Genomic DNA, 72,089 nt, shown 5'->3' on the forward strand with positions numbered 1-72,089 from the left:
ATTAATATTATTATTATTATTTATTTATTTTTGTTATTACTATTTTCATATATTAACTTAATGATTTAAATTATTATTATTATTATTATTATTATTATTATTATTATTATTATTATTATTATTATTATTATTATTATTATTATTATTATTATTAACATTATATTATTATTATTATTATTATTAACATTATATTATTATTATTATTATTATTATTATTATTATTATTATTATTATTTATTTACTATTAATAATAATGTTATTATTATATTACTTTCTAGTTTTAATAAAATCATATTATTTTTATTTATTTTTCTTATGGGTTTCTTATCAATTTATTATTACTTATTAATTGTTTATAACTACTATTTTTTTACATATTAATTTATTATTGTAATGTTACTAATATTAATTGTTTATTACTATTAATATTATTATATATTATTTTTGATATCATATATAGTATTTTTTTTTTTTGGATTTTTCTGTAATTGTTACATTAGTAATAACAACAACAAACAACAACAACAACAATAATAATAATAATTATTATTATTATTATTATTATTATTATTGATATTATTATAAAAATTAAAAAACCTACAAATTCAATTATTATTATTATTATTATTATTATTATTATTATTATTATTATTATTATTATTATTATTATTATTATTATTATTATTATTATTACATCTCGTTAAAAAATATTAATATTACGAGTATTGTTAAATTCCTTAAACAAATAATCTAATATATATAAAGGGGAGTTTTTTTCCGAGTTTTTAGAGAGCCACATAGAATCTAATTTTCTTAGTGCGCCATGTAAGATTATAAATCTTAGTATTAGCCAATTAAATAGGAGATTATTAATTTCTTTTAGAATTAAATAATTCAAATGTCATGTAAGCAAAATTGACGAATAAGATTTTTAAGTTTAAATTAATTAAATATTATATATTATTTTTTAATATTAGGAATTTTATCTAAATATATAACAAGTTTAAGGCTAAAAAAAAAATCAAACAAACTGTGCATCGCACGGACTTCATCTAGTAATAATAATAATAATAATAATAATAATAATAATAATAATAATAATAATAATAATAATAATAATAATAATAAAAGTGGGACTCTTTTTCAATTGCAAAATTACACATTATTCGCACCATTGGTAGTTTGTTACATTAGGATTGATTTTTGCATGATTTGAACCATTAAACTTGAGAGTTGGCCAACAAAAGTTGGGTCAATCGATTCGGGTTGGGTCACTTTGGGCATTGAGTCACATTTGGGTCAACTCCACTTCGGTTCAGGTACGGGTTGGATCGGGTTAGTTCCAGTTCAGGTAAATGATTTCAAGTCAATTTTCGGGTCGAGTTATGAGGGTCGGGTCAGGAAGTCTTGATTACTGCCAGACAGAGGGAATGCAGAGTAGTTTACTAGAAACTGAGTGCAGGCACAATTCCCTCAAATGCAGCAGGAACTATTTATTGACCTCAAAAGAGCACAAACCCATGAGAGGAATTAAAGTTAACATTAATTTATTCAATGGACAGTATTATTCATAACCAATATTCGAATGAAATTTTTTGCAAAGTTCGCTTCAAGAACCAGAGACGCCCTGCAGTAAATTGGAATGATTGGGAACATTACGATTCACAAACACCTGATCCAAGCTCATCTTACACTTCCTTTCTAAAGAGTTTCAACAACTCCATAACGAGCGGTAGTATTATACAATCTTTACAGCTATACAAAAGACTCACATTTTTCAGAACAGAAGCAGGCATAAGACTACACAGCACAAAAGAAACTTTGAAACTCTGTCAAGAGACTTGTCTAGCTGCAGTTCTTGCCTCCGCATCCGAGGATTGTTATGCCCAACAATAGCATAAGAATTTGAACGAGGGGAGGTGAATAAGTTGGTACCTGTGCTTCCAAGCATCCTTGTGTAAACCAACTCTCCGAGTAATCCAATTGTGGGATTAAGAATTCCAGCCATAGTAGGACTCACATAATTCGACGATGATATTGAGGCATATCGGAACTCTGGGTGTTGTGATTCGAATGGGTTTGATGAAAGATGTTGACTTGAAGGAGAATTTGCTGCAGGTCTTGGAGGTATAACATCATGTTGAGACTTCCTAACCTCATCTTCACTGCGGGAGGGGCCGTGGCAGTAAAGGGGAATCAATGAAGTTTGTGAGATGTTTGCCTTACAGACAGGGCAAGCCTTCTGTTGAGTTGGCTGTGAGGAGGAGCTCTGCACATGGAGCCACTTAAAAATACATGCCCAGCAGTAGAGGTGACCACAGAGTGTGACAACAGGATCATGAGCCAAGTCAAAGCATATATTGCAGTCAAAAGAGCCTTGACTACTTTCAGATTCTGAGGGTGGTGCTAGTGCTACACCAGAATTACAAGTTTTATTTACCATTGCATCTCCGCTCGATTGGCGCTCAGCAGCATATTCTTGGAAATTATGAATCAAGTCCATTCCTAAACAGATAGATGGTAACCTTCAATTAGCTAATGAACAGGAAAAGACGTGTTGAGGCAGAATTTCATGCAAGATCAAGATAGAGGGATTATGATACAACTTTCAATCAAAGTAATGGCTGAACGAACTGACTTAGTGATGTCTAGACTAAGGTTTAGTGATCGAAACCAACATGATGGAAAAACACCATTTACACTGGTATAACAAGAAAGAAACCTTAAAATACCTAAACATGTACATTCCATGATGCATAGACATTCTCGAAGACATGGCCAGATGGCCTAGAATAAGTAGGCAGATGCTAAAAGTTGTCAAGCTTCAAGGTTGCAAAAATTCATCTAGCCCAAGGTAATTTGAGATGTTAACGACAAAGCAGATGCAAAATTTAACAACATGCTGAGCTTGTCCTAGCATAAATATCAAAAGATGAAACACAGTTTATAGTTGTTTTCAGGGATAACAAGCCAACCAGCTGATTAAAATCATTAAAGAAGCATATACTTTAAACATAGATACCGAGGAGACTTCTTATCAAGCATCATATGAACTGCATTCTACTAAGACAGCTCAAATTCTCAAAATATAAAGGCCAAGTGGCTAACAGTTCCGAGTCATTTGGGTAAGTTTTAAATCTAGAGCTCAAGTCCTAACTATAACCCATCAAAAATAATGTTGTATGGTAACTCAACACCATCATGTAATAAACTGGAATTACTCACACTAATAACAGCAAAATAAAGAGAAAATATTGGTTCTTTGATTGGCTAAATCATCTGACTTTTGGTAAATTGCTATTTAAAGAAGAAATAAGAAAGATGGAAGCTTTACTAATAATTGAAAATGGCAAAAGATTTACGAAGATAGCTAATAGCTTTAGGCTATTATTCTCAAACACAACTCTCCATTCTCCAACAATGGCTTGAGGTCATGAACTCATGACTCTCTAAAGTTTCCCTCAATACAAATTTCTGCCTATCTTTGCCTTTTCCCCATTTCCCTATTTATACTAAAGCTAAAGACCGTAACCTTATTACCAAATTACCCCTCCTAAGGCCAGTCTATTACACATCATAAATCATAATGATAAAAGCCAAGCACTGGCAAACTTCAGAAAACTTCTAAATAAAATCCACATGAACCAAAAAAATCAACCTTATTAAGTTGGATAGAGTTGAACAATTTACAGCCCTAGTAAACATTGGTACTTCAATTCAATGCACTGCAAATATCGTATTGACACTTATACTCTATAAATTAGGCCTGTAGAACAGGATCCATAACGAAGTTTTCTGTCTTAGCGCAAAAGTTTTCTGTCTTAGATCTTGAATGAATAATGAAGTTTTACATTGATCCCAAAAAATGTTATATCTCAAATGATAGTACGGGATAGAAAGGATCCTACAGCTAGCAATGTGCCAGTGTCTTGGGAGGTCAAGTTCAACCTTTCTATTTGATATTCAAGCTAAGAATTTAATCAAAAACACTCAATTTAAGTAAAAAAACTTCAGAGAATCAGAAAAGTCTTATTCTCTCATATCACTTGGATAACAGATTACATTGGTTTCCTTTAGGAGGTATTTGGTTCACAGATAAAGGGGGGGGGGGGGGGGGAAACATGAAAATTAGAGGGCAGGTGATGGAATGAAGGACAGGAGGGAGGTAAGGGTTACAAATAAAAATGTGCAATAGGGAAACCTATCCTAAGAACATATTTTCACCTCTTCATAATCCAGAGAAGTATAGAAATACTAATATAACCAGAAAAGAGCATTCATTCCAGCCAAAAACAGCCACACACTAATAGAGCTACAACATTGTGATCACATTGACATTTAATGAAACTAAAATGCCTAATCACACCCGAAAAACTTCTTCAGTCATAGCTAACCATACTGTAACCAAAAATAAAAACATAAGTACAACTGTATGAGCATGCCCCTTCGCTATATTAAATGGTCTCCAAATCATTATAATCCCTTGTTGCATTCTTCTTACCTGCTTCGACAATACCCTTATCAAATTGTTTCTATTCTGTCAAACATTTTCTGAAACATTTTGATACTGATTAAATCAATCAGATATATTAATCACGAGTCACTCTAACGTATTCTTTTAGGAATAAATTGATACATCATACATGAACAAGCCACCAAAATTAATAATTTCAACAGCTGAAAGCAGAATCAATAAAAATTTCATCAAGATATAAAGTGCAATGCTAGATCAAACAAGTTTCTCTCTTGCCTACGGGCAGCGAAATCCGTCTTTTAATTCATTTCCTCCTCCCCACCTCTGAATCCTAGTCAAGCAATTCCCCTCTCAAAGAAAATTTGCATTACAATTTACTTCCTCTAAACCACATTGCATTTTCACCAATGAACGAGAATTTTATACGAAATGCACTTGCCTAATTTCACTCATAAGCTTACTTTAACTTGCAAACAACAAATCACATAGAAAGTTCTCAATTTCTAAAAGGTACAAAACACACTAAAAGGAACATCAAAAGGTGATAATCTCTTCAACTTTGTCAAACCCAGAAATTTCATTTTCCCTAAATCACTGTTTTTGCGTCAATGTTCATGTAATAGAGCTAAGATCAAACATTTTCAAAGGAAATATAAACCCCAATCAAACATAACTTCTGCAATTCACTTAATATATCATCAAGCATTCAATAAATTTTTTTTAAAATGGTATTTACTAATATGCATTCAACAAATTAACAACAATTACAAAAACCCAGATGGGAATACTCCAGAAAATTACTGGGAAATAAAATTCAATAAAAATTTAACGAAAAATGTACCTGTAATAATCTGGCAATTGGGTTTCAACTGGGACAGATGAAAATATCTGATTTTTTTTCCCCAATTATTTAAGGAAAAAGAAGATATCTTAATTTAGATAAATGGGGATTGAGAAAAATGGAGATAGGATGAAAAGATTGGAGAGAGAAAGAGGGAATCTAAAGAGTAATGAGCACCGTTTATGCCGCGTAAACCCACCAGCAAACTCTATAATTAAAGAAGATGCGTGGAAATTTTAGCCCTAATTAAAAATTGGGGCACCAACATTTTTTAATTTTATTTCAAGTACATTCCACCAACTATGTTAGGGTTTATTTGTAATAATGTCGGTTAAATTAATTTTTGTATTTTATCTTAATCTTAGTTTTTGATTGATACAACAAATAGGATTTGTGATGTTATTTTATTCTTGGTTGTTGACTTGTTGCATACTTGTATTAGGAGGGTTGAGAAAGTTTGATTGGTAGGAATTAAGCATGTGTGATCCATATATTTTTAGTTTAAAGTAGTAGACAAAAGTTTCGTGCTTGTTTGATAGAGTGGGATTGGGACAGAGACTTTAGAGCAAATTATAGTGACCTTAGAATGAATTTGAGCTATTTAAACATTATTGCTTATTTTGTCAGCTTATTTTCAGTTTTTTCACTTATTTCGAGTTTAATAAGTTTAGATAAGATAAGTTCAGATAATATAAATTATAATAAGGGATACCCAAATACAAAATATAAATAAAATAAGTTATAATAAGGTATATTAAGTTAAATTCAGATAAGTGAAAATCAAGTAAATAAAACATACCTTAAACGAATTGTATGGTATGATCTTAACATAAAGTCACACTTTAATTCTACATATGCGTAGACCACATCACGATCAATAATTGCAAATTACAAGTTAAAAAATTTGTAGGTGTAACTTCTGTTGGAAGTTCTTGATATAAAAACAAGAGAGAGAAACACAAAGGATAGGAGAGTCCAACACACATGCGTGCGTCGGGTCGGGTATGGGACTATAGGAATGCGATACGCAAGCGTGCGTGGGTGGGTGGGTTGTGGACCCTCTATTTTTTTTTGGAGAAATATTATTTCCTTTCTTTATTGACATAATATTCCTAAGCATTTACGGCCATTGTTTCTTGATTGTAGATGACTGTTGCTCCTTTATTTCGATCTTTTTCCCCCTTTGTGTGCTAATCGTTGCCTTCTGTTTCTCTATAAAAATCAGCCTTCACATCATCAGACTATATACATCATTTTGTATAATTCTCTTTTCTCTAAATACAAAACCTTGGTTATGCTTTTGGGGTCACCGGGAGGTAGCCGGAATCGTCTTTTAGGTTGGTGATTCGCCACAACACGACAATTGTCACTTTGGTTCACACAACATCGAGATAATTAATTACTGTTTGATTGCATATAGAATAACAATCTAAAAGATAGTTTTGCCCTTGCTTCCAAATTTTTGATATGCCTAAGTTAGAACATCTTGATGAAAAGAACTATAAACGTCGGGCTGTTAGAATGTAGGTTTATTTGCAACAAACTGATGTTGAGTATGTGCTTGATGAAATTGTTGAACCTGTTGATAAAGGAAGATGATTGGTCTGAAACTAATGTTAAGTTTGTTAAGGATGATAGACTATGTAAAGACATGTTGTTGCATTATATATATGTCGAAAAATCAATTATATGAGTTTTTTTTTTTTTTTTTTTTATCATGCTAAGGATATTAGGGATGCTTTAAAGAAAAAATATGGAATTGATGATGCTGGTACACTAAGCGTATTGTATTAGTAAATGGTAAAGTTTTCAAGTGGCGTTTTTTTTTTTTTTTTTTTGAAACAAATCAATTCATTAATCAAAAGTTATACGACATCTACAAATGAAATCTAAATCAACAAATACATAAAATCGAATCAAATAAGGGTTTCCTTCATCAAAGCTACGATCATTGAATAGATCCTGCATTGTGGTACATATCTCGCACACATCTCTAGAATATACAGCCTTTTCGAAAAGACGGTCTAACGATTCGTTGTAGCCATCAGGATATTTTCATCTGATTCACTTGAACGCCTTTAAAGATTTGACAACCGTTGCGATCCCGGACAACTCTTTACCAACGAACAGATAATTGGGCAAAATATGATAACCTTTTTAATAAACTAACAACCCAAAAAAAAAAAAAAAAAAAAAAAAAAAAAAAAAAAAACCTAACAAAAACTAATGACTCCTCCATAGGGAGACGGACGAACATCTACACTACTCTTGTAGATTTATTAAAACTAAAGAAAAATAATTAAGGGAAAAAGGGTTGGAAATAGTCTAATTTCCAGCCTAAATGGCCAAAAAAATTTGAAAACCCTTTTGCAAGTGGTGGATGATAAACCTATTATTGATCAGATTCATGCTTATGAGAATGTGTGTATTGATATGGTTGTTGAAGCTCCGTCTATTTGTGATATTACCTTTGTTGTTGTTTTGGTTGAGAAACTTCGTCCCTCCCTCTTGGAAGGATTTTCGTAGCCAATTGATGCACAGAAAGAAAGACCTAACTTTAGAGGAGCTTGTGGGACAACTCAAAATATATTGAGGAGAAAAATCGTATTAGGGACAAAGGCCAATATGTTTTCCCTTCTTCTTTTGCCAAAGCCAATCTTATTGAACCGAAATCCAACAACCAATCCAAAGGCAAAACACAGTTCTCTTAAGCTTGAAGGGAAAGTTTATAAGTTTAAGTTTAGGGGAACTTGTTTTGAATATGGTCTAACGGTTCATAATCTAATGATTACAGGCTCAAGAAGAAAATGGGCAGAGTGTAGCGGATCTCACTGAGGATTCCAACGTTATTATTGCTGTTGTTTTAGAAGCTACCTTGATAGGAAATGATGCTGAGTGGATGGTTGACATTGGAGCAACAAGGAACATTTGCGCCAACGTCAAAGACATGTTCACTACCTATGACAAAGTTGATGGTAAAAATGTCTTCATGGGTAACTCAGCTTCCGCTCCTATCCAAGGCAAAGGGAAGACCGTTCTCACTCTCACTCCTCAAAAATTGCTTACTCTTTATAATGTTTTTCATGTTCTAGAAATGCGCAGGAACTTAAGTTCTGGTAGTTTGCTCATGAAAGCTCAACTGAAGCTCTCTTTTGATTCTAATAGATTAGTTCTTACTCGCAATGGAGATTTGTGGGGAAGGGCTTTTGTAATGGGGGAATTTTTACTCTTGATGTTAAAATTGATGATATGAATGAGAATGCTAAGCTAGTACTTCTTCTTCTTATATTGCTGAGTCTATTGATGAAAGGCATGCAAGGTTGGGTCACGTTAATATTGATTCGATTGAAAGGCTTAAACACTTAAATTTAATTCCACATTTTTCTAATACTAATTTTTCAAAATGTGAAATATGCGTTGAAGCCAAATTTACAAAGTGGCCATTTAAATCAGTTGATAGACAGACTGATGAAGTATTAGAGCATGCAGGGGGTAAAGTATTACATAACTTTTGTTGATGATTGTTCTCGTTTCACCATGGTTTATCTTCTTAGGTCTAAGGATGAAGCAAAGGAAATGTTCCTCAAATATAAGGTTGAGGTAGAAAACCATTGGGCAAGAAGATTAAGAGGCTCATGAGAGATACGGGTGGTGAGTATGACCCTAACACTCTTAAGGCATTTAGTGAGTAAAACGACATTGTACATGAACAACAGCTCCATATGCACCCGAACAAAATGGTGTAGCCGAAAAAAATAGAACTTTACAGAATATGATGAATTCTATGCTTATTAGTTATGGGCTTCTTAATAACAAATGGGGGGAGGTTTTTCTTTCAGCTTGTCATGTTTTGAACATGGTTCCTCACATGAAGCTTGACAAGACTCCATATAAAATATAGAAGGGTCGAGTGTTGGGGCCTTTATGGCTTGATTGTAGCCGACTGTTATGACCTTTATGGCTACAGTTATGCTCCTTAATTTCGGTCGTTTTTCCCCCTTAGTGTGCTAACCGTTGCCTTCTGTTTCTATATAAAAACCAGCCTTCACATCATAAAAAAAATACAACTCAATTTCTATCTTTCTCTCTTATCTAAACACTAAACACTGGTTATGTTTTCTGGACAAGTATTTTGAGTTTCAGTTGGATTTGAAAGTACATATAAACTCCGGCGTCGTGTTTATCCTGGATGCGACCGCTTCACGTCTACTGCATCGAAAGGTAGCACAGAATCGTCTTTTAAGTCGGTGGTTTGCCACAACACGACAATTGTCACTTTGATTCAAGCAACATCGAGATAAGTAACTATTGTTTTATTGCAACGTTATCATGTAGGAACTACAGAAGAAGTAGGCGTTTGTTGGTTTAGCACATGTAGTTGAATTATTAATTTGGACTATTATGTTAGATTGTTAGGTTCAATGTAATGATTTTGGCCTTCTTTTTCTGGTTTTCTTCCCCTTTTACTCTATTGTTTTTCTTTTAATTACTGAAACAATTTATGAATGCCCATAACTTAAAACAAACAAACAAAAAAATTTGTTTAATCTCATAAGCTTTAAACAATGTGCAGTTGCAACAATTCTGTGCGCGTACGCATAATCTAATCTTAAATTCTTAAGTCATAGTTCAATTTTTAATTTTTATTATTTTTTTAAGGAAATTTTGCAAATAACAACCTTTTAAATATTGTTTTTTGCATTTAACCACCTTTAAAAAAAATGTTGCAAAAAACCACCAATTTTAAAAATTTTGTTGCAACTTACCACCAATTCAATGTAACACAATTGATAAATTTGGGTAAAAAAGTGGTAATTTGCAACAAAATTTTTAAAATTGATGGTCTTTTGCAACAATTTTTTTAAAAGGTGGTTATTTGCAAAAAAATAAGATTTAAAAGGTGATTTTTTTGCAAAATTTCCTTTTTTTAAACATAGGACAAATGATTTGTATATTTAATGTTTACCTATAACGCCATGACTTTATTGGCTTCCAACTTCCCATTTCATAATAGCTAATTAATTGGCCCATCAAAAATTTAAATGCGGAACAAATGGCATGACTTTCTTCAAAAAATATGCGGAGTACAGAGTACTTTGGACCATAGTTTGTACATACTTCTTACTAGCTAGACATTTGGCCATAATTTGGAGCCAAATTAAAAGTTATATGTAACGATCATACAATACCAAACCACAAGTCCACACACTTAGCCTTTCTCAAATCTCAATGACCAAAATTACATACACCTGAAGGTCCTGAACTTTCTGCAATACCAGAGAAACAATATACAGCACTAAAAGCAGCCAAATAGAGTCCTACAGAGCTTGAATTCTAATTCAGATATAGACTCGGACGTTGTGCTGTCACAGTTTTTGGAGCCCATATATGAATATATACACAAATTACTCCTGCATAGACTTAATTAGACCAAGTAGTGTGAGATTTGTGATGAACAAATTTCATCATCATCAAGTACAATCTAGAATGAACTATCCAGAGGTTGTAGCACGAAGGTTGGAAAACCTGCAAAACACTGAAATGCCATGGAAAACAAACTGCCTTATCATTATTCTGGATTACAGAATGAATGTATGGAGGATTTGTGAGCAAGCATATGCATGCAAGGCAAGATCACAAATAAGAACAGATACAAATGTATCCACAACTACGAAAAATTTAACTTGATCTTCCAAGGAGCCCAAATACAATAGCATCAACTATACAGGATCGCCAGAAATTTATTGTTTTAGCAAAGCATTACCATATAATACCTAATGAAAAAAGGGAAAAAAGAAGCACTAGAAAAGTTGGAATCCCTCATAGGCATCCACTACATATCATGTTCACAAAAACTTCTCTATGCTGGAGGTTAAAGTGGATTTGGGAACAGCACCAATAATTGCTTATTTCTTCTCGCCATTCTTGAAGATTATAACTGTGGGAATGCTTCGGACTCCATAATCAGATGCGATGGTTGCACTCTCATTAGTGTTAACTTTGAACACCTTAAGCTTACCAGCAAACTCCTTAGATAACTCATCAATTACAGGTTGGACAATTCTGCAAGGCCCACACCATGGAGCCCAAAATTCAACCATGACAGGTAAATTTGACTCCAGGACCAGAGATTTCCATGTTTCTTCAGTTACAGAAGGCACTGCAATATCCATCCAAAAGCAAGTATAATTCAGGGTGATGTTTCCTTTAAGTATATACTAGTAATACTAATATTAAAGTAGAAGGTACATAATTTTACTCAAATACTTACCCATGTAATTCAATAATACTCTCAAACAATTGATGCAAAAATAAAGCAGTCTTTACAAAAGAAAATCCTCAGTATTTTGTACAACAACTAAAGAATGGATAAATGACTTCCCAACAGCTTTTAATCTCCACACCCTCCCCCCCCCCCCCCCCCCCCACAGTTACTTGCTTGACTTGTGAGGAATACTAGGAAATTCGGTACAGCATAGATGGGGGGAAAAGGCAATAAAATATTTAAAAAAAAAAAAAGAATCGATCACTGAGTGGTTGTAAGCAAAGAGTTTTGATTGCAAATAAATTTCCACAGGCAACAGACTATAATCATCAATCCTCACCTAAACTGGTAGCTCTCCCAAAAAAGAGAGGCAAACCTTAAAGGAACGTTTAAAGCAACCCATTAACTCATTAAGTAGCTACAATTTAGTTCCACATCCTCCAGACCACCAGCCTGGTCAAAAACTAAAGGTCGGTAATACATGTTTGTCAAGAATTCTAAAATAATTTAGGAGTAAAGAGCGAACCCTAATAACTGAATCCAGTTTATATAGTTTTTATAACAATAGATTGTGATCAGTTTTAGTTAGGAGTCTTAGGATGCTTTGTTTGAGTGCCCTGAATAAACCTTAGATTGCGAAACAGAGAATTACATATAAGAGCATTTCACCTCCAACAAACCTAACCCATTACGATCACCCAATGAAACCTCTAACAAGTATAAAATAACACCGAGTCAAACCTTTCTCTATACTTTCCTCAACCTTCTTCTGACAACAGCAGGATAATAAATCAAGGGTAAGGAAATAAACATACATAGCCCAACACAAACACCTATATCAAACCTTTAACAGGTAAATAAACACCTAGTCGCTCTGCCTATATTTTGCTCAACCTTCTAGCAACAGCAGAATAATAAATCAAGAGTAAGGTATGCTAAACAGATCAACAGAGCCAGGGGGCAACAAAAGATTACCTAGTAATATTTTCTAATGTATATGTAGTATGATACTAACGTTATTGTCACACTATATGATCAAAGTAATTCTTACATTGACTCAAAAGAATAGGCTACATTTGTTTTGGAGGGCAAAGCTCGTTAGCTTTATTTATATTATATCCCAAAATGTAGTCTAATTTGTAATGTGAAGTTTTCTAGGCTTCCATGAAAAATATTCCAGTCACTCAACTGAATTAATATGAAACAATGAGCTATTAACAGTTTAGTTTCAAAAGATTCAACTACTACGTATAAAAGTCAAAAGTGGCATGTTAATCAATTATCTTGTAAAAATGGGAGTAAAATAGTACCTAGGAATGATACGAATACTATAGCTGGAAATACTTAAAATTATCTATAAATTTCCTACAAGTTTATGTTTTTATAAACTCACTAATATTTAGGGGCCATTTGGTACAGGGTATTCATGAAAGGGAAAGAGATTCAAGAGGGCTGATCACCTCACTAACAACGACCACCAATATCACCACCTAAGTAACGTTGACCACCACTGACCCCTCAAATCACTGCCCGATCCGCAGAAATCCACCTCAGATCGCCGGAAACAATTTTGCCAACCACGAAACCAACCCCAACTTGCCGGTTATTACTCAACCAACCAATAAACCACCTTCAAACCGCAGGTAACCACCCATCCACCCCACAAAAACAACCAAGCTATCAAAAACCGGCTATAAAAATTTAAAAATTTGAATAAAAATTCAAGAAAAATGAAAAAAAAAAAAAAAAAACCTTTGAAACCGTAAATTCACCATTTTCATGGTGGTAAACTTATTTTTCAAAAATATACACTTATAGGAAATTCATAGAATACCCTGTACCAAACAGACCCTGAATTAAACCTTTGAAACTGTAAATTTACCATTTTCATGGTGGTAAACTTTAAGATTTTTCCAAAAAGAGAGAGAGACAGATTGGGCGGTGTGGTGGCAACAGGGGAAGAGTGGCACAGTGACAACAGAAGAGGGAGAGGTGGTGACGAAAGCAGTGAGAAGTAATGGATTATGGCTTGTGGGTGGTTGTATGGTGGTTTTCTGATATTAAGTGGTGGTTGTGGTTGAAAGAATGAATATGATTGTTTAAAACAAACAACTTCCTAAATATAAGGGAATTTTATTGGGAAATTCTCAATGGTAGCCCTCTACTTTTGCTTTTTCCCAATGGTAGCCAATTTTTTTTCGCATTCTCAATGGTAGCCTTCAACTTTTTAAAAAGTTGCAACCGTAACCTTATTAAGTCTAAACCGTTAAATATCCGTTAACTTTAACTATTGTCAACCATTTTCTCTCTCCTAACCATTTTCTCTCTCCTTCCCTTCACTCATCTTCCTTGGCAGCACCTCCAACCCCAAAACCCTCCACCCGCAAACCACTACATCTCCGTCCCTCCTTTCCACCGCAACAACCACCCCCTCTCCATTCCCCTCCACTCAACCGCAACAACCTCCCATAGTCCCAAGAAATTGGCCACCAACAACCCCAAAACCCACCACGAAATTAGCCATCCACCCTACCCACGAAAACACCCCCATGGAACCGCCGCCCAACAAAACCCCACCCAAGAAACCCGCAACTCACAATATTACCACCCAACCCATGAAAATCACCACCCATGTATGCACGAAAACCCCATCCACGAAAAATACTCCCACGAAAATGAGGAACCCTAGAATTTGATTGAAAATAAAAGGGGGAGAATGGAGAAATGAAGAGCACTTCATATTTCAGAGAATTAAACAATTGAGAGTTTGGAGGTTGATGGACATTTACACATTTATCAAATAATAATGGTGATGAAGGTGGAGAGATAAATCTATGGAGTTTGGAGGTTGAAGGAAGAGGAGAAATAAGGAGGATGGAGGTATTTGTGTGTGGGGGTATTTTTAGAATTTTGTTTTTTTTTTTTTCTTTTTTTTTTAAAAAATTATTGGAATAGTTAACTTGTTTAGTATTCCGTAGACCGTAGTTAGTTTTAACGGGAATTTAACAGAAAATCATCATTAAGGTTACAGTTGTAAAAATGTGAAAGTTTAGGGCTACTAAAGAGAATTGAAAAAAAAATTGGCTACCATTGGGAAAAAGCAAAAGTAAAGGGCTACCATTGAGAATTTCCCAATTTTATTCCATTCACCTTGTTTCCCTTTCCCTTAGTTGAACCAAACAACCGCTCATAATAATGAATAACTTTAGAGATTACAAACTTTTTTCATAATATTGGATACCTAAATAAATCATTTTAATTTGGAAAAATGAAAAATATTTATGGAACTTTTGACATAAAGTAAACCATTGCATTGATAAATTGTTATAAAAAAAAAAAAAAAAATTCTTTGTACATAATTATTTATTACATTGAGAATATAGGTAATACTTTGAATTACTTTCTGCCAATTTTCCAGATTTTATGCTACTAAAATGTATTTATGAAGACCCCATAACTCCAGCAGAATCTTCACTTTAGAAAACAATATATTTTTTGGGTTAGGAACACCTCATCCTTGGTACATACTTGTGGGTCAGTACTTGTGGGTCAGTAAAGGTGAAGCTCTTTCATTGACTATTGTTTGTCAAGTCCTACAAGGAAACACACTTCTAATTTATGAAGTCCAAAAAAGTACAGTTTACTTTCCCCAAAAGCATCCATTCAACCATTAACCATGTTCTGGTACAGTGGTATTACATTTTCCTAGTATGAATAAAACATCAAATTCTTTATCTGTTTTCTTTCATTATTATTTTTGAGCAATGTGCATATTCTAAATGATAGCATAATGCCCAACAAAAAGAAAGCTAGTGACATTCTTAAGCATCCAAGTTATTCATACACAACAATTTAAACAGGTCCCCATAGATTTTCCTAGAAAATTGCTGAGTATTAGCACTCCAATAAGCTTATTACTTTTATTATCACGATATATCTACAACATATATCCTGAGCAAAGGTGTAAATAGCCAAAGCAGGTTACTGTTGGCAGGTTGGAGAAGGCGAGCTACTGTTGATTATCTAATAAAAATAAATAAATAAATAAAAACATTTTAGCAATTTAGGTGCCCAAAACTTATGTTTCAAGTACAAAATTTGGAGAAGATGTGGCACATTTATTATTTCAAAAAATCCCAAAGGCTATGTTTTCACTTTTAAGGACATGTTTGAAACGACAAAAGTAAGGGCCGGAAACTGATTCAGGCATTAGATTCTCTTATCCGCTATTTGGTAGGGACACATTGATAACCATTTATGTTAACCGAAGGTAACTGACTCCTCTCAATAGACATTATGCCACCCACAGAAACAATTTATGCTTCGTAACTCTAAACTGAAATCCTCTAAACTGAAAGCCTCCCTCCTATTTCCACCCTTCAAATCTTCGACCCTCTTCTCTTAATCTCCTCATCCTCACCTCACCCTCACCCTCACCCTCACCCTCCATCTCACATCTTTCTTTCTTTCATAGTTGAATTCCAAAAAAAATTAAGGGAAATTCTCACTGGTAATCACGAACTTTTATTTTTTCTCAATGGTAAACCCTAAAACTTTTTATTATCAATGGTAATCATGAATTAATATTACTAAACTAATGGTAACTTAAGTTAAACAATTTGTAAATTCCTTTACCATGGTTTATCAATCGACCTACAAAAAGACATTAATACCCTTATGCATAACCACTTCTTTCTTCTTCCTTTCTCTTTCCTCCTCCCCGCTGCAACTCCCTTCCCAGCCACCACCGTCATTGTTAAACTACTTGTTAAGGTCAGAATCGGAGCGAACTCGGAGTGACGTAGCTTTAGTGTTGTATAACCTATGGCTTGATCATAGCAACCGAGTGAAACACGTGAAACAATTCAACAACAAACCTCAGGACGCTGCCATTCGAACCGCAAAACCCAGAGAATTCAACGGCAAACCCCGACAAATTCGACCTTAAACTAACAAATTTGACCCCAAAATCAACGAATTCGACCACTAATTCGACCCCAAATCAACCTATTCGGCAATTTCGACCCCAGAATCAACATATTCGACCCCAAAAATCAACAGATTCAACCCCAAAATCGACAAATTCAACCCCAAAAATCAATAAAATTGACCCCCAAATCAACAAATTCGACCTCAAAAATCAACAAAATCGTCAAATTCGACCCCCAAAATCAACAAATTTGACCCCAAAATTGCCAAAAGTCCTAGAAATTTTAATCAAAGTAAGGGGAATGAGAGGGAATCGGGGAAGAAGATCAGAGGGAATCGAGGAAGAGGGGAGGGTGGCTGATTTCGGCTAGGGAGGATGGCTGGTTTCGGTAGTGATGAGAGGAGAGAGCGTGTGGGTCGGGAACAGGGGAGAAGGTGCTCGTTTTAGGATTAGGGTGTCGGTGGTGGGGTCTCCGGCGGGGGATGGGGTTGAGAAACCGTTGGCCGGGCGAGCTGAGCGGCGGGGAGGGGCGGTTGCTGAGCTGGTTGCCTGGTAACTGGGGAGGGGTTCAGATTTATTTTGTTTTTTTTTTTGTTGTTTTTTAAATAATTTGAAGGGTATTAATGTAAATTTATTGTTACTTAACCCAAGATTAACCCTAGTTAATCTTTTAATAATATTAAAATATCATTAATGTTACCATTAGTTTAGTAATATTAATTCATGATTACCATTGATAATCAAAAGTTTTAGGGTTTACCATTGAGAAAAAATAAAAGTTCGTGATTACTAATGAGAATTTCCCAAAAAAAAAAAAAAAAAAAAAAAAAAAAAAAAAAAAAAAAAACAAAAGTGATTATAGTTTTCCTCTGGATTTCGGAAGTAAAAAGAGAAATGCCTCTGTTTAAACGTGTGTCGTTTTTTTAGCTCTTCAGTCTTCACTTTTACAGTGCACCTCATTCCCTTTTTTGCTCCATTGAAGCGTTCTCTGAATCCTCCATTGAATGAAATTCTAAGCATTCTCTCCTCCATTAAGCCGTTTCTGAGGTAACATTTTCATTATTCAATGAATATCGTAATTTCACAATCTAGGGTTTATCTTTAATTTAATTGTCTGTATAATTAATTTAGGGTTCTTCTAAGTTGGATTATTGAACTATTAGGTATAATACTGAAAGATATAACCAGCAATTTTATTGCTAGAACTTTTATATGTGCAATTAACCTTGATACTATTAAGCCAGACGAATTTTATGTTATTGGTTTGCTGCTCGTATGCTTTAATTCAAATGCTGAACTGCCAGTTGACATTGTTTCATTCTATAATATTGTAATTTCCGAACTCGTATAATTAAAAGCGTAATTTGTTGTTATAGGTATCATATTGTATTTTCCGGACTCGTATAATCATAAGCAAGATTTGTTGTTGTTATTGTTGGTAGGTTATTGTATCATCAAGAGGAGCATTTGTTGTTGTTGTAGGTACTCATTTTTAGCTGCCCCGAGCGTATCTGTTGAGGGCCAAATTGTTGAGTTGACATGTATACTTAAGGAAATCATGTTCTTTAACTCGATTCAGAGGTTTTACAATCATTATCGGTTTAAATGGTTAACGTGTATGTTTACTTCGTGTTTCCATCAAGTTTGTTCTTCAAAACTTGTGTCACCTCATCAAGTAAATGATGCTGGAATTGGTTGGTCTAATTTCACCCCAGCCTTTACGATCCATTCACATTATTCTCAAATAAATCGCACCAGCTTATTGTGGTATTCTTCAAAGCCGTATAGACCATTTTCAGGAGCTTATAGACAACGGGTTAATAGAAGGCTTAGACTAGCTAGAAAACCCGTGCTTAATGAGGTTCAGTTCAATAAGGCTATATCCCAACTGCCTGCAAGATTTAATGCTGATGATTTGCACGATGCCATTGCCTTGGAAGACGATCCTTTGGTGTGTTTAGAACTTTTTAATTGGGCGTCAAAACAACATAGGTTTAAGCATAGCATGAATACCTACCACATTACTGTCCAGAAGCTTGGGGTTGGCAGGATGATTGAGGAGATGTATGATGTTGTCGATCAGTTCCTTGCCCTTCCTCATTTTGGTTCAGAGGCTCTGTATAATACTATTATTTACTACTACACTCAAGCCAGGAAGCTGAGCAGAGCTATTACTGTGTTCAAACACATGAAGAAGGCCAACAATTCAGATTGCAGGCCGTCTATTAGGACTTACAACCTTTTGTTTGCTGCATTTCTTAGCCGTAGAAGAGATACATACATCAATCACTGGTACATGGGTACTATGGAGTGCCTTTTCAAGCAAATGATAAATGATAAAATTGAGCCCGACATTTTCGCCCTCAATTCAATGATACAAGGATATGTGCTTTCTAATCATGTCAATGAGGCCTTGAGGATATTTCATCAGATGGGTGTTGTTTATACTTGTGTCCCTAATGCACTCACTTATGATTACCTTATCTATGGACTGTGTGCTCAAACCAGGACAAATAACGCCAGGGAGTTAATTTTTCAGATGAAGGAAAAAGGGTTTGTTGCTAGCGCTAACACATACAACTCTCTTGTGAGTTCTTTGGCACTAGGTGATGAGATTGAGGAAGCTCTCAGCTATTTGCGGGAGATGACTGAAAAGTACAAGGCTGATCTCATTACTTATAAGACACTTCTGGATGAGTATTGCCGAAAAGGAAGAGCTGCAGAGGCGTTGAGGTTATTGAAAGAGTTTCAGGAGAAACACATTGTTGATGCACCTACCTACAAAAAGCTGCTACATGTTCTTAAAGAGGACTTTGCACCTTGCAGGAATGGATTCCAATAGTGTATTCCAATAGTGTGAAGAATAGTTTTTAACATCAATTATATAAGTTGTCTAGAGGTCTGCTGGGCTTATTGTTGGGGTTCATACTGTGCTAGAACTATTCCCGGGTTTTGGATTTATGCTTCAGTAGGAGTAGGTGTTGCACTAGCATACTACTCTTATAAGCTTCTTTATTTCGGCAGTTGGTTGTTTTACCTTTACCTTCTACCGTGAACTCCCAACTATTTTGACCTTTACTCGGTCAGTTTCTTGAATGTTAGTACTCTGAAAATGGTTATCTGTTGCTTCTGCAGAGCTTCCATGCCCTCTTATCAGATCACTGAGATATGACTTTACAGCATGTAATATGACAGATTATATGCTGTTTCGGCTTGGCATGACAAACAGGGAGTTGGCTTAGCCCTTCATGTGGTTTCCTACAAATATTTGCATATGAACTGCTTGCTATCTGGCAACAGCCATGAAAAGAAGAAAATCCGAAAATCGGCCAATTTGCTTACTTTGCTAATATAGTTAAGTAGACCTTCCACTACCTTTTTGAAGAGCACTAGAAATGTTCTCTAAGAAGCATCTAAAGACTTAAAGAGGGATCAATTATTCAGCTGTCTAAATGTGTAAAGAGAGCCCAAAGTGATATCAATGTAATACTTTGTATTTTTGAAATATATATACTGTTAACATTTAACAATTCGATTCATTGTATTTTTAAAGGTAGCTTTTAGCTAATGTTTGGTTTGGGATGAGTTGAATTCTTAACAATTACTTGTGTGGTTTTGATTAAAAGGGTGTGCACTCTCTGAACTTTATTAAACAAAAAATTGCCTTCTTTGATGAATTTGCTCATTTAATTAATTGCTCGATCATTTTAGGATGGGCTTTCTTCATCTAAAAATTTATACATTATCTTTTGTTTTCTTTTAAGTTTAGTTGATGCTAGAAAATAGTTAATTTAATTACGATGTAGTATAAACAATCTTTTGTTCCCCCGTACGTTTTGTGAATTGCTAAACCACGTTCGGTATTTACCGGGTAACGCCCGTATTTTAACATGACTTTACAAACATCTCCCCATATAAAATTGACCCTATTCCACTTCCACTTTCACTTTCACTTTCTTTAACCACTCTCTAACTTGTTACCCCACCAACCACCAAACAACCATCACCTACGAACAACCACCATGTCATATTTTTTTTAAAATATTTGTTTTACACCAATTAGCACAAACGGTGAATGAACGAGTTTAAGGAAGCAACGACGCCACTAGAAAGATCGTCGGAGCATAGGGAGTCGATAAGTGCTATGAATTTTTTTATTTTTATTTTTATTTTTTTTCGTAATCATAGAAGGAACACCTGAAATTTTAGAATCACCCTTGGAACATTCTAACATTTTAGGCGTTCAAGGGGGGAAACACCTGAAATTTTAGAATGTTATAGGGGGAAACGCCTGAAATTTTAGAATGTTCGAGGGGGGATTCTAAAATTTCAAGTGTTCCTTCCATGGAACATCCTAAAATTTCAGGCATTCGTCTGGAACGACTGAAATAAAAAAAAAAAATTAAAAACAAATACCTGACGCCAACCCCCTTACCTTTTCGATTGATATCGTCCCTTGTAGCCGGTCGCAATCCTTGGTGGCGACGGAATTATGGTGGCTTTGTTTGGTGGTGACGGAATTGTGGTGGTTTGCTTGGTGGTGATTTGATTGGTGGTGTTTGTGAATGAAATTTTTAAGGTGAAGAGAGAGAAAAGTAAAAGTGAGTGAGAGAGAGAAAATTGAAGAGTTATTTAAGAAAGGGTTACTTAAGGGAGTTCATATAAAAATACGGGCGTTACCCGATAAATACCGGACGCGGTTTAGTACCCCCTTAAATTTTTAGTCAAATAACATCCAAGATTGCTCGTATAAAATCGATGATCATACTTATTATAGTTATACAAGGCTACATAGCCAAATGCACGATCTAAATATGACCAATTTCCTAGTCAAGTAGCACGGGTTCATTCTAGTAAATTTAAATTAAGAGCTCCTCCCTCACTGTTCTTATCAAGTGAACTGTTTGAGCACATTTCTTCTCTGCAAAGGTATATATTTTTCTGTCCTTAATTTCCAATTATCTGCAAATTTAAATAATCTGCTTTAAATAATCAAAGTAGTATTTTTTTTTGACAAGATCAAAGTAGAGTTCTTAAATCATGATTAGTGGATAATAAGCAATACAAAACAACGTTTTATGTGCACATGCAACGCTCGATTAGTGGGATAAATAAAGCTACTTGAATGAGGGTAACATCATAGATTATGATTGTAGTTTGAAAAAGATGGTGAAAAGATTGTGATTATGAAATGGGGTTTTCCGGGTGCAATTTGCTTTGGTTGGTTAAAATGTAAATAATGAGCATTGTAGATTTGTAGGGGACGCCTAGAAGGTGTTTGTTAAAATGCCTGAATGACTTTCTATGGGTTAAAGTATAATGAACTTGGTTTAATTTTTAGTCTGCCTTTCGCTTTTATCGCGTGGGGATGGTTAGTCTTTTGGGTATGACAAATTAGGGAGAAGAGAATATAATGACTTTATTATTATTATTATCAATGGGTAGAGTATTTATACAAAACCTAAGAACATAAGATAGGAAACAATCTCTTAAAATATATACTTTAATAATATCTTATAACCTAAATATATTATTCTCCTAATAAGATCAATACAGAAAATATATCACACATATATTTTCCGATATTATCTCTAACACCCTCCCGCAATCGTAACGACAAAAACACGAATGTTACGATTGGAAATACTTCAAATTGTTGAAGCCGAGATGCACACTGTTGTGATGTCGCCTTCAATTTTTTTTTTCTTCTTTTTCAACGATGAGAACGTTCATCTTTTCGAACTCATCAGTCATCAATCAATCAATCAAACAGGAACGTCATTCTTTTCGAACCTGCAAATATAATAATTTTGGTTTTTCCAGAGCAAAACCGAGCTCCAATCAAATATTGGTTTGTCAGAGTAAACCACACTCAAATTTCTTATTGGTTTTTCAGAGTAAACCACACTCATATCCAAAGGAGCAAAATCATGCTCGAATCAAGTCACAAACCTTGTCTCACGGCACAAGGAGAACCAAATATATCTTGTCTCACGACACAAGAAGCATAACGCTATTTAATGTCTTCATCTCCAAAGATGTGTTATAGTGGAGGAAGTCCACTCACATACTCCCACACAAAAAAAATTCTCCCAAAAAAAAAAAAAAAAAATTCAAGCAAAATTTTGAATCCCACCGGGAAAAATTTTTGTGAGCGGTCCTAAAATTTAACCTGCTCTTGATACCATGACAAATTAGGGAGAAGAGAATATAATGACTTTATTATTATTATTATCAATGGGTAGAGTATTTATACAAAACCTAAGAACATAAGATAGGAAACAATCTCTTAAAATATATACTTTAATAATATCTTATAACCTAAATATATTATTCTCCTAATAAGATCAATACAGAAAATATATCACACATATATTTTCCGATATTATCTCTAACAGGGTATAAGCACATGGGTTCCTTTTTCTAGAGCTATGAGTAACCTGGTCTTAACTTTCAATTATGAGAAGATTAATTAAGAACTTTATTTGAAGTTTGTAGAAGTGGATTTGTAGAGTAGGCATATGATAAAGGGAAGTTTATTTAGAGGCATAAGTGGTTAACTTGGAATACTACAATATCAGATGAGTCGAGGAGAGGGTCTTGCTTGGTAAACTTCTTTCAACAAACTAGCCTTTTGTCCCGTGCAATGCACGGGTTATTTATATGTATACAATATTAATTTTTATTTTATAACATATTTTTATTGGAAAATAAATAGTTTATAAAAGAGACAAATTAAAGGGGTGAAAATTAAATGTAATTGTAGAAGATATTAAGTTGAGGGAAAGTGAACCAAACAACATTCATACATGTATTGAATTAAAGCTAGTTTTTTTAAAAAAAAATATGAGAAAGGGGATTAATTAAATAAAATGTTAATGAGGTGACATATGGCATTGCATTGGTGAAAAATAAAGTGTACATGTGGCATGATGGGGGCATGATGGTTTGTGTTTTTAAATATTAGGTATAGATATCTCGGTGAAGCAGTGTAATATACGCATCATCTTTGATTCCAATTAAGCCTATTTACAAATCATTAAGAAAATTATGGAAGGGGGTTACCTAGACCAAGGCACGACTTTAGGAATAAAAGCTTTTGTAGTTATGTAGTAATATAAAAGGGTTACTAAGACTAACACTTTGTTTGGATAAGAAGAAATGGAAGGAAAAGAAGAGAAGAGAAATGGAGGGGGACAAAATCTCTTGTTTGGGTAAAAGATTGGGGGAAGGAAGGGGAAGGAGAGGGAGGGATCCATTTTCCCTCTCTCTTTAATAACCACAATCTCTCCAAAATTGGAGAGATTTGGAGGGAAAATGGAGCTCACCTCCCCCTCCCTTTCTTTTCCCTTCCCTTCCTCCATTTTCCCTCCCCTTCTTTTCCTTCCTTCTTTGCTATCCAAACAAAGCGTATGTTTGGATAACAAAAAATGGAAGGAAAGGAAGGGAAGGGAAAGGGAGGGAGACAAAGTTCCTTGTTTGGATAATATGTTGGGGGAAGGAAGGGAAGGGGGAGGGAGAGATCCATTTTCCCTCCTCCTTTAATAAAGACCATCCCTTCAAAATTGGAGAGATTTGGAGGGAAAATGGAGCTCATCATTTCCTCACTTTCCCTTCCTTCCCCTTCCTCCTATTTCCCTCCCTTCCATTTCCCTTCTAATTTCTTATCCAAACATAGCATAAATGACCATCTAGTATCAATGGTTTTTGCGTGTGTTTGATGAAGAATGTGCATGTAATTCATGTCCTGAAGGATGTAACTTTTCCCTGAGACAACTGTTCAACAACATACTTTGAAATTAAATTTGCAAAAAAACTGAAAAGAATTTGAATGCTAGAATTAGGTGGTTTTATGCACGGAAAAGAAAATACTCCTTTTTATATCATATATATCTTGCTTACGTTGGCCCATGGATGTGATGCTTCTTTTGTCCTTAGTCTCCTTACCTCTATACCTTTGCTTCTTTCTGTTTGGCAGGTAATGGAACTAGGTGCAACAAACATTGATCACAATCAGCAAGACGAGTATGTATTGCTGAATCTTGACGCTGTTTGTGGCCAACTCGACATTTCTCCAAATGAGCCATACATTCTATCTGTATGTTATTTCTCGTGTGGACAGTTATTACGTGTCTCAAATTTATTGTCTTGCTTCCGGATGACATTGATTTTAATAGATATCCTCTCAGTAAAATAGTGAAAGAAAATTGGGTAAAATGCTAGTACAATGGAATAGTAAATACTTTTTCCAATTCATATTTGAAAGTGAGCTAATTTGGTGATTTCTGTGCTCTTCAGTTCATTTTTAAGGCAATAAACATGCTTATTTTGTTGTTCATTTCATATTAGCTACATAGCCTACATGTAGATTTTTTCAATTAGAATTGTCCATGTTTTGCTCTTTTCTTTACCCTTATCATCATGATTAGTGTAGCTCATTGCCATGTCAGTTTCTAAGAGGCCTTGCCAATACTCATCTACCATGCACATTAGATACTATAAAAATGAATCAAATTTAAGTACTCAATTTGGTTAATTTTCTCGATAGCACTCTCTTATATTATTCACCTCTAGAATTAATATAATCATCACTGTAAAAAAAGCGTAAGTTTCTCCTATCAGAAATAATTTAGAGGTTATGAAACGGTTTCACAAAATATCTTCCCTTGATTTTATACAGTGATTTAATCAGAATTATGGATACTATAATTCTATCTGCAATACATGATCCATATAAACATGATGTTTATCCTGCTGTAACATGATATTTGACATGGTAATTGGACCTTTTGCTATTGCATTTGGGACAAGTTGGTTAGTAGTAATCACTTGGGAAACTATGTGAAAGGTATTGATTAGTAACTCCATTTCTTCTTATGACCTTGAACCTGACAAGTATAAAATTATATTGCAGGGTTTGGATACAGCCAACCCCATCTTGACCATTGGGGACAAACTGAAGCTGGTGAGCTAATGGCCTTTTGTTCGTTGTAACATTATATATTCTTATTTGTCTTGTTTTATCTGAAATTATCTAAGAATTTTCAACTTTATTATAAGAGAAGATTCTGACAGAAAGATTTCTATGATGAGTCCAAGTTGGATAAAAGCCCTTATTCTGATTTTTAACAATTTCAGCAGGATTTCTAGAAGTCTGACTTATTTTTGGTCTTCCAAGATTGTATCATACCTCTAATTTTTTTGTAGATAAATCTAATTCTAGGGGGTGGGTGGGGGGGGGGGGGGGGGGGGGGGGTTAGGTTATTGTACTAATTCTGCCAAGTGGATAAACGTAAGTTTGTAAATGTTTCTTTGACTGATAACATGGGGAAGGGGGTGGGGGGTTAAGGTTGTTCACACTCTTCAAATATATCTGCCAACTGTCCTAAAGACAAAAGTGATTGGTGCTTGGAACCAAAGACTAGAAACCAAGTTGAAACAATTTATTTTTGAATATATGTGGAGCACTGGAGTAGTGATCTGGAGTGCAAACTCGTTTAGGATGTAACTAGCTCAACAATTGATGTAGGTTTTTGTAGGAGGCGAGATCTGGGCAATTAATGTGTTTTAAAGAGGATTCAAGAAGTTTTTTAATGCTCCTGAAGCTCCTACTAAATTGGAGCATAATTGTCGTTGTGATAAGATATTGGGGCATTAGCTATTGAGAGTGACTAAGTAATGGTATAAGACATTAAGACTGGATGCTTTCTATGTCTGAGCTCGACCTATAGCAAGACTTGTATTAAAGGCATTACAATCTTGCTCTTTTAACGAGGAATTCTGCTCTTATACTGTCATCTTGTCTGCAGATAGGAGAATATGAAGAAACTATTGGAACATGCTTAATCTTTTCAGAGAAGGGTATGTGGTTTTCTCTTTTCTATTAAATCTTAAAGATTAAGCTAAATTGTGTTTGTTAGGCTTGCTGATAATTTTTTAAGATAGAAGGTCAGAAGTGGCAATTAGGTTGTTTGGATTAGGATAATTTTGCTTGGTAATGAGTCATTCAACTTGGTTCCACGTCCATGGTCTATTGTTATTCACCATAATAAGATAGATTGATAAATGTTAAAAGAAGTAAAATATCATGCTAGTTGGGGTCAAAATCATGTAACCTATAGACTTATACTGGTCAAATGCTCAGAAGTATAGGCCAGTGGATGTATGGAGTGAATAGCACGAGTGCTTCTGGATAAGTATATAACTCAAGCAATTGTTGTCATGAAAGTAGAAGATCCATTTTTTTGTAGGCAGTTTCATTTTCAATCAATTACACGTGATTTAATTTCGAATTATCACAATTCACCTGTAAATTTCTGTTGTTGTTGGCAGAAAGGGCGCCTTTAATTCATGAAGAAACAGGATCCTCGGATGCTAACCTTTTCAAGGGAACATGTATAGTCGACCCAAATCAAGGTCAATCCAAGAATATCAAGCCTGTAACATCGCTCCATAAAATTCTGAAATTCAGATTACTATCAGAAGCTGATGGGCAAAATTTAGCGGACAATTCTAATAATCTTATAGGGCAGGAAGGGAATCAGAATTGTGAGAGATAGGAAAGAACTTTTTGGCTCGTCATTAGGCAGGAGATTAACCATTCAATTAATTTGTTCTGAAAAGATCCCCTGGCTTGTAATTTTTTTTCCCCTCCCTTTAGTAAGTAAGATAGGTCACAAGCAAACTGGCCTTTAACAGGCATTCAATGGTGGCATTTAACAGATAAAAGCAAGATTTTATCTGGTATATATGCATCAACTGAAACATGTATGTGCCTGTTTTAACTGAATATCTATCTGTGACATACTACTACATAATATAGTTGGTTATTGGGTAGGGTAGCCTAATGATAATAAGGTCAGGACCAAACTTAAAGGGCTTTTAATGGACAAGGCCTTTAATGAACAGGGCTAACATGTTTTTAATTTAATAGACAAACAAAATAGATAATGTAAAAATAATTACATAGATAAATTTGTATTTATGTATTTATTTATTTATTTATTTTTTTGAAAAATGTATTTATATATACTTAATAATTGCTTGGTTCAATATTTATTTTAACTGATATTTTGTTGGCCCGTCCATTATCAACCCGCTATTGACCCACGACCCATATTTGCCCGACCTGATCTTGACCCTATAAAATGTGACCCTCTTTGACCCACCCCACCCAATAATCAGGTCTACTACATAATCTTCCCCTTGCTACCATAATTTTATGCTCACAAGTATTTTTTTCATCTTGCAAAAGCATTGGTAATGTCAATTCTAGCATCGCTCTGGTGTTGCATATGCTAAACTTCAGTTAACAGAACCATTTCAGAACTCTAAACCACTTATTCACAAACAAGATTAAAAAATAATAATAATAATAACAATAAATTCAGCCGAGGAATTTTACAAATAATCTCAAACTTATATGAAGCTTCAAATTTTCAGAGAAAGAAAACACAGTGTGGTGAAGCCTCAATAGAAAGTTATCCTGAGTGAAATTCGTTCAAATCGAAGAATTTACAACACCTTATAAGACAATCAGGTCCTATATTCCAAATACAACCCCAAGACTTCCTGCCCTAGCCTTTAGAGTAATATAACACTCGTAATAATTACAAAATCATAACACAGAAACAAAGCCAAGCAAGAAATCAATGATTGAAAGATCTGTTCATCCACCACTTTGTCAAATGCAGCCATGCCAGAACACTGGACAAATGGACGAGATCCTTTCATTCCAGTGACAGGTGGCAACCAGAAAAAAGCCATCAATAGAAGGATCTCTCAAAGTTTGTCTTTCAGGTACTTCAAAATACCTTTAGTTCCCCGATCTAAAATCGCCCTCCTAATGCTGCAGGGAAGCACCGGCAAGTTAGAAGATAATCGTGTCATTGTTAATTAAACAAAAATTCTCCAGGGTCTTAATTGCAAGAGCTCTCACTGACAACGGGTAAAGACGTGAAAATGACCATAAAAGCAAACACAATATTTCAATTTGGAACAAAAAGCTGAAGTGTTAAGAGAATTCTCTAAAGAAGCAAAATCAATGGTACACTAATCAATGGGAGGGGAGAAGTCCTGTGAATTCTAAATGCATCTGCAAACCAGACACAATGATGAAGTTGCAATGTAAAGAAAAGGAGTTATGCAAGAAACTCAGATTATATGTTGGAGTAATTGTTGCAAACCTGATCTAGTACCACCAAATCAATGTTAAGATTGTTAACCAATACAAAAATTAAATTGTACTATTTATATTTTTCACGACCCCCAAACTCCCCTGTTTTAGAAATTTGTTGTGCAAGGAATATCTACATTAGCTTGCTTGACACAACAAGGCTTAATATGTCTCCACTACGATGGCCAGATCCACAAATTCTTATCACGCTCAGATATGAGAATCGGATAATTTAAAGCATACCAGGGAAGCAGAGTGGATAAAACAAGGAGTATTTCAAATTCTTTGCATGTATAAAGAAGACACTGTAGGTAAACTACATTGACGCTAAGTGTGAATAGTGAAGACCAGCAGAAATTGCTGAAGATTTTCTGGATTTTAAACAGACAGCCTATGCAGATAGATAACTGCTTAAACTAGACACAATTAACCACAAAGTTCTATGGGTTGGATTCAGATATTTCAGTATCCCAAAGCACTCCATTATTGCTTGAATAGCACAGATTTATGGACAAAAAAATAGTTTATGCAGTCAAACTCGGTCAACCATGAAACTTACTGTGTGTCTGTGTCATAGGATGACAGCAGTTGATCTGCCAAGAACTCTTATTGAAACCAACAATAATGATAATTCTTCAGAAAAAATTTCAACACGGTAGCAATCCAGGGAAACTGGTAGTTTTCAAGATCCTTAAGACCCAATGATTTTGCTATTTTAGTTTTGTCGGTCCAGGCACTGTAATACTGAAAGGCTTCCCTGGTGAAAGCCCAAAAGTATTTAGGTGGTGATTAAGTTGATTGGACTGAATGACATGAAACCCCTTCTTAAATCTCAACTTGCCCCTCATGTTTTCTCACATGTCATTTTCAGAAGTGTCAATGGGCTTGTTTGGTAAGGACATTTTGCCATCTGTAATGGTTTTTTCCTAATTTTTTTCATGTGGTTCAACAAACAAAAAACATGCTTGGTAACACGAATTATATACTCAAAATTAAATATAGTATTAATAACAATAATATATCATTATTAAAGTGTTGTCATAGTTATTAGTATATATGTTATCATCATAAATATTAATATTAATAATAATATTTCTTGTACTCCGAAGTAATGATAATTGTAGTATCATTAATAATAGGGAGTAGTATCATTATTAATCATCAATATTAAATTAAATTGATGATATTCCATAATACTTGGGCCATGCCTGGACTATAAAATAAATATATAATAGAAGGGGAGGAAAGTTAAGGGAGTAAAAGAATCTAATTTTTTGAATTAACTGGATTAGGATACAATTATAATGGGGTAATATGTTTCTCTCCTATTTTCAATTCTCAATGACCCAGGCATTACCCATATAATAATGCCAAACTTGCCCTTCACAACTAGCAACTTTGGTCTTTACCCATGAAATAATGCCAAACTTGAAGAAAGGAAAATACTGTCCCTTTAATTGAACCTCTAGGAAAATTTACACCAAAAAAATTTCCTACTTAATTATTTAGGGAAATTCTCATTGGTAGCCATTTACTTTTGCTTATTTCCAATGGTAGCCGCTTTGTATATGAACTAGCCTTCTACCCCGTGCAATGCACGAGTTGTTCACGAAAATTGCATTGAGAGATAAATGAGGAAATACTGAGTACCAACAAATAATTATGACTGTGATATGTAACTGAAAACATAATTAAACTATTGAAGAAGAAAAAAATTTGGGACTTTAATTCAAAATGAGGCTTAATAGAAAGAAGGTGAAGGGACTTAATAAATTAAAGAGAGAAAACAAAAAGAATGAATTGAAGAGGGGAAATGAAGATGAAGTGTTTAATGAAAGTGTTAAGAAAAATAGTGTAATAAAAAATTAAAAATGTAAGATGACATGTGGCACATCGGGTTAAAAAAAAATAGAGAAGTGTAATAGAATGATGACATATGTTTTTTTGGTTTGAGTTTTTAAATACTAAGTATAGATTATCTTTGGTAGCCCTCAACTTTTAAAATGTTACTTCCGTAACCTCATATGGTTAAAAACGTTAAAATAAAAGTTTACTTTGATTTAGAGTAAGTTTAATTGTTAATTAATCTTTAAAATTAATAATTTTAAAAAAAATCTTTTTCATCTTTCCCCCACCTCCACCCCCGTACTGTTCCCCTTTCTCTCCTCTCTTTGCTAATCAAAGTTATCAGAATCGGGATTCTACTTTGAATCGGTGAGTGGGGTAGAATTGAATCGGTAAAATCGAATCGTAGAATCGTACGATTCTACCAAATTGTAAAATTGGGCTTCAAAATGTAACAAATGACTATATACATAATTTTAGAGCAATGAGAATGATAATAATATGTATTGTTAATAACATAATATCGACAATACAAACATAAAATAGTTTTTGAAGTAATTCCGCATGCGCATAACTCAAACAGTACACTATAAACTATAAAATCCTATTATTGGTACACATTTTTAACCATGAGAGTACACGACAATTGTGGTTAAATTATGAAAAAATAACGTTGTTGACTCGTAAAATTGTTTCCCCTAGACCCATGCATAATAAAAAAATCCATTAATAATAGAAAACTAAGTGTCAAGTTAGTTCATTTAACGAGATAGCTAAAGAATGACAACTACAACAAACTCATTTATAAAAGTGCTTTTTATATGCCCAAAGTTGAGTGAATAAGACTCGTGAATACATTCTTATGCCCACAAAATTTATTTGGTTGGATGGAATCTTAAAAGTTATTTAAATTGATGTTTTATAAGCTTTATTATGATTTAGATTTAATAATATATGTTATTGACTAAAGTTAGGTTCGACTATGACACCCTTACACTCTTTAGTCTATAACATAAAATATATAAATGATATGGGTACGAAACCAATTCTATTAGAAAGTAGACTTCAAGAGCTTTCCAATGATATATTATAAGCCTAATTTCGACTTCGGAATCAAAAGTTATGGGTATTGAAAAATCAGGTTTTTTGCAGGAGTGGAATCGGTATAGAATCGTAGAATCGGTACCGATTCCACCGATTCTAACTGATTCTACCGATTCTATGAGTGATTTCACCGCACAACGATTCTACCAACGATTTACATCGTTTAGGTGGATTAGGATCGTAGAATCGTACGATTCTACGATCCAAATCGCGATTTTAATAACATTGTTGCTAATTAATTATTTTTCTTAGAATTCTCCCCCAAATTGTTTGATGAAGGTAGATCTAAGCCTCTTTATACCTTACTTTGATTCTCTGAGTTCTCCATCGAAACGACTTTTGAGCTTTCTGTCTTCCATTGAAATAGTTTGTGAGGTAAGATGGTTTTTGTAATCATCAAATAACAATTTCTCTTTGAAGCGTAATCCATGTTCTCCTGGTGGTTCGATTGTGGTGAGGGCATGGTGCTGATATTTGATTCGATTTTACTGGGTAGGATTGATTGGGCTATAATTGGAGCTTGCGGGGCTGCTCAGTAGTGCAGCGGTTTGGTGCTGCGGATTGGTGCGACGGTGGTTGGTTGTTCGACAGCTACTATGTGACGGTTGTGGGGAGTTGCCCGGTTGCTGGCTGGTGTTGCGGGTTTGGTGCGTGAGGGAGCAGAGGAGGCAGCATGAGCAGTAGTGTGGAGGGACGGCTGGGGCTGGGTGTCGGGAATTGGGCGCCGGCGGGAAAGGGTGGGCCGGTGCCGGCAGCGGAGGGGGAGAGGAGAGGGGGTGGCTAGACTGGTTGGGGGAGGGGTTTTTTTTAATCAAATTATAATATAATTAACCTTAGTTAATTTTTTTTTAATTTTTATAAAACTAACCTCAGTTAAACAGCCAATTAACGGTTTTTAACCATATAAGGTTACGGACGTAACATTTTAAAAGTTGAAGGCTATCAAAGATAATTCATATACAAAGTGGCTACCAATGAAAATAAGCAAAAGTTGATGGCTACCAATGAGAATTTCCCAATTATTTAAGAATCCAAGCATATGCTCTAATAATGACAGTGGTGCAGTAGTAGTAATAGTTTTTAAACCTTCCTTAGATCTCCTATATTATGTTTTAGGCTTTTATACATTAATATTTGGGAAATTAGTCCTGCACTCTTACATTCAATAAATATAAACTAGTCCTTACGAAATTATTTTACACAATTACAACTAAAAACCAACAACTAATTTTACCAAACATCTTTGTAAACAACTAATAAAAAAATGTCAATATAAACAACTAGTCAAACCAACCATGTGAAACAACCAACAACCAACAATTGATTGTCAAATAAGGCCTATAAGCTTTAAACTTCATTTATTAAGAGTCAGTCTAAAAGTTTGTATGGCTTTATTTGGCAATCAGCTGTTGGTTATTGGCTGATTCACTTGGCTTGTTTAACCATTGCAATTTGAGTTAGCTATCACAAAAATGTTTGGTAAAATTAGTTGTTGGTTATTAGTTGTTTATGTGCAAAATAATAAAATTTCCAAATAGCTTTATTTCATTTTGGAGCAATTTACTAAACATACTTTTGGCTTACACTTTTGGCTATTTGACCTTGTGAAAAAGTCAAAAGTAAGCCGAAAGTCAACCAAAATACTCATTACGGAACAAGACATAAATTTAATGGTGTTGACTGTTGAGGATACCTTGATTTACAATATTATATTTACTCATCAGCAGCACGTGAAAACATATATGCTAGTCAAAGATCAATATGCCATTTGAAAATGCATCAGATTGAAAAGCTACATCAGATTGAAAATACACTTGCGGGTTTGTAGCTCCATCAAGATAAAACTTTCAACAAAAGAGCATGAGGATCTGAACATTACTATAAGACACTAAGGTCCCTTTCAAGGCACCTACCAACTATTGAGAAACCAAAAGATGCCATGCCATGATTGGGCAAGCTGCAAGAAACAGAAGACCCTGTTGTCTGATGTTTCTAAATCTCTAATATAGCTCAATCTAAAGCAGTGTTGATCCTTTGAGGCTCTTTCTTTACAGTGCTCGAGGGAACTCTTCCCCGAGTGTTAAATTGGCAGTAAGGCAATCTTGGCTCCTCAATCAACACATCTAAATCCAAGATCAATACAATCAACTGGCAGCTATCCTATGACTTATTCACGACAACTTGAAGACAGAGGTAAGGGTATAAGACTCACAAAAGTCAACACTGAATTTCTGGCTATGTAATTGTCGTACTTTGACCCAAAAATGGGAGTTGAAACTAGGATACTAGGAGTGTTACTTGCTTAAAGATGTCAATTGTAAACAAGCTCTTATACATTCCAAAGTCTTCAAAGTTCCATAACAAACCATTTCTTACAGATTGAAAGACTTTGGGATGGTTACTCTATGTATTCTGTCTTGGGCAATAGGTAGTAAAATCGACTCAAGAATACAAGTAAAAATTATTACTATCTTCCTTAAGCCTGGAGAACTTCAGATGGGTAATCATGGTTGTAAAACTTCAGATCTCATCGTGAGATCATGAAAATTATCATATGAATCAGAATTCAGAATACATCTTTCGGTCAGCATCAGAACTACATGAATAAACAATGGTCTTCAACTAACTGAGGTAACAATCTTTTACTGATAATATGTAAGAGCCTAAAACAATCTGGTGATCTAGGTGCCTTTTATTTAAAACATTCCTATATCACATCAATGACTATTTGATAATTTCTTTTAATATTTTAATTGGTTAAAGTGGCCTTGCCCCAAAAATCCCTGAATCACATATCTTGGTAAAAATCTAGTCTAGTTTAGCAAGACCAGTGACGCCACAACACTTGTAAACACTAGAGAAATGTACTACCCTTAGAGTTAACCTGCAAAGTATGTGAAATGGGCAACAATGTGCCACAGTTACAGCAAGGAACAATCGATCCAAATTACAGAAATATTAACCTGTATGATTCCTCAGCTTGCTATATGTTTGCGTAAATCAACATGATTAAAACAAAAAAATAGAAGCCAAAGTGTCAGATGAAGAATATGCTGCATACCTTCTCAAAGGATTTCCATCAAGTCTGAGGACTTGTAAGCTAGGTTCAAGCAATCCCTGCTCAAAAATTAAATGATAGAAGATTATATTAGAAATTAAAGTAGGGTAATGCCTTTTATATTGTCAGATGTATAGGTTTTTTTTTGGGTAAGGAGAAATAATCATTAGTAAGGATTAAGACAAAAACAAAGATCATAAACCAACTTGAGTCCACTAAAGGCTTATTAAAAATAAATCTTATTGCTCAAAAGCACTCCTCTATCCCACCCAGGACTCCGTAATAATATATCCCCCAAAAAATTATTGGTTAACTAATCCCACTTTGTCCATTCACAATTTAACACTTCACCATCAAAGATTGCAGTTGGACAAAAAAGGAGGACAAAAAAGTTGGACAACAGTACATTTATAAACTGCGCATGTATTTCCTCAAGATTCGAGACCCCTTACTAGGATACTATGATTCAAGCAGTCCATCTTTACATCGATAATCAATATGCTTGGCATTTTGGACATATTATTTCAAAGAAGAAAAGAAGAGCCATTAACTATTATACTTAATTGTGATAGATTTAGAATCCACAATCAGTGGTGATGTACAATACAGGGAACATGACAAACAGTGTAATCCAATACTCGTACAAGGAATTTTGAAGCACCACAAATTCTGAAATTAGTCCTGTGCTTAGGGTAACCCAAATTAACCATATGACGTATAGAACTAACACCATTTATAGAAAACCCTCCCTTAGTCATTTTTATCTCTAATCTCTATGATTCCACCCTCTTTATCTTTTTCTTCCTCCCTGGCTTGTGACAGCTTAAAAATGGTCACCATAGAAATACCAGCACTCGTTCAAATATTCTCACTACTTTTGATTCTCAAACAAGTGTACACCATCGTAGATCCAACTCCTTTCCTCATCAAGTTTCTTTTCTCTCTAAACCATTCATCCAATTAACCAAAGATGCTTGGTCTACAAGAAGTTTTAACTAGTCTTCTTTTCATAACAAGCTCTTTTAAGCTCAGTAAATAGCAAGAAAAATCCTTTTCAAATCCCCAACCAATATTGAGGTGTAACCTTTGACTTTGTCTTACATTAAAATCACTTTCTTTTTATTTGGGGCTTTCTTTTCAGACATCCTTCACTCACCACAATATTATAAAAATCGATCATTATAGCCACCTTAAAATGCCACTTTAAAAAATGCAGCAAAATGAAACAGAATAATATCTGCACATTTTCAAAATTATGCCCTTGCTGTGCAGTTCAACCCACACAATTATTCCAGCCAAAAAGCATTAAACCACCATTACCCCTAGAAGTCCAGCAATTGACGACCCATATCTTCTCATTAGATATCGTTAAAAATAATGGCAATTATAGAGCTTCAAAGTTCAAAACTAAATTAGAGGAAGAGTTTTGTATGAATGTGGGCAACTCAAAGATGTCACCATGAGATAAGGCTGATTAAAATGAGAGAAGGAATAATGAGAGAAAGAAGGGAGCCGACGGAAGACCAAAAGTTTGATGGTTACAAAGGAGAGAGGTTTTGAGAAGAAAATGGGTTGGATTCAAGAAAGCAAGAAAGGCAGGAGGCAAGAGACAAGATGATAAAATAAAGAAGGGACATACGATCAGGTCGTTCTTTTTGTTTGTTACAACATTGTACAGATATGTGTGATTTTCTTACGTGATATCACGTGTCCCCTCCTCCCCTTGTATTACCATTTATTTTTTTCTTTTTTCCAACAACTGCCATGCAATTTTTTTTTCTTCCTTGTACTTCTATTACAGTACTTTTTAAACTTTTGTGCCTTTCAGTTCCTATTTTATTAGGTTTGAACTCTCTAATTTAGACAAGCTTAAACTTATCATCTTCCATTATTTTACAAATGACAAATTTTTGTTTCGCAATGTAATATTTTTTATTCTCTGTTATCTAAAAAAAATGCATTAACCCTTTTATTAAGGGTGGCACCCTTGTTTTAACTTTCATTGAACGCTTAATTCCACTATCTCCCCTTATCTTTCAAATCGTTGTTATCTATATGTGTATATAAGATATGCTTCAAAACCTCTTTTTCAATGGGAAAAAAATATACGAGTAATTCCTAAAATTATATGAGAAGAAAGCAATTAATAAGTGTTTTAACAAATTTTAATAAAAATATATTATATACTTAAATAATACTTCCTCCGTTCCACAAATATTGCAACAATTACCATTTTAGGAATTTCACAAATATTGCAACATTTCCTTATTTGCACATGTTTTCTCTCGTTCTCTCCTAATCACATGGGTCAATATCTTTATTCCTCTCTATATATCTCCTCTTCTTAAAATTTGTGTCCCCTCCACATGTTGCGATATTAGGGGAATAGCAGAAGTAAACAAAATTAGAGAGAGAGAGAGAGCGAGAGAGAGAGAGAGTTAAGAAAAGATCCATACTTCCCTTCGTCCCAAATTAGTTGACAAGTTTCTCTTATCAATGTTGCCAATATATAACTTCAATTGTAAATATACTAAAAAAAAAAAACAAATAGCTGATATTTTGAAAATGCACATTGAAAGGTATCTAACAAGATCTCCGCATGACTATGAATATTTTCTAATCTATTAATCACAAAAGTTAGTCAAAGTAGATTTCGTGAATAGTATCAAAAGTTAAAAAGTTTCAACTAATCTGGAACAGAGGAAATACATATTTTTAACGCCATCAATACTAAGGTTATATTGAACAGAAGTTAATAAACTTGGGTTCTTTTACTATCTGTCTATATAATTTCTTTATAGATCATAAAACTATCTACCAAAAAAAATCATGTGACACAAGAAACTATTTCAGCTTTTATGTACACATGGTACTTTGAACTTGGGTGAGCATGAAACAAAAACAGTGAGTTGTGTTGCTGTATTAATCACTCTAAATCCTTGATCACCACTCAGAAATTGAGAAATGAATAATAAGAATTATTTCCTATCTGCAAAATCTATATATACACCTAAATCTAGAAACACAGGGCTTTTTGACTTACAAGCTCTGGCGGCAGTGATGTTATGTTATTGTCCGAAAGGTCTAGCTCCGTCAATGATGATAAATTTTGGAATCCCTGCAGAGAAAGAAATAGTTTATTTAATCACAAGGTAACCATAATGCATTACACTAGATTCTCCAGATAATACCAAAAAGAAATTGAGACACAAAATACAAGCATACTATAAGTAAGTTAAAGTATAATTAATGGAACTTTTTAAAAATTAAGGCTCAAACATTCATGTTCTTCATCGAGGTTTTTTTAACCATATATAGGAAGATTTCAAATGAGAAACTTTTAAACTTTCCAAATTGGGAACCAGCAAGAACAGATAGTATCAAAGGGAGTACTTTTTTTCTCTCAAGACTATTATCACTCTCCCCACTTGACAATTTATTCTCTCATCCCATATTATCCCTTTCTCTAATCCATAGGCGTCTCTCTCCCATTCTCCTCACTTTTTCTTTTTTCACTTTTGATCGTCTTTGTCAGCATCCATCTCTCAAGTAGAAAATTTGGAATTGTTCGAGAAAAAAATTGAATGGAACATGTGTTTTTACAGTGTAATCTTTGGGTAGAAGAAATAGGAGTTATATGGTAATTAGACATTGAGAATTTGAGAATTCAAACAAGCAACTACAATCTTGACCTAGCAAACCGGTCATGTTAGGAGAGGTTTATGTTCAGCCGTAATATGCTTATTAAACAGGCTACTTTCTATTGATACTTCTTAGGAATTAAGATTTATTTCTGGGATATGAAACTAATAAACATGTTAAATATAGAAAGCACATTATTAGAGGCCTTATTGTAAACATAATGACCCATCTGGGGAATGTGATATTCATAAAGTCAAATTTTACATTCACCCTATTTCATTGGATACTAACCTTTAACTATATAAGTGGGTTGAACAAGTTAAAGCAGGTTATCATCTTCATAGAATGTCAACCTACTTTTAAAAACTAAATAAGAACTTTACATGCCACCCATGATATTAAATTGGAGTAAAATCTTAAACCCAACCTGTTATTAATGTTTTAGGTTTGCATCTAGTAGTCATCTTCATAGAATGTCAACCTACTTTTAAAAATTAAATAAGAACTTTACATGCCACCCATGATATTAAATTGGAGTAAAATCTTAAACCCAACCTGTTATTAATGTTTTAGGTTTGCATCTAGTTGTCGTGCCAAGTCAGCTTTTGCTATCTCTAATCTTGATTCCATTTATTTAAATATCTATTGCTTGTTTTATATTCAAGAACTTAGTTTGAATTCTTGGCTAGTGTATTAGTTTAGCAGACATGAGCAATGATGACAGTACATACTTTTTGTTATGTTGAATATATTCTTGGAAATATGAGAGAATTATTGAGTAAGATATAAGTAGTTGTTTTTAGGAATATTAAGCCATTTACTGTTTTTAATTTTTGAGCACCATAATGTGGTTTAGTTTCTTTGAAAAAAATTTATTCACCTTAATTTAATAAAACAGATACAAAGTAATATCAGTAGAAAGCATTTAGTTTAGTCAAGCATAATACGGAGTACAAAGTAACAAAAATATTAAAACGAACGAGCACATTTTTATTTTTTATTTTTTATTTTAAAAATGTGGAAGCTAACACAACACCTAGTTGTACAGATACTGCAGACCATATTTTTTTTTTAAAATCAATATGCTAGTCAAGAACTCAGCCTAAGATACTAGCTCACCTCTATAATCTATACATTTTTTTTTTTTTTGAGGAAATCTATTATCTATACATGGTATTATGTAATTATCTCTTTAATACACAGCTTTGAGAGCTGGGAAAACACATAAAACAAAAGGTTCCCCAGCAGATAATAATCCACCTCAAAAGGGACGTGCACTTATAACCAACTTCATTACCTCTGGAATGGAACAGAGGGAATTTTGACTTAGGTCAAGAATCTGCAACTTCTGTAATTTCAAAATATCGGATGGTACTTCATGCAACTGCACTCGTCTATTCAGCAAGTAATTCCATAACAGGATATATAAATCAGGTTAGATGTGAAATATAATAGACGACATTGAAGCAGACGGAGGTGTAAATAAGTCATCATGAAATATTGAACCTGAGGTAAAGCTCCTGTAGATGAGGTAAGCTAGCAAACGCTGAACTGCCAGGTAAGGAAGCTACACAACCACTTAGGTCCAAAATTTGGAGTCCGGGAACAGCTTCAAAACCGTTCATTGGAATCTAATGAAAGCGGGCAGGCAGAATTTTAGATGATAAGAGAAAAAAAATTGGCATGCAAAGTAAAGCGAGGAAAGAATCCAAAATGATATGAACCGTAGTTATTACCTGTCTAAGAGGATTATTATCAAGCCTTAAGCATGTAAGATTTGGAAGTAACTTCAAAACTTCCCCCGGCCAATCCTTAATCTTGTTCTTGGATAAAAGCAATACCTGCATACAAGGGTCAGTTACAGCTTATAATCAGTTCATAATGTAGAAAAAAGCCTATTTTTTGGATTAGTAATCACAGAATGTATAAGATAAGACACATACATCTACATTATCAACCATTTACAATAGGAGGGCCAGGGGAAAAACAACAATCCTTCCACGGCCCCACCTCAAAAGGGCACTAAGCATACAGGCAGTGATTGACAAATTAAACCTCACGTTATTTAGAGTAAACACAGGCATTGCAAAATGAGTGGGGTGCTCACTGTACTGCAAAAACATACATGATTGTGCAAAGAAGTTTTATCAAGGATTTTTTATTGTTTAAACATTGGACAGGTTTAAGATAGGGAAAGGTCAAGACATGTGTTCTGGAGGATCTGTAAAGCCCTTCCATCTTCTTATCAGATCAAATAAAAACATATGGTATAGACGTATAGTACTTATCAGACATCGTCATGACAAGTTGAAAATTAAAGTGAGGCCTAGGTGAATAATCTGAACGTCATAAGTTTTAAAGGACTCCTTGTCTCTATCTATTCTACTTTTTCACCAAAGTTATTAACGAAAATTTCCTGTATCTACATAAAGCTTCCTTCGAATAGTTGCTTCATTTGTATAGCTACAGCTCAACAATATGATAATGTTTTACAATTCCCTTAGGTTAAAAAGATGTTTTCCCAAACTGAAGTGTGCATAGAAAGATATGCATAGTATTTCAGAGAATTAACTATAATGTCAAGTTTTCAATTCTTGAATTAAATTTTCTGATTTATTTTCTCTTTGGTGGAGAAGATGATTCCCAGCATATGCTAAACCCTCAAATTACACATATAACTAACCTCAAGTGAAGAGCAGGCCGACAGTGCAACAGGAAGCTCTTCAATTGAGTTTCTTGAAAGATCAACTTTTGTTATTTCATTTGACGAACAGACCTCCAAAGGGACTGAAGTCAAGTCCATACCTCCAAGTGAAATTTCCTGGCAGTGGAATAGATGATGACAAAATAACTCAAAACATTGAGGAAAGCAGATGTTACATAATTTATATGCAAAAAGAAAAATTAAAACAAGTTAAACTGAAGTAACCAGATAGTTGATAGTCATAAAATATATCCCCTCACCAGAACCAGAGAGTGAAGGGCTTTAGGATGTGTGATATCAGAGCTAGGGAAGAAGAAAGATCTTTTGGTGATAAAAGCTTATCTGTGGGTAGGTCAATTCACAGTTTAAACACTTGGGCAAGTCAATAATACGCATCACGATGAATTAGAAATCATGTAAACTAAATAGTTCATCCGCAAAGCATTCCACAGTTTCTGCTCTTTCAAGAGCTTGACAGAGCTCAATATTTCCCTTGTCAGACAGCAGGAATTAGGGAATTAGGCACAGTATTACCAATTTTGCTAATTCCCCAATGAGCTACACTCCGAAGTGAATGATAAGCAGGTGCAAATCGGTTTAGTGGAACATTTTCGGAATAAAATAGCAGCACAAGGTAGGTACCCCCACTCCACATATTGCAAACTAGGTAATAATGGACTTTGGTTTATTTCAGAATCCCTTCCCAGGAAGAGCTACTCAATGAAAGTGATTTCATAATATATTTGTAAGCCTCTTTCCTTCAGAAGAGCGTTTTTCCCCTTAAATGTCTCTCAGTAGGACTTCAACATGACAAGACTCTGTTTTTTTTAAGGTTTGGACTAAGACATGCGTTTGCTCTTGTATTAGCGTGAATTACTGCTTTTGTCCTGACCAAGACCTATTCACATTTAATGGATAATCTCAAATCATTACCCTCCGCTTTCTTCTCGATCAAAGACACCTCACACATCTTTTAGTTCATCAGGCCAACAATCTAGTAGTTAGTCCAAAAGATAAGAGTAAAACTGTGGAAGTTTATCAAAAAAAACCCCTCTTGTTTCAGAGACCTCTCTCTCCATTACTAACAATTCAAGGGGAAGTTAAGACCCTAAAAACTATTTACCAAATACAAACTCTTTATTCCCGATTAGGAGAAAAAAGACACTACGAGTATCACTTATGTACAAAAGGAGTGAAAGAGCAATAAAGCTGAAGCCCTTGAGATATCATGAAGTAATTTTTCTACAAAACCAAGACGTATCAAGCATTGGTCAGAAGCTGAAGACCAAAACTTGACACCAGCTAAACAAAAGCCTAGGAAAAAGGAACTTGAATCCTTGGCAAATGACAAGGGGAAATTAATCCAAGTTCTACCCTCAAAAATTTGATGAAATTCTCTCTTCCAAGTGAACTATCACATTGCCAGTAAACCTTTTTTAAAGTAATAACTAGGAAATAATCTCCTTATTGTAATAAAGTAATGTTGACTGACCATAATCTCAAACAACTGCCCTTTAGAAAGAAATTAATGAAATAAAAAAGAAAAGAAAAAATATCCAGATAAAATCTAATCCAAAAGAACAAAATTTGGTGTGCTACTGAAGATCAAATGAATACAATACTTTGTAATTGTCAAACGAAACCCAAGAACTAATTTTGAAGACAAAAAGAATAAAATGATAGGAATGCGGACTAAAGTAGGAGGTTGAACAAGATAGATGATTTGAAATTTCAAACATTAAAAGGTCTAACACTAAGAACGTCAACAAAATGCTAACAAGGGCGTAGAAATTCACCATTGTGGTATTCATCAATAAAATCTCAAGAAGGCTGTTTAGCTTCTTGAATTTACTTTTTTCTGATTTCAAAATTGGATTCCAATTTGGCATCCTCCACACCTATTATCTCCCATGCAGAATCTAGTACTGCAACCTTACCATCTAACTAAGATCAATGGAAATATTATTAATAGGTCAACTACACTAAACACTTACTCTAGTTCAACATGCACTTCAAGACTCAGTCTTCTCCTATACAATTTTTTCTATGATCTAGCTGATGGGTGCCCTCAAGGTATTAGATGATAAGTAAGGTTCTACCATCTAAACAATAAATGGAATCTCTTTTAAAAATACATTCTCATTACATGAAAGACTTTTTCTTCTTTTTATCTCCGTCACACACTTTTCACTTTCGGTTTTCCCAACAAAATGCAACATCCATTTGAATTAAGAGGAATATTTAGGGGTAAGATTTAAACAGATAAGTCCCGTCAAAAAAAAAAAAAAAAAAAGATTTAAACAGATAAGTGCTTTATTGTTTAACATTAAAAAAAATAGGAAGTAAAAGACCTAGAAAGTGGGGAGAAGATGGAGTTGTTTTGTTGAAATTGTCAAGGGAAGTGGCACTTCCAAGGAAATTCTACTTCCCTCTGTATAAAGTTACTTAGCTCCCTAAGTATGGGGAGCTTATTAAGGGAAATAAACCTTCCTGTGATCAATCAAACAGCATTTAGCGACTCCCAGGAAATGAAACTACATTGAAGAAACATCTTGAAAGGCAATATTACTTCCCATACTCAAAGAGCTCAATAAGAAAGAATTAACAAGATATCACGTGGACGATTCAAACCATAAATTTCTAAGCTCAAAACAGTAATATGTAAAATGAACCAGATACCTTAGAGGTCAAAGACAATCGAGCTGCCATAGCCACTATGTTATCTTTAGTTGGAGTTGATACTTCAGCCTCTGCATCAGGTACCATCATCAATTCAAAAAAGTGATACTTCTGCCATGTTGGATAATATGGCTACAGAAAAACTAAGGATTTTCAAACAGAAGAAAAGAGGAGAGGTTGTACCTTGTGCAGAAGGGAGTCTACTCCTAAGATACTTCAATAAAGCAGTTGTAGGTCCAGATACCAGTGTACTGTCAAAAGAAAACATTGTTTTGTTCATATATTCTTCTTTGAGCACACTTAGTTAGGGACCTCTTGGTGAATGCTACATAACATTAATAAGTAAATAGTAAATCTCTAACATCAAACCTTCGAATGGTGCGCATAGGATTGCCGATAAGCACAAGCTTTCTCAAAGTTGTCATCAAGCCTGGACAACATCAATGGAGCATTTATGAGATTTATGGCACATCTACACATGCAATGACAAAATATACTGAAGGCTTTCATACAAATAACAAGAGATGTCATCCAGATTCACATGTTCCTTAAGCGAGTGAAGAAAATAATGATGCACTCCGATTTTATTGACGATCAGACCAAAGTTAAACCTATGAGATGCTAGACTGACCTAAATCTTAAACTTGAACCTCTTCAAATAAAATGCAGGATAGTAAATTTTTTTTTTTTTTAGAGATGTGGTCATGAAGAGAATAAGAATAATATCATACACAAACTATGCACACTCCTACCATTGAGCATACTGATCAAAAGTGCCGTTTTCTTATCATTATTTTATCATGCTTTAAAAATGTCCCTTAAAAGCCCTTTATCCTGTGCGCAAACTATTTGCACATTCTTTTCCAATCTTAAACTCAAGTATACGCATTGAATGCTGAAACTTTTTTTTTTTAATCAGAAAAAATTTGTTTAGAAAGTGTAAAAGTTAGTGCAGCCAGAGAATAAGGTGTCCTCACAAAGTTCCACTTATGTATTATCCAAAATCCTTTATATCCCTCCTATCGAATAATTTGAGTTAACCCCAGCAGCTGCCTTAGGCTTTACCCCATATTTACTCAAGCAAAAAGACATCTTCTAGAGCTGGCAATCCCTAACCTGCCTAGATAATCCAGCCAAAGTTGCTGAGCAAAAGTTGAACCCAACCTAAATTGAACCCAGACTGCTCAATTCAACCCAATTTGACCCAATTATCATACTTTGTACTTATATTAAATTTTACACTACTAATATGTTCTAGCACAACCTGAACCCAACTTGAACCCAACCTAGTGTCCGAATTGCCACCCCTAACTTTATCCCACAATAAGTCACATTGAACAGAAAAGCCATGACGCCATTAATAATACACCCATTTCTTTCCAAGCAAATGCACCACAACACTGCCATCATAGCATTTCTCCATCGCAAATTCTTCTATTCTTCCTCTTGAATCCCACAAGCTGAATAAGTAGCCTACTCCCTTCGAAACTTATTTTCTTTCTGCAGATTTATTTTCCTTATCCAAAACATGCATATGGTTTATACGACCGCATTTATTTAAAGTAAATGATGTTTCTCAGCTTGTTCCTAGTAAGCAGCTGACAGATATACTAACAATTTATCACATTATACCCAGTGGGCCAGTGACCATTTAATATCAAGCTTTCAAGTAATCAAAGTAATAACACAATACACTGCTATGCAGAAATGAAGCTGAGAAGCCACACCAATTTCCGCAGGCAAGCCTGACAATGAATTGTTTGACAGATCAAGAACTGAAAGGCGCAATTTGCATGCTTCCACTGGATATTCGGTTAACTGCAGACATTGTGTACAAGTACAAAAGCTTCAGAAAATATTCAACAGACTTCTTAGTTAAAAAGGATTAATACCTAGCAGCATTGGTTATACTTAAATGCACACAAATAAGCGATATAGTAGAGACAGAAGTGAAGCTGGCATCTCTTAGATTCACCTCTTCATGGAAACATGAAAAAACACAAACAAAATCTTGAAAACCGCAACAAACCAGATGAAATGGAGCTGCAAACAAAGTTAACAATTATACAAGAAAAAAAAGAACAATATATAACCCAGCACAAGTTTATACACATTATCAAGGCACTAGATAACAAAATTATAATAAATTCTCAAAACCAAGCAAGAACCTGAAATCATAATTTACAATTCCAAGAACAGGTTACTTCATATTTTTTAAATTAATACCATCAAGACAAGACAACTCATAGGCAGACAAACAGTGTTCGATGAAAGTGCTTTGTTTATCATGGAGTTTGTGTCGGCATAAAATTCAAGGAAAACTCCAAAACAAAATAAACAGACACCAATTCAAATGGTTTTTGAACCTATCATGGACCACAATATCTTTCTTTCCTATATAAGCAAAGCAAGACAATTCTTACCCTCCTCAGTTCCACTTTGACAAGACACATTTGCCATTGCACAGTTTTAACAATTAATATATTTGATATATTTATGAAAAAAAAAATTGAATTTTTGAATATATACATTTAGACAAATGCTAAACCATATTATTAATCATGACATTATTTTTATATGTTAGTAAACAAATGCAGTCAAAAAGGGGCATGTGAATAGTGCACATAATCAAAGTAAAACAACTATTTAGATACAGAGGGAGCTATATTTAGGAGGAAAGAAGAGTAAAGAGTCCTGTAGAAGGAAGATATATATAACCTAGAAGCCAGTAAATCTGATTAACCATTTGCAGAAGTACAAAACAGACACATGATTATCACACCAAATGAATTCAAACAGATGATCAGATAAGATATTTTTAGTAAATAGAGCATGGGTTCACCTGGTTTGATTGAAGATCAAGTATGCTCAGCTGAGAAAGCTCTCCTATCTCTTCAGGTAATGACGACAACAAATTGATCCTGGTATATGAATTAAAAATTGTGGATTAGGAGAATGATCCGGAAACAATACACAACAACTAACAAGAAATAGTTTACTAACTAGCCAAACGAACAGAAATATGTACCCAATATAGAATTCCACAAGCGAAGAGCAACCCTTTATAGAAGTTGGAATTGATGAAATTTCTGCACCATTAACAGCACAAGTAGATTACTGATGCAAATAGCTTAATGTGAAAAAAAGGAGGAAGCTTAATCCAGATAGGTATACACGCATGCAAATCCAAAGATACTCGAATTAATTTCTACTCTATAATTCTAGCTGCTGCAGATGTGTCAGAAAACTCACTGTTCTGATGCAAGTCTAGGCGAATAACACGTGACAGCCTGCCAATGCTCTCTGGTATACCATTCAGGAGGTTTTTCGCTGAGCCAAGGGAATTACATTTTATAAATAAGGGAAATTGGAATAGAAAACTATACAATCAATATCCAACAAAATGCTAATTAGGGAGATAAAAATATTTACAGGCATTCAATTCAGTAAGCTTGCTCCATGATGAAATAACAGGATCTGATAGTTCAGTGAGCTTGTTACCCTGGTAAATATTGTGGCATAATTAACATCCAGAAATATGAAAGCCCAAAATAGATTTAATTAGAAATTCCAGTTGCATTATTGTACCTCCAAATTCACTTTTACTAATTTAGTACAGCATGCTAAATTTTCCGGCAAGCCTGCAATACTGTTATTTGAAGCCTGGATAAATACAAGTGGTACCACAGTGAAAAAGCCAGAAGGATTATCTCACAAGACACATAAATGTTTATTCATTTTGTGTACATATACAGTATAATATTAGTAACAACAGCGGAAAAGCAACAGGTTCCCTACAATCTATCAAAAAAAAGATAAGATAAAGCACCTGAACAAAAAAATTCTAAAAATAGTGGGATATCTGATCACTAGAATATGAATCCATCAGATAGAAAACCATGGAAGTTAATAATCAGAACAAATGATGAGATAAACAGGCACCATAAGAACTTACTGCATATACAGTTTATTTCAAACGAAGCATTACCTTCAGCTCTGCTAACTCAACACATTGTCCAATAGAACTAGGGATTTCCACAAGTTGATTATTTGAACAATCAATCCTGGTGCAATAGCAGAACAAAAGAAGAGGGATATTATGATTAGTAAGACTAGTAGTATTTATTTACAAGTAATGCAAGCAAACTGCAGCAAGTACATGAAGTGCATATCTTGCTATCTTTTTTCTTAATTCTTTTTCAGAGAAAAGTGTATATGTTGCCTCTCATAAAGATAAAAGCCAAGCAAAGCATACACAGAAGTTATTGGGAAAAAAGAGCCTACTTGACCAAAGAAGTTGCCGATCTAATCTCTTCAGGTATGTTAGCTAATGAATTGAATGACACATCAAGTGATTTTAGTGAGGGAAGCCTGTCAGATTCCCAAAATAAAAATAGAGAGAACAAGAAGAGAGTTAATTCACTAATAGCATAAAATCTTACTGTATCAATCAAAAAAAAGACAAAGCAATTTACCCCCCAATTGCTGCAGGAAGTTGAGTAAGCCTGTTGTGGCTTACATTTAACACAGTCAACAGAGGCAAATTTCTCAGGTCTTCTTTCAATACTTCAATGTTATTATGGGCCAAGATCAGCTTTTGTAGGTCAACAATCTGTATACACAAAAGATGCCCTTCAGGATTCCATTTATCATAACCGCTGGCGCTGGTGACTTAAGAATCACATCTCATACAATTAAATTGAAGATATCAATGAAAGGTAGGGAAAATTGAAATAGGACTAGAGCATACCTCCCACCAATTGCCACCTTCACTAGCGCCATCAAAATTTTGATAGACCTCATTGGGTACTTCCCTGAATATAATTCAAGAAAAATTACATACAGCTTAAACATAAACTGAAAATATCCAAGATCTAAGAATTCTGCAAAGCTTGAAAATAGAAATTAGCTTTTACATAATTTGTAAAATAGATGTTAAAATTAGACTGCATTCTTCCATGGTAAACTTCTTGAGCCCTTGAGGTAAAGCTGGATATCACTCAATATGGAATTCTACATCTCTAGCAATCCAAATCCACGCTTACAAGAAGTCCTTACAGTTGCAAATACCCACAACAAACCCAACTTCACTACTTCACCAAAAACAACTAATGACAAATACCATATCATCCAAAAGTATGACAAAAAAGGTGGTTCATTTATTAGTCATTATATTAAATAAAAAGACACAAATCAACCAATAAAGCAATTAAGTACTCTTTTTTTAGATGAACAACAAGAATACGACATATTTTTAATGCAATTGATTAATATGAATGTTAAATGTTTCAATATACATGGATGATAAGACTACAAGGGAACCATGTAAATTAAAAAGAATCAAATAGTGGTCCGTCAAATAAAACTGTTGAAAACCAAAATTTCCCAATAAAAAAAATACAGTTGCCTCTCTTTTTCTTAAAAAAAAATAATAATAAATTTTTTTTTTTAAAAAAAAAAAAGGCTTCCAAATTACCAAATGTGCGGATAGTCACAGCAAACTAGAACCAAATTTTTCATGATATATCTAGAAAAGTATTAAGAGTGTATGGTTTATTATATCCCCAATTAGATTACCGTCAATCTCAAAAATAATCTTGCATTTCCATGTTAGAAGCCCCAGAAAAAGCAATTTCAGTTCCTAACCAATTGATTTATCATACTTTTGTTGCAATAATAAATTAAGAATAATCAAGGACTGTATAATAAGTCTCATCCATTTAATCCTAACTTCCTTAGCTATCTAATTTCAAGCAAGTCAATGCCTTTTAATGGATGGGTTTATGCAATTTACTTTTCCAAATTGTAGTGCATGAAACCTTCACCCTAGGTGGTTGCATACCAATCCACAAATAGAATAGCTTAATAGGAGTATTACCATGAGTATCAATCCAAGGAAAAATTTCCCTTATGAGAGATTTTCCTCTAAACAATTGCCCCATTTCCTCAATTCCATGCATAAAACAGGATACTACTTAAACCAAAAATACATACGAAACCTTCAATTATAAAGTATGAAATCAATCCAAGAAATATGGATACGTAATACGGAGTAAGCAACGTCCATAAAGTATAATTTCATAAAAACTTCCCATCAAACATATGACACAGAATTACATTAACCGGCCTTGTCATTGCTATGCTCTCATCAGTCCAATATCAAACCTTAATAATCTCAAAAACAACGATGAGATCATAACTGCTCAAGGAAATTTATCCTTTCTTCTTTTTGGCGGAAAATCATTTCCAATCAATTAGATAAAAACCTGATTGACCTTGTGGCTCATAAAATCGACCATCAACATGATTTATGAAATTAATTACAGATAAAAAGAGCATCATGGTCAATTATGATCTCATCATTGTTTCCGAAACAATTAAAGTTCGATAGTGGAGTGAAGAGAGCGGAGCAATGTCACACAACTCACACTACATTGATATAATTCATAAAACCTCAAATCTTATATACTGCTTAATCATAATTCATTGGAACACTTAACCAAAACACCCCAGATAAAAAAAATCACACAATTGACAACCAAAATTGGTCGAAAGAGCTGCATTTCACAAAATTGACAATACCAACCACCAATTAAATTGAAAAAAAATGAACTTTACAACTTCAAAGAGATTTAATCCATATAATAAAGATGGGAAATGTATAATAAATCAAGGGTTTGTAAATTTGATAAGAAATAGAAGAAACAAATTACCTCAAAGAGCGATTTGATAAATTGAGAGACCCAGATGTTCGAGCAGCTTTGAGTGCTCGATCCATGGTATTTTTCTGAATTTTTTCAGAAATGGGTGGTTTGTTTTCAGATCATTTAATGGAGATAGTATAATACTGTGAATTTTTGGAAGTATGATGTTTGCAGTTTACGCATGTAGGAGAGAGAAAGTGAAAGAAAGCGAAAGTGAGTTGGGTTGCAGGTGACAAGAATCAATCAATCAAGCCCCAAAAGGATGAATTGTTGAAGAACGTCGTGAATTCGTCGTGAGTACCTCATAGTCTGACAGACATAGAACTACTCCATTTGTTTCAAAATAAATTCTTGTTTTTTAAGGAAATAGATAGATTTTTGTATTTAACTTTTACACTATTCTCACTTCCTACTTTGATTTGTACGACTTGCTATATAATACTGCGTGGCAAAACGGTATACACTTTCGTAATATTATACTTTAGCGGGGCGTTTGGAGTGTGGGAATGAGAATTTGGGGATTAAAAGGTGGGAATAGTGGGAATTAATTGATGAGAATACATGAAAATATGTTAATACCTTGCTTGGATGATAGGTGGGAATATATAAAGAATAAATAACAATTTTACAAAAATACCCTTACTAAGATTATTATTTCATTCTTTTCATTAATGACAAAAATGTTATTTTTCCCCTATTCTCATTCTCATCCATTTTATTAACTACCCTCCCTAGGTAATAAAAAGGTGGGAATTCACCCATAAATAATCTCATTCCTAAACCCCTTTTTATTCCCATTCCCACCAACCAAACAAGTCCTTTTTTTTTTTTTTTTTAAGGGAGACTTATTTTTTATATTGAGATTAAAACTCTCAATCCCACCCTTAATTCACACTTACCAAACACCCCCTAGGTCTTTAGCCGACACATTGATTTAGAACTGAACTTATTTGAATTGACTTAACTTAGTTTTTTTTGTTAAAACACAACCTTCCTATGAAGTAAACTGATCAAGTTTTAAAAAAGTCATAATCCAACCAAAAAAAGAGCTTGCCCAGGGTACTCATTATGAGTAACATCAAATGCAACTCAAATGGCATTAAGCGTAAATAAGTGCATTGCTTTGCAATTAAATATTATTTTTAAATTTGGGTAGGTGAGTTGGCAAGTGGGAATGTACAGTAAATTTGTTAACGTCGTTATGTTGAAGGTTTGAAGGGTAAGAAGTTTAAGGGTAAAAAATTAGAGTAGATCCTGAACTGGAGAGACTCATAGGTCGACGACCGACGGCAGTAGTTATGGTGTTTCAATTAGCTTTGCTTTGCTTAGCTTAGTGATCGGTGAATCTCCTCTGGTCGTCGGTTATTAACGACTTAGTTTAAGGTGCGTAATTGCCGGTCTCTTGTACCCTGAAAAATTTAACTATTTTTATTTCTAAATTTTTCAGACATATTTGGTTGTAATTGTTTGATTTTTAGTTTAAAATTGCTGATTTTGGGGTTCTTTGGTGAATTAATCGCTGAATTGATGGTGATTTTGGTTGGATTTTGGTTTCGCTTGCTTTTGGTTGGAGTTTACTATAGTTAGCTTTGAATTTTGGTCTGAATTGGTTTCGTTTGTTTTGGTTTCGTTTTTTTTCTGGCGATTTAATGAGCTTAGCTTGCATTCAATTTTTGTTTAATCAAGCACTCCATTGCAATTGCATAATGATTTGGTGTTTCAATTACTTGAGTTTGCATTGTATTTTCTTTTGGTTTGATTTTGTACTCCATTTTAGTGTGCTTGAGTTTAAGCACTTGAAGAATGTTGATTGTGCACTTATTACCTCAATTTTGTTTGGATGTTGTAGCTGAATTTTCTGTTGTTTTATTTTTGGGCTGCAATTGCAGTGTGGATTTGATTTTGTTTCTTAGTTATGGTTTATTTGTGAATGTAGGAAAAAATGGATGCAATTGATGGTGATTTGAGTGATTCTATGGCATTTATGCAAAATGACTCTTGTAGCAGTCCTATTACATCCCCATTGGTTCCGATTCTTGAAAATAAATGCATTACTCCCTAGGGCCTAGAGTAGAACTTCACTGGTTCCAGATTTTGTAGAAACTTGCACTACTTTTATGTCACCACCCATTGGTACTGTTCAAACAGTTGACACCATACATTCTAGTAATAGGGATGTCCTTGTGTTAGAGCCTCCGAAGTTAGGTATGATTTTCAAAAACTGGGAAGATGTTGAAAGGTATTATAAAGAGTATGCTGAACAAGTTGGTTTTGGGGTGACTAGGTGTCAGTGGTCTTCGTCTAAGAAAGACAAGAATGTAAAGCTTTGTTGTACTTGGAGGTGTGAGTGTTGGGGTGCACACAACCTCAGGGCCAGAGGGAAGCATAAAAACGAGCAAAGGCCATGGGTGAGGGTGGTAATGGAGGTGTTGTGAATGGTGTAATTGGTGAGGATGAGCTTGCTCGTGGGAAAAGGAAGTCCAAGAAATGCTTTTGCCTTGCAATGTTATATGCTGGTGTAACTGCAGAAGGTTCTTGGGAGGTTCGAAAGGTTGAGTTGAATCATGTGCATGAGGTGAACCCTGATTTGTCTGAATTAGTCAAAGAATACCGTATGAAGAATTACACCGCTACATTGAGGAGGAGGTGCCTCAACTATTATGAAGTAGGGGTTCCTGTAAAAAAGATCCATGGTACTTAGCTGTGGATAAAGGCGGTGTTGAAAACATGCCAAATGTTAAGAACCTCCAACATGAGGTGTACAAGGAGAGGAGGCTTAAAATGCAAGGTGGAGATGTTGCAGCCATGATGAGGTACCTACAATACATGCAACGGGATAACCAAAATTTCTATCATGCTATTCGGTTAGATGAAGAGGGTCGATTGAAAGACATTATGTGGGTTGATGCTCGTAGCCGTGTTACTTATGAGGAATTTGGTGATGCGGTTTGCTTTGATGCAACGTACTTGACGAATGAGTATGAGTTGCCGATTGCTAATTTTGTGGGGGTCAACTGTAATACCCCGTATTTTTATACGTATTTTATTTAAAAGATGTATTTTATAAAGTATTTAAATAATTTTAATATTTTTGAATTATGGCATTTCAACTAATATTTTTATAAAAGGAAAGTTTATTTAATTTCTTTATTTATAAAAGTTGGGGTTTTATTTTAAGAAAGTTTAATTTTAACAAGTTCTATTAGGGAAGGGATTAGAATAAACTAAAAGAGGAAAGTTTAGGGAAAGAGGGATTGGTTGAGAAGGGGTATAAATATCCCACTTATGAGGCAAATCAACTTTGCCCAGAGTGGAGAAAACCCAAGGTAAACTTTTCTCTCTCTCCTCCTTATTTTTCTTTCTTTTTCTTTTCCCCCTTCCCCTTTCTTTTTTTTTCGGCTGCTCTTTGCTTCCCCCACCGTTGCCAGCTACCGGCAGCAGGTGGCCGCCACTGCCAGCAGCGTCAGCCGCCGGCAGCAGGTGGCCGCCGCTGCCAGCAGCCGATGGCTGCCTCCTATTTCTCCTTTTTTTTCGAGCATGTATTAAAAAAAAAAAACCAACTTAACTTTATTATTTGAATTTAATCTATGCTTAAATCTAATTGTAAATTATGAGTTTTTGGGATTTGATCGATTTTGATGTTTGATTATAATTATTCTGTTAATTAATTTTCAGATTTAATTTTAATTTAAAAGCCCCAATTTTTGAAACCCTAAGTTCTTGATTTATGAATTATTGAAGGGCTATGATGTATATTGGTTTAGATATTTGTTTTAAGAGTTTTAAGGCTTAATTACAGCAAGTTTTAATTAAAATAAAGTGCTGGAATTTTATGTAGAACACTTAATATTATGTTTCTTGAAGGAATTTTTATTACTAGACCTGATTATTGGGCGGGTCGGGTCAGGGTTGGTGCGGGTCGGTTGCGGGTCAGGGTCAAAGAGGGTCACATTTTATAGGGTCAATATAGGGTCAGGCCAATGCGGGTCGCGGGTCGATAATGGGCAGGCCTACAAAATATCAATTAAAATAAATATTGGACAAAGCCATTATTAAATACATATGAATACAAATTAATCTATATAATTATTTTTACATTATGTATTTTCTTTATCAACTAAATTGGAAAAACATGTTGGCCCTATATTGACCCTACCCAATAAGGGCCCTGTCCATTAATAGCCCTGTCCATTAAAAGCCCTATAAGCTTGGCCCTGACCCTATTATCATTGGGCTACCCTGTCCAATAACCACCTCTATTTATTACCCATTAATTGGGACTTAATTATGGTGTTTTAAATATAATTTTAGCTTACTTTAATTAAATTATGAGGGGTTTTAAAATAGTATATATTGCTTGAAATTTGTTTAGAGTGAATTTTAATACTCTATTATGATTTTAATGTGTAGGAGACTTCGAAGTAAGCAATTTCTACTAGTCGTGGCGATTTTAAGATCGTACTCAAGGTATGTTCGCGTACTTAGCATATTTTGATGATGTAGAATCATGCTAGGCTTGATGTTAATCAATTACAAGTAGTATCATGCTAAGGTTTTAAGTATGGAACTGTGAATTAATGGTGTTGGTGATTGAATTGTGAAGCATGAATAATTATTTGTGATGGTTTATGGATTGGAAAATTATATTTTGGCATGTTGTGTTTGAACCACACTTTTATTTATGGTATGTTAGAATGCATGGTTAATTAAACTACATGTTTAATTATGTTTGGAATATTGAAAAGGAATTTAATTATGCTTCAAATAAATTTTATTGATGCTTTAAGCATGAGAAAGGAGCTATGTAAGTGTCCATGTACACGAGGAATAAATTGTATGTTGGTGCTTTTGTGCACTTAATGTGTTTTTAACGCCGAGGGATAGGATTTTTAGCGCTTTATGCGTTTAAGGTGTCTTTGGCACTGAGGTAGAATTAAAAAAGGTTCAACATTAAATAATATGTGGTCACTAATTATTCAAGAATTAAATTGGTATGTTTGGTTGATTGAATAATTATTGTTGATTGATTTATTATGCTTTGAGAGTCATCACCAAGTCCAATAACATGTAAATAACGTAAAGTGGAAGAGATTACGCACCAAAACTGTTGGAACGTATATACCTTGAGTATGAACAATGGGGGGGAGTTATGGGGTTTTATATATAACCATAACTTCTAATGGAGTACAGGACGCTGTACATTCCTTTTTATTTATTATTATGCGCAGGAATTCTGCCACCTTTGAGTGGTTTTGTCGCTGGTACGGTTAGCTCCCATGTCAGTTAACCTCAATTTATTTGGGGGGGGGCATAGTTGGAAACCCGTTTGATGCGTAATCAACGCTAAATGAATTATTTAGTGTCTAGTTAAAGTGTCTTGTTGATTGTTGTGTGTGCTTGTAAAACAGGTGCATTGAGGTAAGTGTGTGTTGATAGGTGAAAGCATGTAGTGTGTTTAATTACACTTATGTACTCGGCTTTGCTGATTGTGTGTGTTTGGCCATGTCTTTATCTTGGCCCTATGATGACCCATTTTTAATGGAGAGTAGTGGGGACAAGTAGAGATAAACCTTTCAGGTATTGAAGCATATTCATGACGGGGCATGAGTGAAGATTGAATTATGCTAGTTTCCATTAGTACGATGTGTTTTATGCTTTATTTATTTACGACATATTCTGTGTGGACTAACGCAAAGGTTTGGTTTTGGAACGGTTTTGAATAAGGGCCTTTAATGGATCCAAGTTGTAGTTTGATTTTATTTGACTTTGTTTGTTTTGGTTTTAAACTTTACTTTCGTTTGGTTGACTTCTGAGTTGACTTGTTTAAACGGTTTTAATTTTAAGTCTTCCGCCGTGTATCTTTGATAGTTGCCTTAGCCGTTTTCACGGTGGTGGTAATGTCTTAGATATTCCTAAATCGTATTTTAAAGAGTAAAATGAGTATTTAAAGGAAAGGAATTTCTAGGGTGTTACATCAACCATCACGGCCAATCCATCCTCCTTGGATGTGCTCTTGTCTCTCATGAAACCACATAGACTTATACATGGGTGTTTAAGCAGTGGTTGTTGGCCATGAACAACAAACCACCCCGGGAAATACTCACTGATCAAGCACCTGCAATGCGTAGAGCATTGGCTGAAGTTATGCCCGGTTCTAGGCACAGATGGTGCATTTGGCATATTTTGAAGAAACTGCCAGAGAAACTTGGGAAGCTGGAGTTGTAAGTTGTTCACTTATCCTTGTTTGTGTATGTTTTAATGTTTATTAGTTTAGTTTAAAATTGATTATCCCTATATGGTTGCTAGTAACTTATATTCTTTGCTATAGTTGGTTGCTAATACATAAATAAGAACATGCATCTGACATTTGTATTTTCTAAGTACACATAAATGAACTACAAAGAAATACATTTATTGTTGAGGCTAATCTTGAATTTGATCTAACATGTATCAAATATCAATTGGGAAATAGATAAAATCATGATGACAAAGCATGCCATTATAAAGATTGTCAAACAATTTTTGTTATTCAATATTAATATTAATTTTTTTATGATGCATATTGAACTATTATAGAATTTAGACCCTTAATGGTGGATATTTTATAGCTTACCATACACTGGTGCTCTTTTGTTTCAGACCTTTTTAATATGGTGGACCATATTATTTTTCTACAATATAGATTTGATGGTTAATTCCTGTTAATCTAATTGATTTTGTTTGCTTTTCGCGGCGTAAACTGTTTAACACCATCAATCATTTTCCAATAATTATATACAAAGATTCCATTACTCAATGGCCATATATCTCTGTCATTTGTTTAATTGATACACATTATGCTCAAAGTTTGATTCGATTTGCATGTAGAGGATGTTAGGGAAATGATACAAGATTTTCCTTATAAATTGAGGTTAATAATCAGAGGGTGTCATGTGTATTTTAGCAAATCTATGTCCATCTTGTGTGGCTCTTGGTGATTGTATGGGACTCGGGTACTAAACTAATCGCATCATTGCTTTTACAACTCTCTATAACTCAACCTAGCAACACTTACTGATCTAACATGTATCAAATATCAATTCCATTTATGTCAAGGTTTTTTCATAAATTTTGTAATGTTTGAGCAGATACCATGATTTTAAAAATCCCTTGAAGGCCGTCATATACGAGAGCTTTACGACGGAAGAGTTTGAAAATAGTTGGTGTTCTTTAATGAAAGAGTATGACCTTGAGGGAAATGATTGGTTGGAGGGTTTGTATGATGAGAGACACATGTGGGTGCCAGCCTTCATGAAAGATTATTTTTGGGCAGGTATGAAGACCACCAAACGGGTGGAAAGCATCAACAGTTTTTTCGATGGATTTGTTACAAGGAAAACCAAATTATTTGAGTTTCCCCAACAGTATTGCAAAGCTATGGAAAAGCGTGTCGAAGATGAAACAATTGCAGATGACAAGGGGATGAAGTATATGAGGAGGCTAGTTAGTGGTTTTAGGCTTGAAGAGTTATTCCAAAAACTGTATACCGACGCAAAATTTCAAGAAGTGCAACAGGAGTGCGCACGCATGTTGTACGTTGTTCATCACTTTCATCGACAAATAGATGAAACTAATTGGGAGTATGTGATGGAGAATAGGGTCTGGATTGTTCCCGAAGGTTGTAGCGAGGAAAAACTGACGGAGATGAGAAGGTTGTACTCTGTGACATTTAATTCTGTCACAAAAGAAGTAAAATGTGACTGTTGCAAGTTTGAAACATTTGGCATCCTTTGCAAACACTGCATACGTGTAATTGATCAAAATTACGTCAATGATTTGCCTAAGAAGTACATCCTTGATCGGTGGAGGAAAGACTTGCCAAGGAAGCATGTTCGGGTCGTAGTGCCATATCATGACCCCACCAAAAGTATTGAAGTGAAGAGGTTTAACTTGATGTTGTCTAAGTATGAGGCCGTGTTTGAAGATTCTGCTACGGCCGATGATGCAACAGTTGAAATTATTATGAACAATTTAGCTAAGTTAAAAATTGATGTCAAGGAAAGCAGGGAGAAGTTTAGGAACAGACAATTAATTAACTGATCGGAATTACCTCACATCCTGAAATTAGATCTAACAGTCAACAGAAACAACATGGTAGTACTCCTACATCAGGTTTCGTGATAGGGCATGAGGCTGCGAGATCAGATTTCCCTTTGTTGATGGAGGTATGTTTTCAGTCCAACAACACCAATATTGTGAAGGATCCAAAGACTTTGAAGAGGCCAAGGGGTCGGCCTAAGGAAAGTAGGAACAAGTCGTTGGCAGAGACAGGTTTCAAGTTGCCTAAATGTAAACCGGGTGCTACCAACAAAAATGTTTCACGTGGAGATGAAGTTCCAAAAGTGCTTCCCAAGAATCAAGTCAGTTGTTTTGTTAAATTTTTTTTTATTATGTTTATGTTAGTGTGTGTTATGTGTCTGTATTGAGGTAATGATTTTGTTGTCTTTTATTTTTGGGTTATGAATTCAGGGAAACAAAAAATGCGGTAAGAGGTGTAACGGAGGCAAGGCTGCTACAGCCAGTAATGGAAACAAGAAGCGCACAACAAAGGATGGAGATACTGTCGTGAAAAGGAAACGATATAAACGTGTGATTGATGTGTCATCTCCAACCCATTCATTTGAGTTCTGATGTGGTGGGCATATGGGGTGTTTTATTGTAATGAGCTATTGTGTAATTGTAATGGGCTATTGTGTAATTGTAGGCTTATATATCCATTGTAATGGGCAAAAAGATTTCCCAACATTTTGGACTACTATGGATTGTTCATCATTTTAGACCCATTTGATTAAATATGGGTTGTATTTAAGTATGGATTGTATTTAAATTGTTATGTTTTTTAAATATAAACTTTTTTAATATGGGTCAAATAGCTTTTACACCCATTTTAGACCCATTTGTTTCAATATGGATTGTATTTAAGTATGGACTGTATTTAAATTGATATGTTTAAATATGGACCATTTTATAATATGGGCCAAATAGCTTTTACACCCATTTGACTAGTTTACCCAGATTGGCAAAATGCCCAACTTTTATCCAAAAATATTGTACAGTATATGATTTTTAAATTCCTTCCGAGATTATAATCCACATTTAAGTAATACTACCAAAATTAGTTTATGATGTGTACTCTAACTAATCATATTTAACTGGAACTCAACTCAGCTACTACCCCAAACTATTTTAAATGGTTATTTCAAATTCTAACGAGATCAATTTAATTTAAATGATTATTTCAAATTCTAACGAGATCAATTTAATTTAAATGATTATTTCAAATTCTAACGAGATCAATTATTAAATGTGATGTGTACTTATTTCAAATTCCACTAACATTCAAAATAATTGAAACAAGATCAAAATTATACCAATCACAATAGGCAAAGTTATCAAAAATCAAAATTATACCAATCACAAAAGGCAAAGTTACCAAAATAAAGAGTAACAACCCATCTACATGATAATATATTACAAAAGTTCATATCCAAATTAACCAAAAGTTGACTACTAACACATATGGGTGTACTAACATCAGACTACAAATCATCTAATCAACTTCAAACCTACTACCCACCATTTAATACAGCAAAAGAAGGTGGATGTCAATGGAGTCTATGATACTCGAGGTTCACATTTGCCTTAACACTTCCAAAAGGGTGGACCTAGTCCGCATCCAACTTAGTAAGCATTGTTGAAAGCCACCACCTTATCATTGTTACGAATCCCGACATCGCTCACGGTCTGGCTTGGCTTTAAGTACTTCCTCTCATGCATAAGTGTGATGTTTGATGGGTCAGCTCCAATCCTGTTTGCTCACACGAAGAACACTCGATTCATGCAAGTGTGGATACGACCTTTCACCCTCTATTCAATAGGATCCCTCGATATATCAACAATATTAAACTTTTTGATTCTTGTATCAAGGTTCACTACGCCCACCTGGTCATATAAATTACGTGTATCAATGTTAACTTAATTTATTTAAAAAAAAAAAAACTAATTTAAAAAAAAAATTAATTTTGATTAATTAACAAATCAATAAATTAATAGGTTCTCTAAATCAAAAGGTGAATTTTGTATTTTCAAAAGGGTATAACAATTAGGCTTTCACCATCCTAGCTGCTAACATATAATAAAAGGGTATAAGTTTTGTGCTTTCACCATCTATATTATGATGTGATTGACCCATCAACTTAGGCCCACTGCTAAAAAAACCCTACTTCTCAAAATGCTTTATCTCGAAATGTTTATATTTATTTTTTATTTTTTTTTGAAAAATTATCCCGAAAAGTTATAATATAAAGTTATTTGCTGAAAAATAAAACAAAGTCTCTATTCCATTCATGGTCTTAAATATAATTAGGTCAAAAAAAAAAAAAAATTAAATAAAATGGAGCTTAGTGCAATTTTGACTTAATTTATTAAAAATATAGCTAAGTGCAATTTTGGGATAATTAATTTAAACAAAACATATTAACTTAAAATAAAAAGAAAACATAATAACTAAAATAAAAACAAAATAATTAGAAATACCAGTCCATGGACCAACAACACATCCCCAGTTTGAACACGCGTAGTTGCTGGTGTAGCATGGTGCACAATAAGGTTACCAAGCTTGAACAAGTTAATTTGATGAGGTCCAACGTCTATCTTTGATGAGTAGTCTCTGTAGATTCCCATGAAGGTTTCATTGTCAGCAATCTCATACATAACTCCAAGATCACCTGGTTCTTCGCTCTTCACCAATATTGAATGTCATGGAACTTCTTCTTCAATATTTGGATGCTCAAGAAGGTCCATATCAATATTAGGCGTGAGTTCCCTGATATTAGGTTCAGGTTCATCATCAGAGTTAGAAGTATCGACATCCCCATTGTAGACCCGCATATCAGCTTCAACAGGGATACCCGTAGTATCAACATTCATTCGTCGAGATAGTGTTCGTGCAAAGCTAGGAATCATGAAGGCTCGTGGGAGCCGCAAAGATTCCTCCCTGCTGATGAAGCGAATTCTTGGTCGTTAAGCAGGTAAGCCAGCAACAATCGGTATCCGATGAGGTCGTCTTCTGGACCTCCTCCTATTCGGAGGTGCTCGGAGAGGTAGAGGTACAACAGATTGTTGCTGTGCTTGGGAGGTAAGCGCAGGCAGTGGGGGGCATGCGGTTGGCTACCTGAAGACTCACCTTCGCAAGTTATCGAAGGCAAAGTGAGGTGGGAACGCTTCTTGGATGGTGCCATGTTTGTAAATTTTATAATTAGTTTATTTTAGTGAAAGGTCTAGACAAAGAAGAAGAAGAAAGGTGTTTATATATAGCAAAACAAATGAACAACTTACCTTGGCTTCTTACCAAATTACCACTTGACACTTGTCATATTTTGGGCATATGTAGCAATTTCTCATTATCAACCATAAAATGTAGAATACAAAGGATTAATCATAATTGGAGTAAAAAAAAAAGTATTAATCATATACTCTAAATTAATTTAATTCTAGATAACTTTAATAACTTTCATAAATGATCTATCTATGATAACTATTTGTATTTTGAATATTTACAATCATGTGAATGATTTATTGATGATACGGTCCATAAATTGTAACGGGACGATAATTATTTTATCTTTGTATGACTTATCGACGAGCTCTCATTGCAATCGATGACCTACCTTAGGTCTTAAGATTACTGAACTTATTAAATGTGCGATTTACATCATCATATCAACTTCACACTGAATTCAACACTGAATTTATAGGTTTTTAAAATGTTTTAAAAAATATAATAATTTCTTTTATACTAAGTTGCGATACACTTTATCGAGTCATAAGGAGTCTTTACATAGAATTTTTATTTACTACGTATAAAATTTGCATGAAAATTACATACTTTATGTTTATACCATTACGCATAGAATAAAAATGCGGTCGCGGTCGCGATCGCGGGAACGGTCGCGGTAGCCCAGTATCGGTATTGTTACGCCCGTAACGGACTAGGTATCGGTCGTCGCAGCAGAATTTTAATTTTAGAGCATTTTAAGGGTGTTTTTTTACCAATTTGAAGCCCGAAATATGTATATTAGTAATAAATATCATTTATAATTGTGATTATAAAAGTAATTCATATATTTAAAGCCATTTTTTAAAGGAAAATTTGTCAAAAATAACACCACCTTTAAGCGGTCTTCCCTAAATAACACCACCTTTTGATTATTCCACAATAACACCACCTTTGAAACACATCTGCCAAAAATGAAACAAAAAACCGATCACCTATTTTATAGGTTACCCTGGGACACGTGTCCTAGTATGATTTGTTAGTTTTATTTTTAATTTTTGATTTTAAAAAATAAAAAAAAAACTAAAAACTAAAAATAAAATAAAAAAATAAAACCCTCTTCCCACCCCCTTGCACCGGCCTCCACCACCCCCCACCAAGACCACCCACCTGAAACCACCCTCTCCCCGGCCCACTTCCCAATTTCCGGCACCCCTCCCCTTCCTGACCCCTTTTCCGATACCCCTTTCCTTCTGGACCCCATTTTCGACAACAATTTGGGGTTAAAGTTTGATGGGGGTGGTGATTCGGGAAACAAAAACCACCACAACAATTTGGGGTTAATGTTTTGGGTGGTGATTCAAGGGGGGAAGGGGGTGGAGACCGTTGTTGGAAGGGCGAAATTGGTTCGCCGGAATAGTGGAGGTGGTTTGGCGCCGGCCGGTGAGGAGAGGAGCATTTTCGAGGGAAGGGAGGAGGGTTTTTGAGGTGAATGAGGAGGGTTTTAGGGCGGGGGGAAGGTGGTTTAGTGGAAGGAGTCGGTGGTCGGGGTTAGGGGAGGTGTCGCCGACGCCGGGGTAGGATGTTGGGGCTCTGGCCGCCGGCGGTTATGGGGAGGCCCAACGGTGGGGTGGCTGCCAAGCCGGAGGTTTTTTTTTTATATATTATTTATTTATTTTTAATTTTAAGTATTGTTTTTTTTTTTAGGTTTTTTTTTTAAAAAAATATCTTAAAAAAATTGACTAATGATATTGTGACACGTGTCACTAGTAACCTTTTTAACAGGTTACCAACAGGTTACGTTTCATTTTTGGCAGATGTGTGTCAAAGGTGGTGTTATTGTGGAATAATCAAAAGGTGGTGTTATTTAGGGAAGACCGCTTAAAGGTGGTGTTATTTTTGACAAATTTCCTTTTTTAAATTATTTGTATATCATAATAACCGGTAAATGTATTTATTAATTTTGTATTTATTTTTACGTATTTTTTTATCTTTAAACATATTATTCTGTATTTTTAATTAATTTTATTAAGAAAATTAAATTATTATTATTTAAATGACATTAATAATAACCACATAACTTAGTTAGCAAAGAAAAAAATTTGTTTGTTTAATTAGATAAATACAACAAACCATGCTACTGAAATGATGCATAAGCCATAAATTCTACAAATAATACATATGAAATTCTTAATACCAAAATGAGTGGCGTGGAGCATCTTGTTGGGCATCTCCATTATTATTATTTCTTCCAGATTCCCCGAAAAAGTATGATTCCGCACCATCCATCCATGTGGACTCATTTTGACTAGAGTTACCGCTACTACCACAATAATATGTAGGCTGATGATAGTGCACACCACCATAATTCAAGTTGCCATGGTTGACAATATGAAGACCTTCTTGATTGAAAGGGTCAAGTTGTGGTTCTTGGTAGCCAAATCCACTCCTACTCGCTCCTGCATATGGCATACCTATTGTAGATTGAGGATATGATGAAAAAGGATCATGATAGTTAATTGTAATCTTGGGGGTTGGAAGTTACTGATTCAGATGGAAAAACATTTGTGGATAATCTATTCCATGATGCATCACTATCAATAGGTTCAATTGAAGGTTGTCTTTCTCTTGTACGCCTTTGAAATCTTTGTGAGTAATTATTTTCAAATTCAGAGTTTGGAGGATTAACCATTGATTGTGGTAGTTGATAGCGCCCACTTGATTGCCTCGTTGAGTGAGAAGAGATAAATTCATTTCCATCATTTCCATCATCTCCATCGTCGCTACTTGGTGATGTCAAAGCAGATTGTTTGTTACCAGCACTTTGCCGACTTTGCTTAAAGGTTTGATGACTAGAGGAACCTCGAACAGTGTTGCCAGTTTGACTTCCACCACCTCCGTCGCCACCTTCTCCACCATCATCATCATCTAACCAACTGAGATCATCTCCTTTCGAAAAGTGGAGCTTCTGATTCCTCCAACCATTCGTTTAAAGGATCGTCAACATCAAATATGTAATCTAAATTAATTGGATCATAAGTGGTTTTCAGCTCATCGGCACCATGCCTCCTCATATGTCTCAATTTTAACTTCATGTTGTATCGAAGGTAGACGATTTGATGGAGCCTACCATACTTCAATCGATTTCTCGTTTTAGTATGAACCAAACTCCACATGCTCCAGTTTCTCTCGCAGTTTGATGATGATGTGGTTTGACTTAATACTCTTACAACAATTTTCCTTAATTCGGGTGCGCTCTCTCCATACGTCATCCACCACATAGCTGCAAACATTATTTGTATGTATTATGTAATGTTATTTATTAAAATTATTTTAATAAATCATGTATTGTAATTAAATTTGATGTTTAAATATATACCTGGGTCCATTTGATGTATTTCCCTTTGTGCCGAGCTATTGCCAAAACTTTCAGCCTTATCCCGATACATGTAAATCTGTGATTTTCCACATATTTTAATATATGTAAATGTTTAAAAGTAATCTTACAAATGTTTTTTTTTAAACTTAATAAATAATAACTTACTTGTTCGGTTGCTCTGATTTCATTATCTGGATCTCTTTCAAGTCTGGTGATTACTTTTCTCACCCCTACTAACAACTCATGGTCATTTCCAATGTCATTTTCTCTGTACATGTATTGAGGTTTTAAGAAACATCCTTGAACATGACACACGTATACAGTAATTATAAGTATTTATTTTTAACATAAATATAAGTACATTGAAAGAATCATGAATATTATAAATATTACCTGCTGCATGTAAATCCGTATGTAATTGGCAATTCCATCTTTTGTCTATCATCTTCCAATAATTCTTGTAATATGTACAATTATTTTGAATTGCCAGCTTACAACGCCCCATTGCCTCATATATAAAACCCATTGTTGGTTTTAGATCTCCATCAACAAGCTTCAATACTTTTATGATGGGCTCTTGTATTTTTATTATTTCATTAGCCTTTTCCCAAAATTTGGCAACTTCAGTGGAAGGATGTTTAGACAACGTTTCACGAACTTCCACAGCTAATGCGTCATTCATTTGACCGAATCTTGAAGTCACCCAAGTACTAGAATCAAACATTTCTTGCAAGGCAGTCTTATGTCTCACAACACTTTCCAACATTATGAATTGCGCTGCAAATCGTGTGATTCCTGGTCGTGTCAGATCTCTACCCCCAGTAAACTTCTTCATATAATCAGCTGCCCATTTATACTTGTAGATGAATTGGGAGACTTTTCTTGCTCTTTCTATAACAGATTTTATTGAACTTTTCTTCCCAATATCTTCCAAAAGAAGATCCAAACAATGAGCTGCACAAGCTGTCCAGTTCAAATGTGGGAATCTGTCCATTAGTTTCTTTCCTGCAGCTTTGACTGAAGCTTCATTATCTGTCACTATTTGAACAACTTTCTCTTCCCCTATCTCTTGTACTACCTTCTCCATCAAACTATAGTAGTAGTTTGTGTCTCTACAATACACATTTGTGGCATCAATTGATTTGTGAAAAACAGTGCCACGAACCGAGTACACAAGAAAGTTTATAATGTGCATGTTTGTTGGCCCTGACCAACCATCACACATTATTGTTACACCTCTTTCATTCCACGCCGGTTCAAAGGAGTTGATGTAATTCTTCATCTCTTTACATTATACCTAATAACATAACAATAAATAATTTCAATGTTAAGAGTTACACTAAAGAAATAATTTTAATAGCAAATAATAAAATGTGTTAATTCACATAATAAATTAATTGCACCTGAGCTAATTCATAAGCCGAAAGAGCTCGAACATCTGGACACTCTCGTATAGTATCCATCAGTGGATTAGTGTAAGGGGACTCGATTGCCTTAAATGGTAAATTAGTATCAATCATAAAATTACCATATGCTTTAATGATTGACTTTTTTGCCTTCTTCATAAATGAAGTGTTAATTTTTGTTTGTTTTTTTCTTTTGACAATCCTTTTCCAATTCAATCTCACGTGCCCTTAATCTTGCAGCTGCATTTGATGGTACTTCAATTGGTATGTTTCTCCCTCTTCCTCTCCCAACTCCAACTTCGTGAACAGATGATGATCGGTTCAATCGTGAGGGAATACCACTACTACCTCCTTCATGATAGTAGTTATTTCTTGGATGATAATATTCAAACTCATGTTGTTCTCTACTTTGTCGCATCGCATATGCCAATTCAAGATCTTCCTCCTCATCATCATCGATTGGACGATTCATTGATTTGATTAAATTTTCTTCAAATTCTCTATCCATTCGCTTTTTTTCCTTTTTTTTTTTTATCTTTAAACTCCATTAGAAGCCCCATCATGTCTCTTTTAACTTCCATGGACACTTTCTCACATGCCGCTACATCACCAGTTTTATGAGCTAAATGTTGCTTTAATCTTGTTATACCCCCATTAATTATTTTGTGACAAAATTTGCATCTTATTTTATGCTTACTTCCATCAGCGGGTTCACCAAAACTCCAACCAATATCTTCGTCTCTTGGAGTCATTAGATAAAATCAACCTTTTGCAAATAAGTAAAACACCAAACTACAATCAAATCTTTTGTTTTATACAAAATTAGTGACAAATTATTTTAACTTTAATTTACTCATTTACGTGATACTTTGTTACTCTAATGCAATAATTAAAAAAAAATTATGCACAAGTAAATGAATTACCAATGTTCACGCATGTATAATTGTTTAGCACTTTATAAGTTTATATTACTAGTCTAATACAATAATTAAAAAAAATATTATGCACAAGTAAATGAATTACCAATGTTCAAGCATGTATAATTGTTTAGTACTTTATAGTTTATACTTTATACTACTAATCTAATGCAATAATTAAAAAAATATTAACTGTAGGGAATAATTTCAAGCCTTTAAAATCCCACTAGCTTGAACCGCACTGTGATCATACACTAAAGTACGGTGGCGTCCAAAAGGGAAGAAGATAGAGCAAAAGAGTCGCCAACAAGTTTTTAAGGAACTTGTAAACCATCACGAGGTGAAGGTTACACCCCTTAACGATCCAAGAGATCGTCAACTCCATAAGGTCATGAACCAAATAAGGGTCCGGGGATGAAGGTACAAATCCAACCTAAAAGAGATTGAACCTGCCCTAATAATAGGCCTCTACTTTATTCTGCTCGTATTCATGTGCGCTTTCTGATTAACATACAATAAATAGGATTAACCCTAAACCTGTTTAATCTATGTTGGTTGAATTTAATGCACAAATAAACTATTATTGGCGATCACTTGAATTATAATCAAAGTTAACCTAACAAGATTATTAATTATCTTATTAAGCGTAGTTGCAAGTACAAATTCCCTTTAAACATGTAATAAAGGTGATCAAGCAATAAAAATAAAATAATCAAGCAACATAATAATAAATAATCAACATCATTAATAATAATAATATCAATCATAATTAATAATAATCATGATCATGTCAAAGCATAGCAAGATCCTAGGCATGATACAAACAAGATTAATAACAAACCCTAGCATGTCACTAAGCAATAAAAATCATATCTTTAACCCTAACATGATACTAACAATCATAAATATTAGGAAGAATATAGGAAGCATCGTACTTTTAATCATACTTAATATTAAATTTACCCTAGACATGATACTAGGAATTTAAATAACAATCTAAGCATGATATCTACATCATAATATCAATTAAACCATTAAAGTACTTACTTGGATGCCTCGTACCTCTTTCTAATAACAAAATACACGCGTTAGTAACTTCAAGGAAAATAATAATCAAACAATTAAATTAAATAATTGAAAGAGATTTGGGACCAAACCCTCAGAAATTAAACCTTTCACGTCTAGGGCGAAGGCAACTTCGAATATGGCTAGGTGTATCAAGATCTTGCGAATGCGGAATTTTGTATGAAAAAAGTAAAGTTTAGAAAAGAATACTAAAGAATTAATATTAATGAAAATTGATGAAAGAAAGATGTAGATGAAGAGAATTAATGAATGGCAATTGATGATTCCTTGATGAATGATTGGGAGAGTAGATGAATGAATATTAATAATTGGTAATTGATGAATCTTGGTAAGGTGATTGTTGATGAAGACTTAAGAATAAGGAGAATTGGTGAATTTTTGGTGAATCAAACCGGAGTTTTAGATACGATATTTATAGAGAAAATCATCCAAAAAAGATAATTTATCAAAACAGAGTCTGAAGATCGAAAACCAACCTTGGCGCCAGCCCTGGCTCATTGGCGCCAGGACCAGTGGCTAGCGCCAGGCGCCAATCTTGATTCCAGGCGCCAAGGCCTGGGGTTGGACGCCAAATTGGATTTCAACGCGTTTTCGAAAATCTGATAATTTTACCGCACTGGAAGATAAAATAATATAATTTCAGTCGAAAATGCTATTTGATCTAATTAAAACTCTGAAGAGTCCTATTAAATTAGGAATGAAAAGAACCTTCTAGAATATTCTAGAAGACTAAAACCATTCCTAATTGCATTAGGAATGATAAATCATATTAGGCCCTCCCCTAGATCATTGGGCCGTACATAAAGCTCAAACCGGGCCCAGTTTAGTAAATTGGCCATAAATTCCTCAATATTCATCGGAATTGGGCTTATAATATATCGTTGGAAAGGTCTTTGCAAACCCCATCCAACTATACCATTATTGGACCATATCACGGACCAACCAAACTGGATTGGCTGTTTTCTTAAAATAAAGTTTTCAAAAACAGAGAGAAAAGAAAAGAAATAAAACTTTCCGCAACACTAGACCTTTCCACACTTTCGTTTCATTCGATTATGATTCGACGTGAAAGGTACTCATCACTGGGTTTGGTTTTGGGGAGACACAAATGGGTGTCTACATTAACGTAACAAAATTTCCTAAACAATTTCTTAAAAGATACAACTATACAAGTCCACAATTCTACATATAATTGTCAAACACCTTTCTTAAAGTAATACACTAATACTACATATAATAATTATATAATACAACAATCTTAATCCTTATCTAACAATTTAATTACAAATAGAAAAAAAAAAATTAAACATCTACAAGCTACAACTTACAGTACGGTTGACTGCTTGAGACTTTTAGAGTTTAAGACTTTGAGTAGTGCTTTACAGCTCACTCCCAACTCCCAAGAGTCCCAGAGACCCAGACTACTCCCAACTCCCAAGTAGTGCTCTATTTTTCTTCAAATTCCTAAATTTCCACTCAAGTACTCAATTAAAACCCATTTTTCTCTCTCTTAAAAATTACTTAAAGCTCATCTTCAACCTCAAGAGTCAAAGATAAGTAATCGGTGATGGTATGTTCATCGGTCGGCAGCAATGTTCTATCCCCGACTCTAGTTTTCTTAGATCTGAAAACGGTAAGTTTTTCTTGCTTTTCTTGTTTTTTTTCCTCCACTTAAGTGTGGAAATGATAGGTTGTTGCAGAATTGATTGCTTTCCTCCTCTTCTTTTATCTGTGAAAATTTACAACAAAAACCAAAATTAGACTCTTTGCGGGAAACACAGGGAATATTAGCTCTGAAAAAGTTTTAAGAAAAATCCATAAATACTCATTGAACTTTTTGAAATTGCGAATGCGGACGATTCGTTCAAGATACGGATGTTGCGGTTAAAAAACGCTTGTCGCGGTTAAAATTCGTTTGTCGCGGTATATGTCGCGCTGTTTTTTAGTACTTCGTGATGAAACGCTAAATATCGCAACGACAGTTTTGAATTCCGTTACAACACGGCCGCGACGCATCAACTCTGCCGAGATTTTATACCATGCCATTACCTATAAATATAATAATCAGTTATCTCAAAAACCCGAAAATGTCGTAAAATTACTAAAATAACATTATCTGAACAAGTTTAAAACCCAAAATGTCGTAAAATGACTAATATAACATTATCTCAAAAAGTTTGTAATACCCACAAGCAGAACATCAAAAATATGCTGCCCTTCTCGGATTTGTAATAGTTGTTGAAACTCGGACATCAGAGAATCTGGGTGGGTGACAACCACACAAAGGTGTGTTCAACACCACTGCGAAAGCAAGGTCATTAATTACTTGAGTGCGCCATCCAGGTCTCATCATTGATTTGGAAAAAAAAATAGGAGAGGTACTGGGAGTAGGTTTGGTAGGGAGCGGAGTGTGTTGGTAAAAATTTCACTATATGCCCCTGAGTTTTTTGTTTATTCATCATATACCCATGAACATTTTTAAATACATCATATACACATGAGTTTTCACAAAAATACACCATATACCCTTGATGAGTTATTATTGTTCATTTCGTCAATCATTTGGGTTAATTATGAACCGAAACCATCCTAAATACATTCTTCTACCCCCGAAACCACCTACATTCCTTTTTTCCATCCTTAAACTACCCTAAATGTCATTTTCTCATCCTCAAAATCAATTATACGGTTATGTTTATGGAGATTTGGAGTGGTTTCAAGGACTAGAGAAAGGAGAAGAGTGGTTTTGGAGATGAATGGAGAGATCTAAGGTGTTTTCAATGTATAATTAACCAAATTCTACTCATCTTATTTTCATTAGGGATATATGGTGAATTTTTGTAACAACTTAGGGGTATATAGTGAATTTAAAAATTTTCATGGGTATATGGTGAATAAAGAAAAAACTCAAGGGTATGTGGTGAAAAATCCGTTTATATAAAGATTTTGGTTGATAATATTGGGACACTTGTAAAGGTACTCTACTAGATTGTTGACACTTGTAAAGACAATATTTTTTTTTTAGAAGGGAAATGTCATACTTTAAGTTTTGGATGTGAAAACTGAAAAGAAGTACATTAGGACTGACTCTCTATTAGACTACAAGACATGAATTTAGACTATAACTCCACCTTTAACCAACCTTTAACTAGCTTAGCTTTAACATTTAATCATTCATTAAAAGAGTTTCAAAAATTACTTCCTGCATAATTTGTTATTATTTATAATAATTAACCCGGGTTTTATATTACGAGTACATATTAAATGTGAATGGGCTAAATCTTTTGTTAAATGTTTCATTTCTTTTATTAGATAATTAGAGGTCAATTATATTAGGTTATTTTTTTACAACATATTTCATACTTATAAGTACTAGTCTATCAATTAGACTACATGAAAGGACTTTAGACTTGATATTGCACTTCTCAATAAAATTAAAGTTGTGATTTAGACTAGAATTACAATTTTCAATATCTTATTGTGTTGATTTGACAACACAATGCAAACTTATTACGTACTAAGTATTAAAAAAATATGTTGATTTGACAACACAATGCATATGTGTT

The 72,089-nt window shown here is 34.3% G+C and overlaps 6 protein-coding genes across 10 annotated transcripts; 2 read left to right on the top strand and 4 right to left on the bottom strand.

Annotated features, from left to right (window-relative positions):
* Positions 1–1,521: 1,521 nt before the first annotated feature.
* On the bottom strand, positions 1,522–5,627 carry LOC145627213 (E3 ubiquitin-protein ligase RMA3-like). The gene is made up of 2 exons (XM_081679607.1): positions 5,316–5,627; positions 1,522–2,505 (listed from the first exon to the last, which is right to left on the bottom strand). The coding sequence occupies exon 2, from the start codon at positions 2,501–2,503 to the stop codon at positions 1,778–1,780; it is 726 nt and encodes a 241-aa protein (XP_081535733.1). The 5' UTR covers positions 2,504–2,505; positions 5,316–5,627; the 3' UTR covers positions 1,522–1,777.
* A 5,329-nt stretch (positions 5,628–10,956) lies between these two features.
* On the bottom strand, positions 10,957–13,280 carry LOC145629280 (thioredoxin M2, chloroplastic-like). Of its 4 annotated transcripts, none has more exons than XR_014111630.1 (2): positions 13,041–13,280; positions 10,957–11,475 (listed from the first exon to the last, which is right to left on the bottom strand). XR_014111630.1 is itself a non-coding variant. In XM_081681832.1 (2 exons), the coding sequence occupies exons 1-2, from the start codon at positions 11,588–11,590 to the stop codon at positions 11,222–11,224; spliced, it is 258 nt and encodes an 85-aa protein (XP_081537958.1). In that variant the 5' UTR covers positions 11,591–11,723; the 3' UTR covers positions 10,957–11,221. The 4 variants fall into 4 exon arrangements, 1 of the variants encoding a protein (XP_081537958.1); XR_014111632.1 differs by having other exon boundaries at positions 12,974–13,280; XR_014111631.1 differs by having other exon boundaries at positions 12,891–13,280.
* Positions 13,281–17,435: 4,155 nt separating this feature from the next.
* On the top strand, positions 17,436–20,151 carry LOC145629279 (pentatricopeptide repeat-containing protein At2g27800, mitochondrial-like). 2 transcript variants are annotated; one of them, XM_081681830.1, is made up of 2 exons: positions 17,436–17,557; positions 17,953–20,151. In XM_081681830.1, exon 2 carries the CDS (start codon positions 18,069–18,071, stop codon positions 19,350–19,352), a length of 1,284 nt encoding a protein of 427 aa, XP_081537956.1. In that variant the 5' UTR covers positions 17,436–17,557; positions 17,953–18,068; the 3' UTR covers positions 19,353–20,151. The 2 variants fall into 2 exon arrangements, with proteins under 2 accessions (XP_081537956.1, XP_081537957.1); XM_081681831.1 differs by having other exon boundaries at positions 17,993–20,151.
* A 1,110-nt stretch (positions 20,152–21,261) lies between these two features.
* On the top strand, positions 21,262–27,457 carry LOC145627214 (uncharacterized). The gene is made up of 5 exons (XM_081679608.1): positions 21,262–21,439; positions 24,489–24,608; positions 25,425–25,475; positions 26,320–26,371; positions 26,843–27,457. The coding sequence occupies exons 2-5, from the start codon at positions 24,492–24,494 to the stop codon at positions 27,067–27,069; spliced, it is 447 nt and encodes a 148-aa protein (XP_081535734.1). The 5' UTR covers positions 21,262–21,439; positions 24,489–24,491; the 3' UTR covers positions 27,070–27,457.
* A 416-nt stretch (positions 27,458–27,873) lies between these two features.
* Positions 27,874–50,722, bottom strand: LOC145627215 (plant intracellular Ras-group-related LRR protein 6-like). The gene is made up of 21 exons (XM_081679609.1): positions 50,431–50,722; positions 48,468–48,531; positions 48,193–48,329; positions 48,002–48,088; positions 47,706–47,781; positions 47,306–47,380; positions 47,150–47,219; positions 46,970–47,047; positions 46,746–46,806; positions 46,560–46,638; positions 45,445–45,535; positions 44,087–44,147; positions 43,901–43,968; positions 43,718–43,788; positions 41,018–41,155; positions 40,071–40,175; positions 39,841–39,965; positions 39,632–39,728; positions 37,736–37,810; positions 34,696–34,751; positions 27,874–28,358 (listed from the first exon to the last, which is right to left on the bottom strand). Exons 1-21 carry the CDS (start codon positions 50,493–50,495, stop codon positions 28,292–28,294), a joined length of 1,746 nt encoding a protein of 581 aa, XP_081535735.1. The 5' UTR covers positions 50,496–50,722; the 3' UTR covers positions 27,874–28,291.
* A 13,528-nt stretch (positions 50,723–64,250) lies between these two features.
* On the bottom strand, positions 64,251–66,396 carry LOC145628098 (uncharacterized). Its single transcript, XM_081680423.1, has 5 exons — positions 65,508–66,396; positions 65,280–65,413; positions 65,115–65,190; positions 64,966–65,018; positions 64,251–64,703 (listed from the first exon to the last, which is right to left on the bottom strand). The coding sequence occupies exons 1-5, from the start codon at positions 66,394–66,396 to the stop codon at positions 64,251–64,253; spliced, it is 1,605 nt and encodes a 534-aa protein (XP_081536549.1).
* Between the last annotated feature and the right edge of the window lie 5,693 nt (positions 66,397–72,089).

Source organism: Chenopodium album, chromosome 4 (assembly GCF_948465745.1).
Source record: "Chenopodium album chromosome 4, dcCheAlbu1.1, whole genome shotgun sequence".
In the NCBI taxonomy this organism is placed as follows: domain Eukaryota; kingdom Viridiplantae; phylum Streptophyta; class Magnoliopsida; order Caryophyllales; family Amaranthaceae; genus Chenopodium; species Chenopodium album.

Excerpts from the sequence above, each read along its gene's own strand:
- LOC145628098 (XM_081680423.1), bottom strand. The coding sequence starts at position 66,396 with ATGAAGAATTACATCAACTCCTTTGAACCGGCGTGGAATGAAAGAGGT. Across the intron at positions 65,414-65,507 it reads TACGGATTTACATGCAGCAG|GATGTTTCTTAAAACCTCAA; the intron begins GTAATATTTATA and ends GTCATGTTCAAG. Across the intron at positions 64,704-64,965 it reads CCGAATTAAGGAAAATTGTT|AAGCTCCACTTTTCGAAAGG; the intron begins GTAAGAGTATTA and ends TGGAGGAATCAG.
- LOC145629279 (XM_081681830.1), top strand. The coding sequence starts at position 18,069 with ATGTTCTTTAACTCGATTCAGAGGTTTTACAATCATTATCGGTTTAAA.
- LOC145627215 (XM_081679609.1), bottom strand. The coding sequence starts at position 50,495 with ATGGATCGAGCACTCAAAGCTGCTCGAACATCTGGGTCTCTCAATTTA. Across the intron at positions 48,330-48,467 it reads AAGGTGGCAATTGGTGGGAG|ATTGTTGACCTACAAAAGCT; the intron begins GTATGCTCTAGT and ends TTGTGTATACAG. Across the intron at positions 43,789-43,900 it reads TAGACTCCCTTCTGCACAAG|AGGCTGAAGTATCAACTCCA; the intron begins GTACAACCTCTC and ends TACCTGATGCAG.
- LOC145627213 (XM_081679607.1), bottom strand. The coding sequence starts at position 2,503 with ATGGACTTGATTCATAATTTCCAAGAATATGCTGCTGAGCGCCAATCG.
- LOC145627214 (XM_081679608.1), top strand. The coding sequence starts at position 24,492 with ATGGAACTAGGTGCAACAAACATTGATCACAATCAGCAAGACGAGTAT. Across the intron at positions 24,609-25,424 it reads ATGAGCCATACATTCTATCT|GGTTTGGATACAGCCAACCC; the intron begins GTATGTTATTTC and ends ATTATATTGCAG. Across the intron at positions 25,476-26,319 it reads TTGGGGACAAACTGAAGCTG|ATAGGAGAATATGAAGAAAC; the intron begins GTGAGCTAATGG and ends TCTTGTCTGCAG.